This window comes from Haliotis rubra, unplaced genomic scaffold (assembly GCF_003918875.1).
Source record: "Haliotis rubra isolate DU_JTF1 unplaced genomic scaffold, ASM391887v1 Scf1248, whole genome shotgun sequence".
Lineage (NCBI taxonomy): Eukaryota > Metazoa > Mollusca > Gastropoda > Lepetellida > Haliotidae > Haliotis > Haliotis rubra.
In genome coordinates, this window is record NW_025765168.1 from 3,230 (window position 1) to 75,318 (window position 72,089).

The 72,089-nt window shown below is 45.5% G+C and overlaps 1 protein-coding gene across 1 annotated transcript; it reads right to left on the reverse strand.

Moving 5' to 3' along the window:
- Positions 1-15,825: 15,825 nt before the first annotated feature.
- LOC124266320 (ribulose-phosphate 3-epimerase-like) lies at positions 15,826-50,470 on the reverse strand. Its single transcript, XM_046701130.1, is given in 7 exon segments — positions 15,826-16,074; positions 16,076-16,096; positions 39,481-39,567; positions 39,977-40,111; positions 47,719-47,820; positions 49,017-49,022; positions 50,222-50,470. Coding segments are annotated over 7 exon segments (741 nt in total). The 5' UTR covers positions 50,465-50,470; the 3' UTR covers positions 15,826-15,927.
- Positions 50,471-72,089: the final 21,619 nt, after the last annotated feature.

The following is a 72,089-nucleotide window of genomic DNA, read 5'->3' on the forward strand; positions in this document are numbered from 1 at the left end:
AGGACTTTTTTCTTCCAAAATTGTTTGATCAATCAAAAAACATTTTCAGCCTGGGTAAAGACTTGTAGAGTACTGTAGTGTTCGACGTCTTTGATTAGCATTCTAGAAGTTGGATAGATGAAGAATGAGGACTTTTTTATGGATATACAACTTCTTTATTGGGTATAGGCGACGTTTCGACAGCTGAATACTAATGAAGATTCCAATATGTGTAATGCCAACCCATATGAATTTCTGTTTTATTGTGTACCAGTTCTGTTACATCATGTACTTTGTATATTTGTATCTACTGATTTTGAATGAATACAAAAACAAAAAAAACAAACAACTTCTTTATTGTGTAACATATGTTATATTTGGGATTACACTTTCTTAGTTAAGTACAAATTCTAGTAATTTTTTGAGTTGAGCACATATACATCCGGGATTCGAACCCACACCCTCAGAGTCAGGCACCTAATCGCCAGCAGACAAAGTCAGCCACCTAACCCGCTCAGCTACCGCGACTTTGACAAAAAATGGAAGTCGGACAACTGGTAGTCTAGACTGCGGGATTTGTGTACCCCTCTGATAGGTTTCATTCGAATCCCGGATGGGGCTCAACTCAAAAAAGTACTAGAATTTGTACTTTACTAAAATGTGTAATCCCCATTATAAAACATATGTTACATTTGACCACTTTCTAAATGGCATTGTGTAATCATTCTTTATTGTGTATAGGCGACGTTTCGACATAGATTCTAATGACGCTGTCAGGCAAGTGGTACGTGAGAAGTAATTTTGGGTGATATATATACAAGAGATTTTTCAGACAACAGATGAGGGATGAGGCAAAATGAGTTGTTAATACAACAGAAGAGGTTGATTACACTGATGGTATACAGGGATAAGTAGGTTGATTGGCAGCCAGTAAGGGAGATGTACATGGTTGTATACATAGGAGATTAAGGATGTTGATTGGAAGCCAGTAAGGGAGATGTACATGGTTGTATACATAAGAGATTAAGGATGTTGATGGGCAGCCAGTAAGGTATGGTGTACATGGTTGTATACATAGGAGATTAAGGATGTTGATTGTAAGCCAGTAAGGTAGATGTACATGGTTGTATACATAAGAGATTAAGGATGTTGATGGGCAGCCAGTAAGGTATGGTGTACATGGTTGTATACATCAGAGATTAAGGATGTTGATTGGAAGCCAGTAAGGGAGATGTACATGGTTGTATACATAAGAGATTAAGGATGTTGATGGGCAGCCAGTAAGGTATATGGTGTACATGGTTGTATACATAGGAGATTAAGGATGTTGATTGTAAGCCAGTAAGGTAGATGTACATGGTTGTATACATAAGAGATTAAGGATGTTGATGGGCAGCCAGTAAGGTATGGTGTACATGGTTGTATACATCAGAGATTAAGGATGTTGATTGGAAGCCAGTAAGGGAGATGTACATGGTTGTATACATAAGAGATTAAGGATGTTGATGGGCAGCCAGTAAGGTATGGTGTACATGGTTGTATACATCAGAGATTAAGGATGTTGATTGTAAGCCAGTAAGGTAGATGTACATGGTTGTATACATAAGAGATTAAGGATGTTGATGGGCAGCCAGTAAAGGTATGGTGTACATGGTTGTATACATCAGAGATTAAGGATGTTGATTGGAAGCCAGTAAGGGAGATGTACATGGTTGTATACATAAGAGATTAAGGATGTTGATGGGCAGCCAGTAAGGTATGGTGTACATGGTTGTATACATAGGAGATTAAGGATGTTGATTGTAAGCCAGTAAGGTAGATGTACATGGTTGTATACATAAGAGATTAAGGATGTTGATGGGCAGCCAGTAAGGTATGGTGTACATGGTTGTATACATCAGAGATTAAGGATGTTGATTGGAAGCCAGTAAGGGAGATGTACATGGTTGTATACATAAGAGATTAAGGATGTTGATGGGCAGCCAGTAAGGTATGGTGTACATGGTTGTATACATAGGAGATTAAGGATGTTGATTGTAAGCCAGTAAGGTAGATGTACATGGTTGTATACATAAGAGATTAAGGATGTTGATTGGCAGCCAGTAAGGGAGATATACATGGTTGTATACATAGGAGATTAAGGATGTTGATTGGAAGCCAGTAAGGTAGATGTACATGGTTGTATACATCAGAGATTAAGGATGTTGATTGGAAGCCAGTAAGGGAGATGTACATGGTTGTATACATAAGAGATTAAGGATGTTGATGGGCAGCCAGTAAGGTATGGTGTACATGGTTGTATACATCAGAGATTAAGGATGTTGATTTGTAAGCCAGTAAAGAGGAGATGTACATGGTTGTATACATAGAGATTAAGGATGTTGATTGGAAGCCAGTAAGGTAGATGTACATGGTTGTATACATCAGAGATTAAGGATGTTGATTGGAAGCCAGTAAGGTAGATGTACATGGTTGTATACATCAGAGATTAAGGATGTTGATTGGAAGCCAGTAAGGAGATGTACATGGTTGTATACATAAGAGATTAAGGATGTTGATTGGCAGCCAGTAAAGGTATAGTGTACATGGTTGTATACATCAGAGATTAAGGATGTTGATTGGAAGCCAGTAAGGAGATGTACATGGTTGTATACATAAGAATTAAGGATGTTGATGGGCAGCCAGTAAGGTATGGTGTACATGGTTGTATACATAAGAGATTTAGGATGTTGATTGCAAGCCAGTAAAGGTAGATGTACATGGTTGTATACATAAGAGATTAAGGATGTTGATGAGGCAGCCAGTAAAGGTATGGTGTACATGGTTGTATACATCAGAGATTAAGGATGTTGATTGGAAGCCAGTAAAGGGAGATGTACATGGTTGTATACATAAGAGATTAAGGATGTTGATGGGCAGCCAGTAAGGTATGGTGTACATGGTTGTATACATCAGAGATTAAGGATGTTGATTGGAAGCCAGTAAGGAGATGTACATGGTTGTATACATAAAGAGATTAAGGATGTTGATGGGCAGCCAGTAAGGTATGGTGTACATGGTTGTATACATAGGAGATTAAGGATGTTGATTGTAAGCCAGTAAGGTAGATGTACATGGTTGTATACATAAGAGATTAAGGATGTTGATGGGCAGCCAGTAAGGTATGGTGTACATGGTTGTATACATCAGAGATTAAGGATGTTGATTGGAAGCCAGTAAGGAGATGTACATGGTTGTATACATAAGAGATTAAGGATGTTGATGGGCAGCCAGTAAGGTATGGTGTACATGGTTGTATACATAGGAGATTAAGGATGTTGATTGTAAGCCAGTAAGGTAGATGTACATGGTTGTATACATAAGAGATTAAGGATGTTGATTGGCAGCCAGTAAGGGAGATATACATGGTTGTATACATAGGAGATTAAGGATGTTGATTGGAAGCCAGTAAGGTAGATGTACATGGTTGTATACATCAGAGATTAAGGATGTTGATTGGAAGCCAGTAAGGGAGATGTACATGGTTGTATACATAAGAGATTAAGGATGTTGATGGGCAGCCAGTAAGGTATGGTGTACATGGTTGTATACATCAGAGATTAAGGATGTTGATTGTAAGCCAGTAAGGGAGATGTACATGGTTGTATACATAAGAGATTAAGGATGTTGATTGGAAGCCAGTAAGGTAGATGTACATGGTTGTATACATCAGAGATTAAGGATGTTGATTGGAAGCCAGTAAGGTAGATGTACATGGTTGTATACATCAGAGATTAAGGATGTTGATTGGAAGCCAGTAAGGGAGATGTACATGGTTGTATACATAAGAGATTAAGGATGTTGATGGGCAGCCAGTAAGGTATGGTGTACATGGTTGTATACATCAGAGATTAAGGATGTTGATTGTAAGCCAGTAAGGGAGATGTACATGGTTGTATACATAAGAGATTAAGGATGTTGATTGGAAGCCAGTAAGGGAGATGTACATGGTTGTATACATAAGAGATTAAGGATGTTGATGGGCAGCCAGTAAGGTACGGTGTACATAGGTTGTTTACATAGGGGATAAAGAGTGTGTTGGGAAGCCAAACTTAATTCAGCAAGTGATGATATGCCTTGGGGATGAAATATCCTGCTTTTCAACGACTTGTTTGCTTAACTCTTCGCAGGCCCTCGTTGTATATTTGTATATTACTAAGTGTCATGAAACTTAATGGATCACTCTACATCTCGACTGGTACTACTGCCCGATATATTTCTTATTTCTCTTTGCAGTACGAGATGCCAACAAGGATCGGTGGTATCTTCCCAAACACTACATCTCTGCCACACCCTTCGTCAACAACTCCGTCAACTTGACCATGCCAGGCAGTTGACATCGTCATCACTGGAACTCCTTCCCTCCGCCTCAGTCAGGCAAAGAGAGTGATCTCATGTGTGGCTGAAGACATTATTACTGGGGAATTGACACATGTGTATCTGACGTGATCAAAGAGGACGGTACAAGACACAGAAATGGGATCCAGTTAGATCAGGCATCATACCATCCACGCATCAGAAATCCGAAAGTGCTGGCACTGCTTGGATACTTTATAAACATCAGACGAGAACCATCAGGGATACACCCAAATAAATGTTCTTGTTTGTTCAGACTGCAGACATTAATAAACATGCGCCCTTTGTTATACGTAAGTGTAGTCCAAATATAATATGTGTTACACTTGACCACTTTCAAAAAGGCATGGTCTATTAATAGCTTTCGGCCACGGGAGCCGTGCCAATTTTCACTTGTGATAGGGGTACACAAAGGGGAAAGTGACAGCGTGTATCCAGATGTTGCCAAAGTGGGTACATGCAGTAACATGGGGAAGGTGACAGCGTGTCCCCAGATGTTGCCAGAGTGGGTACATGCAGTAACATGGGGAAAGTGACAGCGTGTCCCCAGATGTTGCCAGAGTGGGTACATGCAGTAACATGGGGAAAGTGACAGCGTGTATACAGATATTGCAAGTGTGGAGTACATGTACATGCAGCAACATGGGGAAAGTGACAGCGTGTCCCCAGATGTTGCCAGAGTGGGTACATGCAGTAACATGGGGAAAGTGACAGCGTGTATACAGATATTGCAGTACATGCAGGAAAGTGACACGCGTCCCAGATATTGCCAGAGCATACATGCAGCAACATGGGGAAAGTGACAGCGTGTCCCCAGATGTTGCATGCAGCAACATGGGGAAAGTGACAGCGTGAGTGGGTACATGCAGTAACATGGGGAAGGTGACAGCGTGTATACAGATATTGCCAGAGCGGAGTACATGCAGCAACATGGGGAAGGTGACAGCGTGTCCCCAGATATTGCCAGTGTGGAGTACATGCAGCAACATGGGGAAGGTGACAGCGTGTCCCCAGATATTGCCAGAGTGGGTACATGCAGCAACATGGGGAAGGTGACAGCGTGTCCCCAGATGTTGCCAGAGTGGGTACATGCAGCAACATGGGGAAAGTGACAGCGTGTCCCCAGATATTGCCAGAGTGGGTACATGCAGCAACATGGGGAAAGTGACAGCGTGTCCCCAGATATTGCCAGAGTGGAGTACATGCAGAGTGGGTACAGTGTACATGCAGTAACATGGGGAAGGTGACAGCGTGTCCCCAGATGTTGCCAGAGTGGGTACATGCAGCAACATGGGGAAAGTGACAGCGTGTCCCCAGATATTGCCAGAGTGGGTACATGCAGTAACATGGGGAAGGTGACAGCGTGTCCCCAGATGTTGCCAGAGTGGGTACATGCAGCAACATGGGGAAAGTGACAGCGTGTATACAGATATTGCAAGTGTGGAGTACATGTACATGCAGCAACATGGGGAAAGTGACAGCGTGTCCCCAGATGTTGCCAGAGTGGGTACATGCAGTAACATGGGGAAAGTGACAGCGTGTCCCCAGATATTGCCAGAGTGGGTACATGCAGTAACATGGGGAAGGTGACAGCGTGTCCCCAGATGTTGCCAGAGTGGGTACATGCAGTAACATGGGGAAAGTGACAGCGTGTCCCCAGATATTGCCAGAGTGGGTACATGCAGCAACATGGGGAAAGTGACAGCGTGTCCCCAGATATTGCCAGAGCGGAGTACATGCAGCAACATGGGGAAAGTGACAGCGTGTCCACAGTGACTCTTCACAGGCGTGATCTTTATCTTACAGCAAAGTCAAACATGTAAGGCAATTACAAAAAGAATTCGGTGGGCCTTGTGGACATACTGATCATGGTGTTCATTGCCCTTGGCTGCCTCAACCCCAGTTTAGATATGTTCCGTGTAATACACACTCCCCGTCCTGCCTCAACCCCAGTTTAGATATGTTCCGTGTAATACACACTCCCCGTCCTGCCTCAACCCCCGTTCAGATATGTTCTGTGTAATACACACTCCCCGTCCTGCCTCAACCCCAGTTTAGATATGTTCCGTGTAATACACACTCCCCGTCCTGCCTCAACCCCCGTTCAGATATGTTCTGTGTAATACACACTCCCCTGTCCTGCCTCAACCCCAGTTTAGATATGTTCCGTGTAATACACACTCCCCGTCCTGCCTCAACCCCAGTTCAGATATGTTCTGTGTAATACACACTCCCCGTCCTGCCTCAACCTCAGTTTAGATATGTTCCGTGTAATACACACTCCCCGTCCTGCCTCAACCCCAGTTTAGATATGTTCCGTGTAATACATACTCCCCGTCCTGCCTCAACCCCAGTTTAGATATGTTCCGTGTAATACATACTCCCCGTCCTGCCTCAACCCCAGTTCAGATATGTTCCGTGTAATACATACTCCCCGTCCTGCCTCAACCCCAGTTCAGATATGTTCCGTGTAATACATACTCCCCGTCCTGCCTCAACCCCAGTTTAGATATGTTCCGTGTAATACATACTCCCCGTCCTGCCTCAACCCCAGTTCAGATATGTTCCGTGTAATACATACTCCCCGTCCTGCCTCAACCCCAGTTCAGATATATGTTCCGTGTAATACACACTCCCCGTCCTGCCTCAACCCCAGTTCAGATATGTTCCGTGTAATACACACTCCCCGTCCTGCCTCAACCCCAGTTCAGATATGTTCCGTGTAATACATACTCCCCGTCCTGCCTCAACCCCAGTTTAGATATGTTCCTGTGTAATACATACTCCCCGTCCTGCCTCAACCCCAGTTTAGATATGTTCCGTGTAATACATACTCCCCGTCCTGCCTCAACCCCAGTTTAGATATGTTCCGTGTAATACATACTCCCCCCGTCCTGCCTCAACCCCAGTTTAGATATGTTCCGTGTAATACATACTCCCCGTCCTGCCTCAACCCCAGTTCAGATATGTTCTGTGTAATACACACTCCCCGTCCTGCCTCAACCCCAGTTCAGATATGTTCTGTGTAATACACACTCCCCGTCCTGCCTCAACCCCAGTTCAGATATGTTCTGTGTAATACACACTCCCCCGTCCTGCCTCAACCCCAGTTCAGATATGTTCTGTGTAATACACACTCCCCGTCCTGCCTCAACCCCAGTTCAGATATGTTCTGTGTAATACATACTCCCCGTCCTGCCTCAACCCCAGTTCAGATATGTTCTGTGTAATACATACTCCCCGTCCTGCCTCAACCCCAGTTCAGATATGTTCTGTGTAATACATACTCCCCGTCCTGCCTCACCCCCCCGTTCAGATATGTTCTGTGTAATACATACTCCCCGCCCTGCCTCAACCCCCGTTCAGATATGTTCTGTGTAATACATACTCCCCGCCCTGCCTCAACCCCCGTTCAGATATGTTCTGTGTAATACATACTCCCCGTCCTGCCTCAACCCCCGTTCAGATATGTTCTGTGTAATACATACTCCCCGCCCTTCCTCAACCCCACTTCAGATATGTTCTGTGTAATACATCCTCAACCCCCGTTCAGATATGTTCTGTGTAATACATACTCTGCCCGCCCTGCCTCAACCCCGTTCAGATATGTTCTGTGTAATACATACTCCCCGCCCTGCCTCAACCCCCGTTCAGATATGTTCTGTGTAATACATACTCCCCGCCCTGCCTCAACCCCCGTTCAGATATGTTCTGTGTAATACATACTCCCCGTCCTGCCTCAACCCCACTTCAGATATGTTCTGTGTAATACATACTCCCCGTCCTGTCTCAACCCCACTTCAGATATGTTCTGTGTAATACATACTCCCCGCCCTGCCTCAACCCCGGTTCAGATATGTTCTGTGTAATACATACTCCCCGTCCTGCATCAACCCCGGTTCAGATATGTTCTGTGTAATACATACTCCCCGTCCTGACTGATGCATGCAGTCATGAGAGTCATGGACTGACTGACTGAGTTTGGTTTTACGCCCCTTTTAGCAATATTCCAGCAACATCACGGCGGGGGACACCAGAAATGGGCTTCACACATTGTGCCCATGTGGGGATTCGAACCCGGGTCTTCGGCGTGACGAGCCAACGCTTTAACCATTAGGCTACCCCACCGCCCCTGAGAGTCATGGAGGATTTGGGAAGAGTCTATTGATCACATAATGACCATATCCCTCCCGGTATGTACACTGAACAGCCATGAAACGAGCACGCTGGTTCGTTTGTTCATTTTCTAAATATAATTCAGTAGATAGCAAAACAGTGACCGTTGAGTCCCAATAGCTGAACAGTATTGCATGCAGTGAGCTCTCGTGACTTTACTAGTGTGTGACAGTACACTGGTCCGTCAACACTGTGAAACCTGGTAAAGCCTGGTTCCTGTGGGTGAGAGTGACATGTATCAGGTTAATCTAGAAGGCAGCGAGGCAGTATTCAGGTTTCCCTACAGGGTTAGGCAGTCTGTGAAGTTTCTGTCAGTCAAATCGCGTGTCAGGAGTTTGTGATAAGTGTTTGCCTTGTAAAGCTCTGCTGCCTTATGCGAGATCGCTGACCCGTTGTTAAAAATCTTCCCTCTGAAGTTAATGAACTGTCACATAAGTGTATTCCTGGCTCCAACGTGTGATGAAACCTCGAGACACTTGAAACAGAATGTCTGCATTGCACGGGTACAAGCAGATGAGCCAGCAGCAGCATACACATGCTGTAGTTACATCAATGATCGTCATCCCCAAACGCCCTCTGTGTGTGTGTGTGTGTTTGGGGGGGGAGAAAGAAACCGGCCGCTTCATTGTTGGAATACACCTTGGGCATGTGATGATGAAATAATGCATTTGTTTGTATGAGTGAGCAATAAAAATGGAGAATGGTGAGTAAAAACACCTCTCTAGTGTTCAATTAAAGTGGAGAGTTAGAACACCTCTCTAGTGTTCAATTAAAGTGGAGAGTGGAGAGTTAGAACACATCTCCAGCGTTCAATTAAAGTGGAGTGTGGAGAGTTAGAACACGTCTCCAGTGTTCAATTGAAGTGGAGAGTTAGAACACATCTCCAGCGTTCAATTAAAGTGGAGAGTTAGAACACGTCTCCAGTGTTCAATTAAAGTGGAGAGTGGAGAGTTATAATACGTCTCCAGTGTTCAATTAAAGTGGAGAGAGGAGAGTTAGAACACCTCTCTAGTGTTCAATTAAAGTGGGGGGCGGTGGGGTAGCCCAGTGGTTAAAGCGTTGGCTCGTCACGCCGAAGACCCGGGTTCGATTCCCCACATGGGCACAATGTGTTAAGCCCATTTCTGGTGTCCCCCGCCGTGATATTGCTGGAATATTGCTAAAAGCGGCGAAAACTAAACTCAGTCAGTCAATTAAAGTGGAGAGTTAGAACACCTCTCTAGTGTTCAATTAAAGTGGAAAGTGGTGAGTTAGAACCCCTCTAATGATCAATTAAAGTCGAGATGCAAGTGTCATCTTGCACAAACCGGAACTCAGTGACGAATGAGAGCGTTTAGTTACCCAAGCGGCATAAAACAGAATTCACTATTGTTGACACATTAATACCGACAATTTGATGAGACCATGTAGACCAGCGGACCCGCCAAGTACACCTTACACGTACAGCTGGTGTAGCGGCATGTGCAGACAGGGCTAACCTTACGCCTCTATTTGTCTTTTTAACGTTATTCCACATGCCGTTTTTTTCAACACTGAAAAGACAATCTTCTACCTACAAGGTGATATCACGTGCTTGACAACGGTGTTAGCATCTACACTGAAACGTCGCACATATAATAATAAATAAATTGTACATCCATAGATCTTACCTCCTTGTTAACACCAACTTCTAGTTTCCAAACAAGAAGTTAACAGTCTACCTACCTCTACACAAAGAAGTCGGTAATTAATATTTAATGGTTGTATCGACAGCTGGAATCTATGTGTTCCCAGCAATCATGCCTGTGTTGCCGCCCAACGTGACAATGAGCTACCTGAAATATATTTGTCAAAGTAACCTGTCGGCCTCAGTTCACGTGGTATCGGAAACATCGACAAGAGTCTATGCAGTGGTTGCAATATTGTGTTTATGGTGAAAAATTGTCACTGTTGTGTCTTCATACAATAAACCATTTTGTAGTTCCACATAATGTACTCCGTGTTATTCCTTGTGTCTACCACACGTAAGGCCTGCCTACATGCCTGCAGTGCTCCGCCTTCAGACAGATGTTGCTATTCTCATGTACTGTGTTTACCCATAGAGAAATCTGTTCACTCAGGACAAGTACTGTTAGAAGCGACACATACTGACTCCAGTACCACAGAGGTGGACTGACACGATTACTGACTCCAGTACCACAGAGGTGGACTGACACTTACTGACTCCAGTACCACAGAGGTGGACTGACACACTGATACTGACTCCAGTACCACAGAGGTGGACTGACACTTACTGACTCCAGTACCACAGAGGTGGACTGACACGTACTGACTCCAGTACCACAGAGGTGGACTGACACGTACTGACTCCAGTACCACAGAGGTGGACTGACACACGTACTGACTCCAGTACCACAGAGGTGGACTGACACGTACTGACTCCAGTACCACAGAGAGGTGGACTGACACGTACTGACTCCAGTACCACAGAGGTGGACTGACACGTACTGACTCCAGTACCACAGAGGTGGACTGACAGTACCACAGAGGTTACTGACTCCAGTACCACAGAGGTGGACTGACACGTACTGACTCCAGTACCACAGAGGTGGACTGACACGTACTGACTCCAGTACCACAGAGGTGGACTGACACGTACTGACTCCAGTACCACAGAGGTGGACTGACACTTACACTCCGCACTGACTCCAGTACTGACCAGTACCAGAGGTGGACAGACACACGTACTGACTCCAGTACCACAGAGGTGGACTGACACTTCTACTGACTCCAGTACCACAGAGGTGGACTGACACTTACTGACTCCAGTACCACAGAGGTGGACTGACACGTACTGACTCCAGTACCACAGAGGTGGACTGACACGTACTGACTCCAGTACCACAGAGGTGGACTGACACGTACTGACTCCAGTACCACAGAGGTGGACTGACACGTACTGACTCCAGTACCACAGAGGTGGACTGACACGTACTGACTCCAGTACCACAGAGGTGGACTGACACGTACTGACTCCAGTACCACAGAGGTGGACTGACACGTACTGACTCCAGTACCACAGAGGTGGACTGACACAGTACCACAGAGTGGACAGACACTTACTGACTCCAGTACCACAGAGGTGGACTGACACGTACTGACTCCAGTACCACAGAGGTGGACTGACACGTACTGACTCCAGTACCACAGAGGTGGACAGACACTTACTGACTCCAGTACCACAGAGGTGGACTGACACGTACTGACTCCAGTACCACAGAGGTGGACTGACACGTACTGACTCCAGTACCACAGAGGTGGACTGACACTTACTGACTCCAGTACCACAGAGGTGGACTGACACGCGTACTGACTCCAGTACCACAGAGGTGGACTGACACTTACTGACTCCAGTACCACCAGAGGTGGACTGACACTGACTCCACTCCAGTACCATAGAGGTGGAGGTGGACTGACACGCACTGACTCCAGTACCACAGAGGTGGACTGACCATCCGCATTATGCACACAACCAACATACCACAGAGGGTGCCCAGGACACATTTGTTCAGTTCCTCCGAATATACCATACACACTGTATCCATATGAAACAATACAGTAAGAATCAGCATCATCAGCAGTGCTACAATGGGGGCAATAACATAACTTTTAACTACAACAAAATTGCATCAGACAGGTGTTGCCCAATAAGACAAACACAGTGTATTACAGCTAACCCTCTTTACAGCACACAGGAACATGTGACATAAACACACAAACTAAAAGTCATTGATGAAAGTCAGGCTGGTAAAATGTATGACCACATAAAATTTCACTTCCCAACAGCATTAAACTTTCTTCAGAACAAGAGGGACAGCAACGAATTTATTGAACATCACATTGACATCAAAGTTGTTGGGTTACAATTAAGTCAAAGTTTAGTCACAGTTGACTCCAAACTTCCAAGTAGAGTGATCTCCCATGGCGGAAGTGTAATGGCTACCATGCTAGGTGAGGTGAGGTGAAATTGGGTTTAACATCGTGCTTGAGAATATTTCGCTCATATGACGAAGTGCATGCGTGTTTACGTGTATGTGCAACTGCTTGTACTAGCCCAGACTGAAGCTGGTTTTATAGTGCTAGCCCACTGAGATACCATGCCGCAGTGAAGCATGAATACCCCACTCAGACACATTATACTGACTCCGAGCAGACCTGTCCTTGTTGTACCCATTAATGCCGAGAGCCAGGCAGAGACCAACAAGTACCATATTTTAACGTCTTTTGGTATGACGCGGTCGGGGATCGAACCCGCGACCTTCCGCTCTCCGGGCGGACACTCTAACCACTACACCACGGAGGCGGTCCGCTACCATGCTAACTAAATGGTTTCTAAATAAAGGACCTTTTTAACAGAAGTCCTAAGACTATTACAGTATATTTAAGGGACACAATTGTAAGCAATAAGTGCCCCCTTCAGTCTCAAGGTCCTTCTTTACCATATAAACTAAGGTCCACTCTAAGGCTATGGCTGCCTACTGCAACCCACTGTAAAAAGGTCCTCCTTTACCATATAAACCAAGGTCCACTCTAAGGCTATGGCTGCCTACTGCAACCCACTTTAGAAAGGTCCTCCTTTACCATATAAACTAAGGTCCACTCTAAGGCTATGGCTGCCTACTGCAACCCACTGTAAAAAGGTCCTCCTTTACCATATAAACTAAGGTCCACTCTAAGGCTATGGCTGCCTACTGCAACCCACTTTAGAAAGGTCCTCCTTTACCATATAAACCAAGGTCCACTCTAAGGCTATGGCTGCCTACTGCCACCCACTGTGTCTGAGTAGTAGCAAATTAAAACAGCTTCGCAGTTCACCCAACATGATCAACAAATATCAAGTAACAAGGTCATTGTACCCTGCAGCACTAAAGTTACACACAGACTACAGTGTTACACTACATATTGTTATAATTGGTTACAAATGAGATTGTCAGGAAAGCAAAAGAAAGTCTGTTGGAAGCATTGTTCCTGAGACAGACATTTGAGGTAGGAATTGATGCATTGGACTGGGCTTCAAATCAGCAACAAGTTTTCCTCACTTAAACTCACCAGCAGGATCCACATATGTAGTGAAATACACAATGCCATTTTAGAAAGTGGTCAAATGTAACATATGTTATATTTGGGATTACACTTTCTTAGTAAAGTACAGATTCTAGTACTTTTGTTGGGTTGATTCCCATCCGGGATTCGAACCCACACCACACCAATTTTGTGGAAGCCGTGGTGGCTGAGCAGTCTAGGCGTCTGACTTTGTGTGCTGGCAATTAGGTGCCTGACTCTTAGGGTGTGGGTTCGAATCCCGGATGGGACTCAACCCAACAAAAATACTAGAATCTGTAATTTACTAAGAAAGTGTAATCCCAAATATAACAAAAAAGAATATACAGATAAAGATATAACCGCAAAAGAAACCCAACTTGAATTGCAAATGCCAATAAATGTTAATTTATGGAACACATAATTTGAACGTTATGAATAAACAACAGACAAGTAAACGTTGAAGAAATGGGTAGTGGTCTCTAGCGAAAACAACACTAATGTTTATTGAAAAAGCACTTGTCACCACTCCACCCCCAAACACAAAAAATGTCATGAAACAGTGTCTCCATCAGTAGCGGGTGTGACCCCCATTGGCTGCAATACACGCAGTACAGTGTCGTCTCATTGAGTCAACAAGTGTCTGGAAGAAGGCTTGGGGCATTTGATTCCATTCTCTGACCAATCTGGCTTCCAAATCCCTAAGGTTTAGAGGTGGACCAGCTGCCTGTATCCGTCTTCCAATTTCATCCAACACATGCTCGATCGGTGCCATATCCGGGGACAGAAAGGTCCAAGGCAGTACAGTAATGTTGTTCCCTCTCAGGAAGTCCATAGAGACCCGTGCTGTGTCAGGAAGAGCATTGTCCTGCTGGAAAACCTGGAGCTGAGGCTGGGCCTGGAACAGCGGTAAACGTGGTTTTGAAGAATTTCGTTTCTGTAGACTACGGCAGTCACCCACACCATGACGCTACCTCATCCCCAGCGGATGCAGCTGTTGGCATAACGCTCATAACGTCGTCTCCATACACGGAATCAGCCTCGGCGTGTGACATGTGGAATCTCGACTCATCAGAAAACAACACTTGTTGCCATTGTTGACGTTGCCAACGCTGGTCTTGTCAAGCCCACTGTAAACGACGGTGGCGGTGACGTTGTGTAAATATCTGATCCCTGCTGCCCTCAGTCGACGACAAGCGGTGTCTGCAGAAATTTTATGGTGTGGCCCTTGAATGGTTGCAGCCGTCTGCAATGCTCGTTGTTGTCGGTTACGCAGATGAGTAATCCGGATGTGACGATCTTGACCTGGCGTTGTTACTCTTGGACGTCCTGAGCGTGGCTGGTCTTGAACATTTCTGGTTTGTCAATGCCTTGCGTAGAGTCTGGTGATTTATGTCACGTGACATCCGAAGTGCTTGGCCACCGCAGTTGCTGTTGATCCGGTCAGCAACATTCCAATTGTGATCCCTCGCTGCTTTTGCGTTAGACGTAGCATGTTTTTTCAGCGTTCTTCAAGTCAATTTTGTGGTGTATGGTGTTTTTTTCATGACGTGCCTTATAAAGGATTCAACTGGATGAAAATGCACACATTTTTGTGTGAAATGTGAAAAAATCGTGCAGAAAACACAAAAATCATGAAAAGAATCGCATTTGGGCAATATGGTCAAGAATAACCGGAAACAATGGCAAAACCATCTTGGAATGAGTGGTTTCATCATGGGATAGTTTTTCCCCCTATAATAAATTTATTTGAAGCGCTTGTTTTTCACAAAGTAAGTTGCATTTCTTTTGCGGTTCAGTATATGTTACATTTGACCACTTTCTAAATGGTATTATGTATTTCATACCAGTTGTCCGACTTCCATTTTTGTGGAAGCCGCGGTGGCTGAGCGGTCTAGGCATCTGACTTTGTGTGCTGGTGATTAGGTGCCTGACTCTGAGGGCGTGGGTTTGAATCCCGGATGGGAATCAACCCAACAAAAGTACTAGAATCTGTACTTTACTAAGAAAGTGTAATCCCAAATATAACATATGTCATATGTAGCGTTTGATAATTTCTTTGCTGTTAACTGAATCATAAAAATATTTTCAAACAAAAAACAACTACTCCTGTATAAGACGATAACATGAGTGATGACATCTGCAGTGTCAAATGTGGAAAGAAAATAAAGCAGAAATCAAGGACAAAAGAAATAGTGCAGTTTAACGCTTAACGTCAGCATAAAATATGGGCTTGATACCATGTGACATTAAAAAAATTCCTCCGACAAACAAGCCAACATCATGTAAAGATGTGGCTTACACCTTCCTATGACATGGATTAACAACAAGCACATGCAAGAGATCATCGCTCCAGTGATGCTTTCTGAGCACTTCATCCACTATGTGGCGCATGTAGCTGATTGTCTCCCTTGGATTGTCACTTTTGATGATGCCACTTCCTGATAATGATGACATTTGCCCCTGCCTGAAACACAACATAGTAAACTTGCCTTTATATTCAACACAATATAGCCAACTTGCCTTTACATTCAACACAATACAGCAAACTTGCCTTTACATTCAACACAATATAGCCAACTTGCCTTTATATTCAACCTCAATATAGCCAACTTGCCTTTACATTCAACACAATGCAGTTAACTTAAATTGACATTCAACACAATGTAGTAAACTTGAATTGACATTCAACACAACATAGTAAACTTGCCTTTACATTCAACACAATGTAGTAAACTTGCCTTTATATTCAACACAATATAGCCAACTTGCCTTTATATTCAACCTCAATATAGCCAAATTGCCTTTACATTCAACCTCAATATAGCCAACTTGCCTTTACATTCAACACATAGTAGTAAACTTGCCTTTATATTCAACACAATATAGCCAACTTGCCTTTACATTCAACACAACATAGTAAACTTGCCTTTATATTCAACACAATATAGCCAACTTGCCTTTACATTCAACCTCAATATAGCCAACTTGCCTTTACATTCAACACAATGCAGTAAACTTGAATTGACATTCAACACAATGTAGTAAACTTGCCTTTATATTCAACACAATATAGCCAACTTGCCTTTACATTCAACACAATGCAGTAAACTTAAATTGACATTCAACACAATGCAGTAAACTTGCCTTTACATTCAACACAATGTAGTAAACTTGCCTTTACATTCAACACAATATAGCAAACTTGCCTTTATATTCAACACAATATAGCCAACTTGCCTTTACATTCAACACAATGCAGTAAACTTAAATTGACATTCAACACAATGCAGTAAACTTGTCTTTACATTCAACACAACATAGCCAACTTGCCTTTACATTCAACACAATATAGCCAACTTGCCTTTACATTCAACACAATATAGCAACTTGCCTTTACATTTAACACAATGCAGTAAACTTGAATTGACATTCAACACAATGCAATAAACTTGTCTTTACATTCAACACAACATAGCAAACTTGCCTTTACATTCAACACAATATAGCAAAAAATTTCAAATGTTTAAACTTAACCTATCTGACGGATGATACTTATCCCACGGTTGGACGGTGGGCCACAGATTACCCTGTGTCTGAGTGGATAACAACCATGGTGATGAGATGATGTTGCACAAGGAGGCCTGTTATGAGCACAGTCTCCTGATTGAGTGCATAACTCCTATACTTGTGATGGGTTGCTTCTTCCAAACCCTTTGGCTTACACAGCACAAAATCTCCCAAGGAGTGGGCGTTCCCGAGTAAATGTGACTAGAATCTGGCCAGCCCCTGCTTCAAAACCATCTCCCACGATCACACATTTAATGTGAAAGGCGAAAACCTCCCCGTACGCTCAACAGTTTAACATGACTTCTAATTACCCTTGCTCCATTGCACAAGCTTAGTCAAGGATGTGCCCGGCAATTTGGAGTGGAACACATCGAAATCCACTGGAATTTGGTATCCACAATTCAATGACGGTCACCTCTGCATCGGAGTACAATACAAGACTCAGTCTATGACGAAGTCACTCAGGTGACTGTACTGCAACGACCCAGCGTAGAACCAGTTGAGGTAGATCTAATGCCCAAGGGAAAGTAGAATGAAAATGGAGTTCAATACATCTTCATTCACTTCATACAAGGTAACACGGCCACTGTGAACTGAGGATGTTACTATCTGCATTGCTGGGCCAAGGAAAATTGCTGCGCCAGTGCCAGGGGACCAAACTGGTGGGTCTTCAACGCCAGTGACTGATGGGTCGCGTAGGTTGTGGGAAGCAAAGACTGTCTCTGATCTCCAGATACATCCCTCCATGATGGAAGTCAGCAAACAGCTGCTGTGAAGAGCCATGGTAGGCGCCAAGGTCTGAGTCTCAAGAGGATTTGACACTGCTGGAGGGGGAAGACCGGCTAATGTGTAGGCTTGCTGGATGGTAGATTTAGTGTCCCCAGGCTCGGGTTCCAACACAAATATAACTTATACACAAGAACTCATCACAAACACAACTGAACACTAGGGTAACAGGTACAAGACAACTTTATTGCCGGAACTGTTGTATGACATGCGTGGCCAAGTGAGATAACTCATAACGATATACGCGTTAGTTTCGTATTCACATACATAACAGTAGACACATCCAGAAGGATGTCATCAGGCCCGATGATAGTGGGCAACCGGATATGTTGGCAGCTGGTTCTTCACTATGAAGTCCCATCGGAGATGCAGAAAACCTCTGCTGTGCCTCTTCCTCTCGAAATGCACTCAGTTGACGTCCAGAGTGTGGAGTTCCAAAATACGTGCAGCAGTAGCTAAAGCTACCAGGAAGAAGGTCTTAACAGTGATGCACTCAAAGTTCTAGAGGTTCATAGTCATCGGAGATGAGGTGTCGACAGAGAGGTCCCAGGCAGGAGGCTGGAACTTCTTTGATTGTATAAGTGCAGAATGGACTGGAGTTCAGGCACAGTGGAAATCTTAGAGCCAGTTGCATTAGCTATCACCCTGTTCATGGCTGCTAAATAGGTGGCAATGGTAGACACCTTCAATTTCCTCGACATATGCAGATGTTGTATGTACTCAGCAACAACATAAGCAGATGCTGTAGTGGGAGATGGTATGCCCTTCAATCTGCAGTACTCTTCAAATTTCTTCCACTTGTCACTGTACAGAGACTGTGTAGAAGTATCATGTGCCGAAGTAATTGCAGCAGCAACTCTTCTGGAGTACCCTTTCGCAATTAAAACTTTTGGAAGATCCACCAGAAGATGCAACGTCTGTAGGATCCAGTGTAGTTGATCTGAGTGAGGACGGGCCAATACATTGTCTCGGTTGGGTAGAGCCTCTGGGTCTGGAGCGGTGAGACTTATCAGATCGATGAACCAACTTTGAGCTGGCCAGTAGTACTCGTGGAAGATGTTGTAGGAGGATGTGTTGATCTCTTGGAACTTGTATACAATCGTCGATGTAAGCCTCAAACACCATGCCTCAACGGTGCAGGACTGAGTGATGTGTTTCGCGATGTGGGTTAATAACCATGGGCCGTACTAAACGGGAGGACCTTCCATAGTAGTGGTTTGTAGAGCGGGTATCTGCACCGAGGGGTAGAAATACTAACGGGAGGACCTTCCATAGTAGTGGTTTGTAGAGCGGGTATCAGCACCGAGGGGTAGAAATACTAACGGGAGGACCTTCCATAGTAGTGGTTTGTAGAGCGGGTATCAGCACCGAGGGGTAGAAATACTAACGGGAGGACCTTCCATAGTAGTGGTTTGTAGAGCGGGTATCTGCACCGAGGGGTAGGTTCGCCAAATCAGATTGCTCATCAGCAGTGCAGATTCAATAATTGGTAGTTTGCAGCCCGAGCTGAGTGTAGATACGATAATGGGGTCTCCCCATGGGAGAAGGACAGGAGGTTCGTTGAACGTTGCCGGGTGAGATCGGCGAACTCGGGGTAGGGCTTGACGACTCTGATACGGAAACATATCTAGTTGCTGTACTTGCTTCAAAGTTGTCGCCATGACTCACACCATCAAGGCAAAGTCCATGTTAGGGTGAGGTTGACGAATAGGTTGAGATGAGCGGCATCGCCGAGGCAGACAGGCTTGCCGAACCTAACATCAAGTTAAAAGGCTTAGACGCAGTAGCCGAGACAAAGGGATTTCTTGAATGTGGATTGGTGAACGGTTGTAACCGCTGATCGGTGGTGCAGCCGAGGACTGGGTCGTAATCGTCAAGGATGGCTGAACAGAGAGCGAGGAATTCACTGATGTTGATAGGATCACCAAATGTCTGGAGATATCCGGAGAGATTGCCGATTCATGAGAGATTGTTGCAGAACCTCAGGCTGATGGAGGCGTCCGATATATGGAGGAGCCGTTTGGGATTTCAACGAATGTGAGTCAGATCGGCGAACCTTAGTGATCGTAAAAAGTTGTAGGATCAAGTTCCACAATGAAACTGGCGGTTTAGGGATCGGCGTTCCGTTGGTATGCATCCGAAGGATGTAAAAGTCGTCTCAAGTTCTCCGATGTCCAAATTCAAGGGGATCGTTGAATTGTGAGGAACCACTGCATCTTGCCATTTCGCTGAATGTTGTTTCGACGCATCAAGTGATACTAATGAATGTTTGATCGCCGCATCGTACCAGTTCGGGTTGGATCGGCGACACCTTCAATACATCTGAATTCTCACTCAATAATAATGTGACAGCATATCTAGAAGTTGTTTGATCTGATATATGTGTGGTCATTCTATGTGCCTTCTTCACGGACCTCTTGGTTTATCTTAGTTGAAGAAGGGACGCATTCTTGTGACTTGTGTCTGGAGTCCCGGTCAACAAGGCACCAGGACCCCAACTTCCCGTAGTTGGTAGGCTGGTTCGCTGATTCCCGAGGTATCACTGAAGTACACGAGATCTGCAAACGTCTTGAGAAATCGAACGCGGGTCTGGAATATGGGAGATGGTGCAGTCGCAGTCCCAACCGTAACAACCAAAGGTGTCTGGTTCTCTGCACTGGGGTTTCGCCGCAGTAGATGGGATGCTACTGCTCGGTAACATGACACAACAGTGGGTCATACCTCCATTTTCGAGCTTTGTATGAATAACATGCGAGGTGATTCGATTGTCAGTGGGTATTGTTCGAAAGCTCTGAACATCAACAATATCTGTATACCCTTGCCAAGAGTATTTTCAAGAGCCATTTTATTTGATAAATATTCATTTCTAATGACACTTTATTGCCACAGTCTGCTAGAAGAATCATGATTGGTCAAAATTATGCATGTGACCTAAGGCAGCCAATCATATTACAGCAATGGATACCTTCCTCATAAACATAACCTCTAGATTTAGACAAAGGTTTCTGGTAAAATAATGATATTCTAAACGTATTAAGCAAGAAATCGTCACCTATATGTAAATTATGGAACTTATTGGACATATCATGCAAGGTTCCGACCTGTGACAAAAATGCTCATGCACACGGGTTCTAATCTCTGTTTGGACGATAATTCTTTAAAATAAAATTCCAGACTTTTGCAATCTTATATTGTTTTTATATATTATGATTAACATATATTCCAAATTTGAACAAATCGGTGTCAAAATGATTTTTTTAGAAAATTCTACCGCTACACTCGTTACATAAAATACACAAGGGGTGAAGACACTTGCAATGCTAAAGCCTGATCGAAAACCAAACAGCCCGACTATTTTAATGTGTGGTTCAATCAAAACCTTACGGTTTTCACAAAGCATTGTATTGAGCTTGTAGGTCATTCTTTTGCCTTTCTGCTCATCATTTTCAATTTGCATACCTGCTTTTCATTTCTAATCACAGACCCTCACAGCAGCACTACCCTTATTCTTTGAACAAATGTCTGGCCTCTCGTTGGTAAACATTGACAGTTTTTTGAGGATTTTTTTGTGACTTGGAAACAGAAAATGGCTCAGCCTAGTTCCCGGGGTCTGCTGAGCTAACGCTTCGACACATGGATCTGAACGACCACACTAATTAATTATAGCTCGCATCTACATTTTAGCAATTTTGGTTTAAACAATATTCAGTTCCTCAGATGACATACATATGTATAGATTTACATAAACAAGGATTTTGGGGGGATTGGCAAACAAACAAAATTGCCTATGTTGATACTTCTTCCCACATCACAGTACATAGCAAATTTGATAACGAAAATATTGCCGTTTATGTCCCGTATCTTCCATTGATTACTGTGGCAGCAAGACACTGACTAACAGAACTAGTAGTCTTCTCCTCATCTAAGCTGACACATCCAACATTGATTACTGTCGCAGCAAGACACTGACTAGCAGAACTAGTAGTCTTCTCCTCATCTAAGGTGACACATCCAACATTGCTTACTGTTGCAGCAAGACACTGACTAACAGAACTAGTAGTCTTCTCCTCATCTAAGCTGACACATCCAACATTGATTACTGTCGCAGCAAGACACTGACTAACAGAACTAGTAGTCTTCTCCTCATCTAAGCTGACACATCCAACATTGATTACTGTCGCAGCAAGACACTGACTAGCAGAACTAGTAGTCTTCTCCTCATCTAAGGTGACACATCCAACATTGCTTACTGTTGCAGCAAGACACTGACTAACAGAACTAGTAGTCTTCTCCTCATCTAAGCTGACACATCCAACATTGATTACTGTCGCAGCAAGACACTGACTAGCAGAACTAGTAGTCTTCTCCTCATCTAAGTTGACACATCCAACATTGATTACTGTCGCAGCAAGACACTGACTAGCAGAACCAGTAGTCTTCTCCTCATCTAAGCTGACACATCCAACACTGATTACTGTGGCAGCAAGACACTGACTAACAGAACTAGTAGTCTTCTCCTCATCTAAGCTGACACATCCAACATTGATTACTGTCGCAGCAAGACACTGACTAACAGAACTAGTAGTCTTCTCCTCATCTAAGCTGACACATCCAACATTGATTACTGTCGCAGCAAGACACTGACTAACAGAACCAGTAGTCTTCTCCTCATCTAAGCTGACACATCCAACATTGATTACTGTGGCAGCAAGACACTGACTAACAGAACTAGTAGTCTTCTCCTCATCTAAGCTGACACATCCAACATTGATTACTGTCGCAGCAGCAAGACACTGACTAACAGAACCAGTAGTCTTCTCCTCATCTAAGCTGACACATCCAACATTGATTACTGTGGCAGCAAGACACTGACTAACAGAACCAGTAGTCTTCTCCTCATCTAAGCTGACAGATCCAACATTGATTACTGTGGCAGCAAGACACTGACTAGCAGAACTAGTAGTCTTCTCCTCATCTAAGCTGACACATCCAACATTGATTACTGTCGCAGCAAGACACTGACTAACAGAACCAGTAGTCTTCTCCTCATCTAAGCTGACACATCCAACATTGATTACTGTGGCAGCAAGACACTGACTAACAGAACCAGTAGTCTTCTCCTCATCTAAGCTGACACATCCAACATTGATTACTGTGGCAGCAAGACACTGACTAGCAGAACTATTAGTCTTCTCCTCATCTAAGCTGACACATCCAACATTGATTACTGTGGCAGCAAGACACTGACTAACAGAACTAGTAGTCTTCTCCTCATCTAAGCTGACAGATCCAACATTGATTACTGTGGCAGCAAGACACTGACTAACAGAACCAGTAGTCTTCTCCTCATCTAAGCTGACACATCCAACATTGATTACTGTCGGAGCAAGACACTGACTAACAGAACTAGTAGTCTTCTCCTCATCTAAGCTGACACATCCAACATTGATTACTGTCGCAGCAAGACACTTTGACTAACAGAACCAGTAGTCTTCTCCTCATCTAAGGTGACACATCCAACATTGCTTACTGTGGCAGCAAGACACTGACTAACAGAACTAGTAGTCTTCTCCTCATCTAAGCTGACACATCCAACATTGATTACTGTGGCAGCAAGACACTGACTAACAGAACTAGTAGTCTTCTCCTCATCTAAGCTGACACATCCATCATTGATTACTGTGGCAGCAAGACACTGACTAACAGAACTAGTAGTCTCCTCCTCATCTAAGCTGACACATCCAACATTGATTACTGTCGCAGCAAGACACTGACTAACAGAACTAGTAGTCTTCTCCTCATCTAAGCTGACACATCCAACATTGATTACTGTGGCAGCAAGACACTGACTAACAGAACCAGTAGTCTTCTCCTCATCTAAGCTGACAGATCCAACATTGATTACTGTGGCAGCAAGACACTGACTAACAGAACTAGTAGTCTTCTCCTCATCTAAGCTGACACATCCAACATTGATTACTGTGGCAGCAAGACACTGACTAACAGAACCAGTAGTCTTCTCCTCATCTAAGCTGACACATCCAACATTGATTACTGTGGCAGCAAGACACTGACTAACAGAACTAGTAGTCTTCTCCTCATCTAAGCTGACACATCCAACACTGATTACTGTGGCAGCAAGACACTGACTAACAGAACTAGTAGTCTTCTCCTCATCTAAGCTGACACATCCAACACTGATTACTGTGGCAGCAAGACACTGACTAACAGAACCAGTAGTCTTCTCCTCATCTAAGCTGACACATCCAACACTGATTACTGTGGCAGCAAGACACTGACTAACAGAACTAGTAGTCTTCTCCTCATCTAAGCTGACACATCCAACATTGATTACTCTGGCAGCAAGACACTGACTAACAGAACCAGTAGTCTTCTCCTCATCTAAGCTGACACATCCAACATTGATTACTGTGGCAGCAAGACACTGACTAACAGAACTAGTAGTCTTCTCCTCATCTAAGCTGACACATCCAACATTGATTACTGTGGCAGCAAGACACTGACTAGCAGAACTAGTAGTCTTCTCCTCATCTAAGCTGACACATCCAACATTGATTACTGTGGCAGCAAGACACTGACTAACAGAACCAGTAGTCTTCTCCTCATCTAAGCTAACACATCCAACATTGATTACTGTGGCAGCAAGACACTGACTAACAGAACTAGTAGTCTTCTCCTCATCTAAGCTGACACATCCAACACTGATTACTGTGGCAGCAAGACACTGACTAACAGAACTAGTAGTCTTCTCCTCATCTAAGCTGACACATCCAACATTGATTACTGTCGCAGCAAGACACTGACTAACAGAACTAGTAGTCTTCTCCTCATCTAAGCTGACACATCCAACATTGATTACTGTCGCAGCAAGACACTGACTAACAGAACCAGTAGTCTTCTCCTCATCTAAGCTAACACATCCAACATTGATTACTGAGGCAGCAAGACACTGACTAACAGAACTAGTAGTCTTCTCCTCATCTAAGCTGACACATCCAACATTGATTACTGTGGCAGCAAGACACTGACTAACAGAACTAGTAGTCTTCTCCTCATCTAAGCTGACACATCCAACATTGCTTACTGTGGCAGCAAGACACTGACTAACAGAACTAGTAGTCTTCTCCTCATCTAAGCTAACACATCCATCATTGATTACTGTGGCAGCAAGACACTGACTAACAGAACTAGTAGTCTTCTCCTCATCTAAGCTGACACATCCAACATTGATTACTGTCGCAGCAAGACACTGACTAACAGAACCAGTAGTCTTCTCTCATCTAAGCTGACACATCCAACATTGATTACTGTGGCAGCAAGACACTGACTAACAGAACTAGTAGTCTTCTCCTCATCTAAGCTAACACATCCATCATTGATTACTGTGGCAGCAAGACACTGATTAACAGAACTAGTAGTCTTCTCCTCATCTAAGCTGACACATCCAACATTGATTACTGTCGCAGCAAGACACTGACTAACAGAACCAGTAGTCTTCTCTCATCTAAGCTGACACATCCAACATTGATTACTGTGGCAGCAAGACACTGACTAACAGAACTAGTAGTCTTCTCCTCATCTAAGCTGACACATCCAACATTGATTACTGTGGCAGCAAGACACTGACTAACAGAACTAGTAGTCTTCTCCTCATCTAAGCTGACACATCCAACACTGATTACTGTGGCAGCAAGACACTGACTAACAGAACCAGTAGTCTTCTCCTCATCTAAGCTGACACATCCAACATTGATTACTGTGGCAGCAAGACACTGACTAACAGAACTAGTAGTCTTCTCCTCATCTAAGCTGACACATCCAACACTGATTACTCTGGCAGCAAGACACTGACTAACAGAACTAGTAGTCTTCTCCTCATCTAAGCTGACACATCCAACATTGATTACTGTGGCAGCAAGACACTGACTAACAGAACTAGTAGTCTTCTCCTCATCTAAGCTGACACATCCAACATTGATTACTGTGGCAGCAAGACACTGACTAACAGAACTAGTAGTCTTCTCCTCATCTAAGCTGACACATCCAACATTGATTACTGTGGCAGCAAGACACTGACTAACAGAACTAGTAGTCTTCTCCTCATCTAAGCTGACACATCCAACACTGATTACTCTGGCAGCAAGACACTGACTAACAGAACTAGTAGTCTTCTCCTCATCTAAGCTGACACATCCAACACTGATTACTCTGGCAGCAAGACACTGACTAACAGAACCAGTAGTCTTCTCCTCATCTAAGCTGACACATCCAACACTGATTACTGTGGCAGCAAGACACTGACTAACAGAACTAGTAGTCTTCTCCTCATCTAAGCTGACACATCCAACACTGATTACTGTGGCAGCAAGACACTGACTAACAGAACTAGTAGTCTTCTCCTCATCTAAGCTGACACATCCAACATTGATTACTGTCGCAGCAAGACACTGACTAACAGAACCAGTAGTCTTCTCCTCATCTAAGCTGATACATCCAACACTGATTACTCTGGTAGCAAGACACTGACTAACAGAACCAGTAGTCTTCTCCTCATCTAAGCTAACACATCCATCATTGATTACTGTGGCAGCAAGACACTGACTAACAGAACTAGTAGTCTTCTCCTCATCTAAGCTGACACATCCAACATTGATTACTGTCGCAGCAAGACACTGACTAACAGAACCAGTAGTCTTCTCCTCATCTAAGCTGACACATCCAACATTGATTACTGTGGCAGCAAGACACTGACTAACAGAACTAGTAGTCTTCTCCTCATCTAAGCTAACACATCCATCATTGATTACTGTGGCAGCAAGACACTGACTAACAGAACTAGTAGTCTTCTCCTCATCTAAGCTGACACATCCAACATTGATTACTGTCGCAGCAAGACACTGACTAACAGAACCAGTAGTCTTCTCCTCATCTAAGCTGACACATCCAACATTGATTACTGTGGCAGCAAGACACTGACTAACAGAACTAGTAGTCTTCTCCTCATCTAAGCTGACACATCCAACATTGATTACTGTGGCAGCAAGACACTGACTAACAGAACTAGTAGTCTTCTCCTCATCTAAGCTGACACATCCAACACTGATTACTGTGGCAGCAAGACACTGACTAACAGAACCAGTAGTCTTCTCCTCATCTAAGCTGACACATCCAACATTGATTACTGTCGCAGCAAGACACTGACTAACAGAACTAGTAGTCTTCTCCTCATCTAAGCTGACACATCCAACACTGATTACTCTGGCAGCAAGACACTGACTAACAGAACTAGTAGTCTTCTCCTCGTCTAAGCTGACACATCCAACATTGATTACTGTGGCAGCAAGACACTGACTAACAGAACTAGTAGTCTTCTCCTCATCTAAGCTGACACATCCAACATTGATTACTGTGGCAGCAAGACACTGACTAACAGAACTAGTAGTCTTCTCCTCATCTAAGCTGACACATCCAACATTGATTACTGTGGCAGCAAGACACTGACTAACAGAACTAGTAGTCTTCTCCTCATCTAAGCTGACACATCCAACACTGATTACTCTGGCAGCAAGACACTGACTAACAGAACTAGTAGTCTTCTCCTCATCTAAGCTGACACATCCAACACTGATTACTCTGGCAGCAAGACACTGACTAACAGAACTAGTAGTCTTCTCCTCATCTAAGCTGACACATCCAACATTGATTACTGTGGCAGCAAGACACTGACTAACAGAACTAGTAGTCTTCTCCTCATCTAAGCTGACACATCCAACATTGATTACTGTGGCAGCAAGACACTGACTAACAGAACTAGTAGTCTTCTCCTCATCTAAGCTGACACATCCAACATTGATTACTGTGGCAGCAAGACACTGACTAGCAGAACCAGTAGTCTTCTCCTCATCTAAGCTGACACATCCAACATTGATTACTGTGGCAGCAAGACACTGACTAACAGAACTAGTAGTCTTCTCCTCATCTAAGCTGACACATCCAACATTGATTACTGTGGCAGCAAGACACTGACTAACAGAACTAGTAGTCTTCTCCTCATCTAAGCTGACACATCCAACATTGATTACTGTGGCAGCAAGACACTGACTAACAGAACTAGTAGTCTTCTCCTCATCTAAGCTGACACATCCAACATTGATTACTGTGGCAGCAAGACACTGACTAACAGAACTAGTAGTCTTCTCCTCATCTAAGCTGACACATCCAACATTGATTACTGTCGCAGCAAGACACTGACTAGCAGAACCAGTAGTCTTCTCCTCATCTAAGCTGACACATCCAACATTGATTACTGTGGCAGCAAGACACTGACTAACAGAACCAGTAGTCTTCTCGTGATCTAAGCTGACACATCCAACACTGATTACTGTGGCAGCAAGACACTGACTAACAGAACTAGTAGTCTTCTTCCTCATCTAAGCTGACAGATCCAACATTGATTACTGTGGCAGCAAGACACTGACTAGCAGAACTATTAGTCTTCTCCTCATCTAAGCTGACACATCCAACATTGATTACTGTGGCAGCAAGACACTGACTAACAGAACTAGTAGTCTTCTCCTCATCTAAGCTGACACATCCAACATTGATTACTGTCGCGAGCAAGACACTGACTAGCAGAACTAGTAGTCTTCTCCTCATCTAAGCTGACACATCCAACATTGATTACTGTCGCAGCAAGACACTGACTAACAGAAGCAGTAGTCTTCTCCTCATCTAAGGTGACACATCCAACATTGCTTACTGTGGCAGCAAGACACTGACTAGCAGAACTAGTAGTCTTCTCCTCATCTAAGCTGACACATCCAACATTGATTACTGTGGCAGCAAGACACTGACTAACAGAACTAGTAGTCTTCTCCTCATCTAAGCTGACACATCCAACATTGATTACTGTGGCAGCAAGACACTGACTAACAGAACCAGTAGTCTTCTCCTCATCTAAGCTAACACATCCATCATTGATTACTGTGGCAGCAAGACACTGACTAACAGAACTAGTAGTCTTTCCTCATCTAAGCTGACACATCCAACATTGATTACTGTCGCAGCAAGACACTGACTAACAGAACCAGTAGTCTTTCTCCTCATCTAAGCTGACACATCCAACACTGATTACTCTGGCAGCAAGACACTGACTAACAGAACTAGTAGTCTTCTCCTCATCTAAGCTAACACATCCATCATTGATTACTGTGGCAGCAAGACACTGACTAACAGAACTAGTAGTCTTCTCCTCATCTAAGCTGACACATCCAACATTGATTACTGTCGCAGCAAGACACTGACTAACAGAACCAGTAGTCTTCTCTCATCTAAGCTGACACATCCAACATTGATTACTGTGGCAGCAAGACACTGACTAACAGAACTAGTAGTCTTCTCCTCATCTAAGCTGACACATCCAACATTGATTACTGTGGCAGCAAGACACTGACTAACAGAACTAGTAGTCTTCTTCCTCATCTAAGCTGACACATCCAACACTGATTACTGTGGCAGCAAGACACTGACTAACAGAACCAGTAGTCTTCTCCTCATCTAAGCTGACACATCCAACATTGATTACTGTCGCAGCAAGACACTGACTAACAGAACTAGTAGTCTTCTCCTCATCTAAGCTGACACATCCAACACTGATTACTCTGGCAGCAAGACACTGACTAACAGAACTAGTAGTCTTCTCCTCGTCTAAGCTGACACATCCAACATTGATTACTGTGGCAGCAAGACACTGACTAACAGAACTAGTAGTCTTCTCCTCATCTAAGCTGACACATCCAACATTGATTACTGTGGCAGCAAGACACTGACTAACAGAACTAGTAGTCTTCTCCTCATCTAAGCTGACACATCCAACACTGATTACTGTGGCAGCAAGACACTGACTAACAGAACCAGTAGTCTTCTCCTCATCTAAGCTGACACATCCAACATTGATTACTGTCGCAGCAAGACACTGACTAACAGAACTAGTAGTCTTTCCTCATCTAAGCTGACACATCCAACACTGATTACTCTGGCAGCAAGACACTGACTAACAGAACTAGTAGTCTTCTCCTCGCCTAAGCTGACACATCCAACATTGATTACTGTGGCAGCAAGACACTGACTAACAGAACTAGTAGTCTCTCTCTCATCTAAGCTGACACATCCAACATTGATTACTGTGGCAGCAAGACACTGACTAACAGAACTAGTAGTCTTCTCCTCATCTAAGCTGACACATCCAACATTGATTACTGTGGCAGCAAGACACTGACTAACAGAACTAGTAGTCTTCTCCTCATCTAAGCTGACACATCCAACACTGATTACTCTGGCAGCAAGACACTGACTAACAGAACTAGTAGTCTTTCCTCATCTAAGCTGACACATCCAACACTGATTACTCTGGCAGCAAGACACTGACTAACAGAACTAGTAGTCTTCTCCTCATCTAAGCTGACACATCCAACATTGATTACTGTGGCAGCAAGACACTGACTAACAGAACTAGTAGTCTTCTCCTCATCTAAGCTGACACATCCAACATTGATTACTGTGGCAGCAAGACACTGACTAACAGAACTAGTAGTCTCTCCTCATCTAAGCTGACACATCCAACATTGATTACTGTCGCGAGCAAGACACTGACTAACAGAACCAGTAGTCTTCTCCTCATCTAAGCTGACACATCCAACATTGATTACTGTGGCAGCAAGACACTGACTAACAGAACTAGTAGTCTTTCCTCATCTAAGCTGACACATCCAACATTGATTACTGTGGCAGCAAGACACTGACTAACAGAACTAGTAGTCTTCTCCTCATCTAAGCTGACACATCCAACACTGATTACTCTGGCAGCAAGACACTGACTAACAGAACTAGTAGTCTTCTCCTCATCTAAGCTGACACATCCAACACTGATTACTCTGGCAGCAAGACACTGACTAACAGAACTAGTAGTCTTCTCCTCATCTAAGCTGACACATCCAACATTGATTACTGTGGCAGCAAGACACTGACTAACAGAACTAGTAGTCTTCTCCTCATCTAAGCTGACACATCCAACATTGATTACTGTGGCAGCAAGACACTGACTAACAGAACTAGTAGTCTTCTCCTCATCTAAGCTGACACATCCAACATTGATTACTGTGGCAGCAAGACACTGACTAGCAGAACCAGTAGTCTTCTCCTCATCTAAGCTGACACATCCAACATTGATTACTGTGGCAGCAAGACACTGACTAACAGAACTAGTAGTCTTCTCCTCATCTAAGCTGACACATCCAACATTGATTACTGTGGCAGCAAGACACTGACTAACAGAACTAGTAGTCTTCTCCTCATCTAAGCTGACACATCCAACATTGATTACTGTGGCAGCAAGACACTGACTAACAGAACTAGTAGTCTCTCCTCATCTAAGCTGACACATCCAACATTGATTACTGTGGCAGCAAGACACTGACTAACAGAACTAGTAGTCTTCTCCTCATCTAAGCTGACACATCCAACATTGATTACTGTCGCAGCAAGACACTGACTAGCAGAACCAGTAGTCTTCTCCTCATCTAAGCTGACACATCCAACATTGATTACTGTGGCAGCAAGACACTGACTAACAGAACCAGTAGTCTTCTCCGCAGATCTAAGCTGACACATCCAACACTGATTACTGTGGCAGCAAGACACTGACTAACAGAACTAGTAGTCTTCTCCTCATCTAAGCTGACAGATCCAACATTGATTACTGTGGCAGCAAGACACTGACTAGCAGAACTATTAGTCTTCTCCTCATCTAAGCTGACACATCCAACATTGATTACTGTGGCAGCAAGACACTGACTAACAGAACTAGTAGTCTTCTCCTCATCTAAGCTGACACATCCAACATTGATTACTGTCGCAGCAAGACACTGACTAGCAGAACTAGTAGTCTTCTCCTCATCTAAGCTGACACATCCAACATTGATTACTGTCGCAGCAAGACACTGACTAACAGAAGCAGTAGTCTCTCCTCATCTAAGGTGACACATCCAACATTGCTTACTGTGGCAGCAAGACACTGACTAGCAGAACTAGTAGTCTTCTCCTCATCTAAGCTGACACATCCAACATTGATTACTGTGGCAGCAAGACACTGACTAACAGAACTAGTAGTCTTCTCCTCATCTAAGCTGACACATCCAACATTGATTACTGTGGCAGCAAGACACTGACTAACAGAACCAGTAGTCTTCTCCTCATCTAAGCTAACACATCCATCATTGATTACTGTGGCAGCAAGACACTGACTAACAGAACTAGTAGTCTTCTCCTCATCTAAGCTGACACATCCAACATTGATTACTGTCGCAGCAAGACACTGACTAACAGAACCAGTAGTCTTCTCCTCATCTAAGCTGACACATCCAACACTGATTACTCTGGCAGCAAGACACTGACTAACAGAACTAGTAGTCTTCTCCTCATCTAAGCTAACACATCCATCATTGATTACTGTGGCAGCAAGACACTGACTAACAGAACTAGTAGTCTTCTCCTCATCTAAGCTGACACATCCAACATTGATTACTGTGGCAGCAAGACACTGACTAACAGAACTAGTAGTCTTCTCCTCATCTAAGCTGACACATCCAACATTGATTACTGTGGCAGCAAGACACTGACTAACAGAACTAGTAGTCTTCTCCTCATCTAAGCTGACACATCCAACATTGATTACTGTGGCAGCAAGACACTGACTAACAGAACTAGTAGTCTTCTCCTCATCTAAGCTGACACATCCAACACTGATTACTGTGGCAGCAAGACACTGACTAACAGAACCAGTAGTCTTCTCCTCATCTAAGCTGACACATCCAACATTGATTACTGTCGCAGCAAGACACTGACTAACAGAACTAGTAGTCTTCTCCTCATCTAAGCTGACACATCCAACACTGATTACTCTGGCAGCAAGACACTGACTAACAGAACTAGTAGTCTTTCCTCATCTAAGCTGACACATCCAACACTGATTACTGTGGCAGCAAGACACTGACTAACAGAACTAGTAGTCTTCTCCTCATCTAAGCTGACACATCCAACATTGATTACTGTGGCAGCAAGACACTGACTAACAGAACTAGTAGTCTTCTCCTCATCTAAGCTGACACATCCAACACTGATTACTGTGGCAGCAAGACACTGACTAACAGAACTAGTAGTCTTCTCCTCATCTAAGCTGACACATCCAACATTGATTACTGTCGCAGCAAGACACTGACTAACAGAACTAGTAGTCTTCTCCTCATCTAAGCTGACACATCCAACATTGATTACTCTGGCAGCAAGACACTGACTAACAGAACTAGTAGTCTTCTCCTCATCTAAGCTGACACATCCAACATTGATTACTGTGGCAGCAAGACACTGACTAACAGAACTAGTAGTCTTCTCCTCATCTAAGCTGACACATCCAACATTGATTACTGTGGCAGCAAGACACTGACTAACAGAACTAGTAGTCTTCTCCTCATCTAAGCTGACACATCCAACATTGATTACTGTGGCAGCAAGACACTGACTAACAGAACTAGTAGTCTTCTCCTCATCTAAGCTGACACATCCAACATTGATTACTCTGGCAGCAAGACACTGACTAACAGAACTAGTAGTCTTCTCCTCATCTAAGCTGACACATCCAACACTGATTACTGTGGCAGCAAGACACTGACTAACAGAACTAGTAGTCTTCTCCTCATCTAAGCTGACACATCCAACATTGATTACTGTGGCAGCAAGACACTGACTAACAGAACTAGTAGTCTTCTCCTCATCTAAGCTGACACATCCAACATTGATTACTGTGGCAGCAAGACACTGACTAACAGAACTAGTAGTCTTCTCCTCATCTAAGCTGACACATCCAACATTGATTACTGTGGCAGCAAGACACTGACTAGCAGAACCAGTAGTCTTCTCCTCATCTAAGCTGACACATCCAACATTGATTACTGTGGCAGCAAGACACTGACTAACAGAACTAGTAGTCTTCTCCTCATCTAAGCTGACACATCCAACATTGATTACTGTGGCAGCAAGACACTGACTAACAGAACTAGTAGTCTTCTCCTCATCTAAGCTGACACATCCAACATTGATTACTGTGGCAGCAAGACACTGACTAACAGAACTAGTAGTCTTCTCCTCATCTAAGCTGACACATCCAACATTGATTACTGTCGCAGCAAGACACTGACTAGCAGAACCAGTAGTCTTCTCCTCATCTAAGCTGACACATCCAACATTGATTACTGTGGCAGCAAGACACTGACTAACAGAACCAGTAGTCTTCTCCGCATCTAAGCTGACACATCCAACACTGATTACTGTGGCAGCAAGACACTGACTAACAGAACTAGTAGTCTTCTCCTCATCTAAGCTGACAGATCCAACATTGATTACTGTGGCAGCAAGACACTGACTAGCAGAACTATTAGTCTTCTCCTCATCTAAGCTGACACATCCAACATTGATTACTGTGGCAGCAAGACACTGACTAACAGAACTAGTAGTCTTCTCCTCATCTAAGCTGACACATCCAACATTGATTACTGTCGCAGCAAGACACTGACTAGCAGAACTAGTAGTCTTCTCCTCATCTAAGCTGACACATCCAACATTGATTACTGTCGCAGCAAGACACTGACTAACAGAAGCAGTAGTCTTCTCCTCATCTAAGGTGACACATCCAACATTGCTTACTGTGGCAGCAAGACACTGACTAGCAGAACTAGTAGTCTTCTCCTCATCTAAGCTGACACATCCAACATTGATTACTGTGGCAGCAAGACACTGACTAACAGAACTAGTAGTCTTCTCCTCATCTAAGCTGACACATCCAACATTGATTACTGTGGCAGCAAGACACTGACTAACAGAACTAGTAGTCTTCTCCTCATCTAAGCTGACACATCCAACATTGATTACTGTGGCAGCAAGACACTGACTAACAGAACTAGTAGTCTTCTCCTCATCTAAGCTGACACATCCAACATTGATTACTGTGGCAGCAAGACACTGACTAACAGAACTAGTAGTCTTCTCCTCATCTAAGCTGACACATCCAACATTGATTACTGTGGCAGCAAGACACTGACTAACAGAACTAGTAGTCTTCTCCTCATCTAAGCTGACACATCCAACATTGATTACTGTCGCAGCAAGACACTGACTAGCAGAACCAGTAGTCTTCTCCTCATCTAAGCTGACACATCCAACATTGATTACTGTGGCAGCAAGACACTGACTAACAGAACCAGTAGTCTTCTCGCATCTAAGCTGACACATCCAACACTGATTACTGTGGCAGCAAGACACTGACTAACAGAACTAGTAGTCTTCTCCTCATCTAAGCTGACAGATCCAACATTGATTACTGTGGCAGCAAGACACTGACTAGCAGAACTATTAGTCTTCTCCTCATCTAAGCTGACACATCCAACATTGATTACTGTGGCAGCAAGACACTGACTAACAGAACTAGTAGTCTTCTCCTCATCTAAGCTGACACATCCAACATTGATTACTGTCGCAGCAAGACACTGACTAGCAGAACTAGTAGTCTTCTCCTCATCTAAGCTGACACATCCAACATTGATTACTGTCGCAGCAAGACACTGACTAACAGAAGCAGTAGTCTTCTCCTCATCTAAGGTGACACATCCAACATTGCTTACTGTCGCAGTAAAGACACTGACTAGCAGAACTAGTAGTCTTCTCCTCATCTAAGCTGACACATCCAACATTGATTACTGTGGCAGCAAGACACTGACTAACAGAACTAGTAGTCTTCTCCTCATCTAAGCTGACACATCCAACATTGATTACTGTGGCAGCAAGACACTGACTAACAGAACCAGTAGTCTTCTCCTCATCTAAGCTAACACATCCATCATTGATTACTGTGGCAGCAAGACACTGACTAACAGAACTAGTAGTCTTCTCCTCATCTAAGCTGACACATCCAACATTGATTACTGTCGCAGCAAGACACTGACTAACAGAACCAGTAGTCTTCTCCTCATCTAAGCTGACACATCCAACACTGATTACTCTGGCAGCAAGACACTGACTAACAGAACTAGTAGTCTTCTCCTCATCTAAGCTGACACATCCAACATTGATTACTGTGGCAGCAAGACACTGACTAACAGAACTAGTAGTCTTCTCCTCATCTAAGCTGACACATCCAACACTGATTACTCTGGCAGCAAGACACTGACTAACAGAACTAGTAGTCTTCTCCTCATCTAAGCTGACACATCCAACACTGATTACTCTGGCAGCAAGACACTGACTAACAGAACCAGTAGTCTTCTCCTCATCTAAGCTGACACATCCAACATTGATTACTGTGGCAGCAAGACACTGACTAACAGAACTAGTAGTCTTCTCCTCATCTAAGCTGACACATCCAACATTGATTACTGTGGCAGCAAGACACTGACTAACAGAACTAGTAGTCTTCTCCTCATCTAAGCTGACACATCCAACATTGATTACTGTCGCAGCAAGACACTGACTAGCAGAACCAGTAGTCTTCTCCTCATCTAAGCTGACACATCCAACATTGATTACTGTGGCAGCAAGACACTGACTAACAGAACCAGTAGTCTTCTCCTCATCTAAGCTGACACATCCAACACTGATTACTGTGGCAGCAAGACACTGACTAACAGAACTAGTAGTCTTCTCCTCATCTAAGCTGACACATCCAACATTGATTACTGTGGCAGCAAGACACTGACTAACAGAACTAGTAGTCTTCTCCTCATCTAAGCTGACACATCCAACATTGATTACTGTGGCAGCAAGACACTGACTAACAGAACTAGTAGTCTTCTCCTCATCTAAGCTGACACATCCAACATTGATTACTGTCGCGAGCAAGACACTGACTAGCAGAACCAGTAGTCTTCTCCTCATCTAAGCTGACACATCCAACATTGATTACTGTGGCAGCAAGACACTGACTAACAGAACTAGTAGTCTTCTCCTCATCTAAGCTGACACATCCAACACTGATTACTGTGGCAGCAAGACACTGACTAACAGAACTAGTAGTCTTCTCCTCATCTAAGCTGACAGATCCAACATTGATTACTGTCGCAGCAAGACACTGACTAGCAGAACTATTAGTCTTCTCATCTAAGCTGACACATCCAACATTGATTACTGTGGCAGCAAGACACTGACTAACAGAACTAGTAGTCTTCTCCTCATCTAAGCTGACACATCCAACATTGATTACTGTCGCAGCAAGACACTGACTAGCAGAACTAGTAGTCTTCTCCTCATCTAAGCTGACACATCCAACATTGCTTACTGTGGCAGCAAGACACTGACTAGCAGAACTAGTAGTCTTCTCCTCATCTAAGCTGACACATCCAACATTGATTACTGTCGCAGCAAGACACTGACTAGCAGAACTAGTAGTCTTCTCCTCATCTAAGCTGACACATCCAACATTGATTACTGTGGCAGCAAGACACTGACTAACAGAACCAGTAGTCTTCTCCTCATCTAAGCTGACACATCCAACATTGATTACTGTGGCAGCAAGACACTGACTAACAGAACTAGTAGTCTTCTCTCTCATCTAAGCTGACACATCCAACATTGATTACTGTGGCAGCAAGACACTGACTAACAGAACCAGTAGTCTTCTCCTCATCTAAGCTGACACATCCAACATTGATTACTGTGGCAGCAAGACACTGACTAACAGAACTAGTAGTCTTCTCCTCATCTAAGCTGACACATCCAACATTGATTACTCTGGCAGCAAGACACTGACTAACAGAACCAGTAGTCTTCTCCTCATCTAAGCTGACACATCCAACATTGATTACTGTGGCAGCAAGACACTGACTAACAGAACTAGTAGTCTTCTCCTCATCTAAGCTGACAGATCCAACACTGATTACTGTGGCAGCAAGACACTGACCAACAGAACTAGTAGTCTTCTCCTCATCTAAGCTGACACATCCAACATTGATTACTGTCGCAGCAAGACACTGACTAGCAGAACTAGTAGTCTTCTCCTCATCTAAGCTGACACATCCAACATTGATTACTGTCGCAGCAAGACACTGGCTAGCAGAACTAGTAGTCTTCTCCTCATCTAAGCTGACACATCCAACACTGATTACTGTGGCAGCAAGTCACTGACTAACAGAACCAGTAGTCTTCTCCTCATCTAAGCTGACAGATCCAACATTGATTACTGCGGCAGCAAGACACTGACTAACAGAACTAGTCGTCTTCTCCTCATCTAAGCTGACACATCCAACATTGATTACTGTGGCAGCAAGACACTGACTAACAGAACTAGTAGTCTTCTCCTCATCTAAGCTGACACATCCAACATTGATTACTGTGGCAGCAAGACACTGACTAACAGAACTAGTAGTCTTCTCCTCATCTAAGCTGACACATCCGACATTGATTACTGTGGCAGCAAGACACTGACTAACGGAACTAAAGTACTGTCGGAAATAGAAAAAAACTGTTTTTAGGCTGTTACTCTGTATCCCTAAAATTGACACAATTGCAAATAGCATATGTCGAAATAACCCATATTGGCCTAACTGGGCGTTCAGGGGGATGCGTAATTGGATATCCAGAAAAGCATGTTTTCTCGTAAAATCTGGCAAAACTTAGAAAAAATACGAATAGCTGCTGAAAACAATAGATCAGACTATAGATGGCAAATAGGTCGCTCAGACAGGTATGACGACGGACCGTCGACTCACTTGACATGAAATGCAGGTGCTGCCCTCAGACACAAGGATCTCAGATATATTTTATGCTTCTTCATGTGTATTGAATCTGTCTCTATTGATTATCTAATCGTAGCTAATGACTCTATCCCCAAGCCCGACCCCAACTACTGTCAGCAACACCCGTCTCGGTGTTGCTTTTGAGACGACCCCTCCTACCTGTTTCTTTTTATATTGATAGTGAGACTCAATGGTATCTATCTCCTTAATAGTTTCAGTATTAAAGTTGTTATTTTTTACGTCTGCTATAGTTTATAATAAAACTAAGTCTAATTTCATAATGGATATTCAAAAAGTGTCATTTGTTATACAATATCATCGCACACTAATTTGCATAAAGCCATGGTCTGCTCCAAATAAGTCGCTTCAGACTTTGAAAAAACCTGCACTGCTCATTTCTGCACTAATGTTTCCTCAGTAAAATCCTTCTTTAACATTTCCTATCTCCCTCCCACTGAGACTGTAGTTAGGCCGAACTTAGTTTAACACATATTTCACACTTTCACATATTAACTACCTAAATTGTCGATATAAATGTGAAAAAAACAGTTTCTTTCTATTTCCGACAGTACTATAGTAGTCTTCTCCTCATCTAAGCTGACACATCCAACATTGATTACACTGGCAGCAAGACACTGACCTCGGCACACTGCTGGATGGTGCTGGGACCCACGCCACCGTCAACCTCGATGTCCAGGCTCCGGGACTTTTCACGCAGGAACTGCACCTGTCACAACAAATATCTGACTAAGTTGTGACTGACTATCATGCCACAACAAATGTTCACAGTCAATCCCTGTCACTTCAGTACACCCAGAATATAACGTACAAGCTGGGACTGAATTAGTCGTGTTTTATGCCACTCAGTCATTTTCCAGTATTATAACGGCAGGACACACGGAAGTTTGATTCACATGTTACACCTGTACCAACATCTAACCCAGGTTTTCCAAGACCTACCCAAACTGACCAAGGGGAAGGTCACATGAACACTTGATCCATGTTCAAGGGTGAGACATATATATCATTTGCTATGTTATTCAATAAGTGACATTGTAATCTTCAGGGAGCATTGAACTATGCAGTTCTGTACCCATCAGTTCTCGACCATACTTCAGTAGATACAAGCAGCTGACCTTTGACAAACATTCCCCCATAAACTTCTGTCCCCCAAAGCCGGGGTTGACGGTCATGACGAGCACAAGATCCACCATGTCCATATAAGGCAGCACACCATCTACACCGGTCGGGGGGTTAATGGCCAGACCCACCTAAACAATACATAGAGGGTTAAGAAATCTGTGACCTCTTCAATATCTACCAATAGTCACCTTCGACCCCTATCATTAACAAATGCAGTAATCTTAGTCCGTTGCCTATAGCCATGCAAAAAAAAACAATCACTTGTTTAATTTTCAAAAATATACTCATGGAAACGATTAAGGGAACACATGAAAGTACAAGTGTTCCTTTATTTATTTCCAGAATTACACCCACAGTGCAATACATACCGTGTGAAGAAACCTGGAAAAGAATAAAGGAACTTTTGTACTTTCATGTGTTCCCTTATTCGTTTCCATGAGTGTATATTGATAGATCATATTTTTAAGCCTTAAGTCCAAGTCTTTGTACATTTGAAGTTTGAGGAAAACAGAAATAGGGCTGCAACTCCAGTATGAGAAAAATACGATACATGTCATGAATATTGGGTAACGATTACAGGGTGATGATTACCTATACAAGTCAGCAGTACATGTATTTATCTTTAATCTATATTAAAACAGTACTTGATTCAGCTTGATTTAGCCATGTTGACAGCGTCAATACCCAGTGATCACATATAGACAAAGAAGATATACAAAGTGTGTATTCCTTTCTGCATATCTTGCTTTGAAAAATACCACACACATACAAGTAAAACACTCCCTTTTATAAAAGTCATGAATATAGTTCTTGTGAAAGTGAATTACACAAAAATGAGTAAGTGAGTGAGTTAAGATTTTAAGTCACATCGACAATATTTCTGCCATATCATGACTAAAACTAGTTCTAAATTCATGATAATGTAATTTTCTGATTAAATTGATATTTTATGCTTATCCTGACTCATGCTTAATTGCTTGTCTCCTTCTTCTTTGCGAACTATAGTGGACGTAAAATCACTCACCCCACGAGTAGCCTCCCTTTGATATTTGGCCCCAAAACCGTCACATGATCAGACATGCTCTTCACACTCTCCGAATATGTGCCCGAAACCCGGATCTACAGGAAAATCCAGAGTGCCATGAGGGGAGGTTGGGAGGGCTGACCTCATGAGTCAGGGTAAGTATAAAATATCAATTTTAATCAGAAAATTACATATTTTTCCTTATCCTGACTCATGCTTAATCGCTTGTAGAATCCGACGGAAACGGTGGTGGGTCAAGCCACTCTGGATTCTCTGCTGATTTACGTCCTGCATACCCCCCTAGGGAACTTCTAATGGCACTGTGTCCTTTCTTCCAGCTTCCTCTGATGAGTCTGGGGGGACCACAACTTGTCAGATTTCTCTGGAATCGTCTTCTCCTGACATTATGTGTGGATTTATGCAACTCCATATCTTGATGCTCGCATCAAGTGGAGAAGCGACCCTTCTTCATGTAGAAGTAAGTACTTACAAGTACAGGGTCTGTCACTCATGCTAGCCTGTCCTAGACTTGCGCATGGACTCTAAAGCTCTAACTCTTCCGAGTGTTGGCTTTTACAAGTCACGTGATAAATAGGGTGAGATTCATCTCAGCGTCTTTGAGGAACCGTCAATTGTTGTGCTACAAACTGGTGAATGCCGGAGACGTCCTCGGTAGCCATGTCTCTGAGGTAGTGGTTGGCAAACACCGTCTCCTACTTCCAAAAGCAGCCCTCCATTATTGTCGAGATGGAGCATTTCCCATGCAGAGCAAGTGTCGACGCCAGTGCTCTGACTTCATGAGGATTGGAGGCTCATGGAGGCTCAAGTCCTGCTGCTTTGTAGGCTCTTAACATGACGGCTCTCATCCATATTGATATTGTTGTACGTGAGACGTCTGTAGGCGTCTCCGTAGATAGAGGGATGAAAAGGCGCTTGAATTTTCGTCTCCTCGTTTTTGACCTTTGTAGGTAGACTTTCTCTGACTGGGCATAGGGATAAATCTTGAGTATCCTGTGGCCCTAGAATTGACGAGAGTGCTGGGATATAGAACTGTCTGTCTGGTTGACCGGGCAGTTGGTTCCTTGCTATGAAGTCCCATCTCAATCCCAGATGTACAGTGTCACGATGTGCGTCAAATCGTGTTCGTTCAAAGTCCAGAGCATGTATTTCTGACATCCGTGCTGCTGTTGCCAAGGCGATCAGGAACAGAGTTTTATGAGTTAAACACTCATAGGATGTCCTTTCTAGTGGTTTGTAAGCGTCACTGGAGAGATGCTGCAAGAGCACGCTGAGATCCCGTCCGGTTCATCTATGTAGAGCTAATGTGACTGCTTTTGCTGCTCTGGCGGAATAATCTTTTCTTCAAGCAAGTAGTGATACGGTCCATGCGTGTAGCTGAAATTCTGTTGGATTTCCGTGTGCTTGCTTCGTGTGCGGATGAACTAGTAGGTTTGGCCATTCTGGGAGTTGCAGGGTTGGATTTCCGAGTTCTTGTATGAGAATGGGAAACCACACTCTCGCTGGCCAGTAGGGCGCGACCAAAATCAGTTGCAGCTTCTTCGTCTGCTTGATTTTCTGAAACACCTTCGGTATTAGAGCTGGAGGAGGGAACGCGTAAGCGTTTAGTCCTTCCCAAGATATGCTTAAAGCATCTGTTGCCCATGCTTGTGGATCTGTAATCGGAGAGACGAATGTTGGTAGTTGTTTGTTGAACTTTGTCGCAAACAGGTCTATCAGTGGAGATCCTATCGTCTGATTGATGCATCTGAACGCCTCTGGATGTAACATCCACTCCGTCGGGGATGGTTGCGTTGGACAAGATAGGGTGTTTGCTATCACATTTTTGGCTCCGGGAATGTGGCATGCTTTTATGTCGATGTTCAGGTTGTCTATTATGCTAAATAGCTGAAAGCTGAGGTCTAGCAGATTCCTTGATCTTGTTGATCCTTGTCTGTCGATGTAGAACGCCACTGTGGAGTTGTCCATATGCATCATCAGCTGTGCGTTCCTTAGTATGCTGGACCAGTGTAGTAAGGCGTTTATTTCTGCTTTCATTTCGAGCATGTTGATGTGCAGACTTTGTTTCTGACTCGACCATTTTCCCGCTGCCACTTTGTTGTTGAGGTGAGCTCTCCATCCCTGAAGAGATGCATCTATGTAGAGATGAGTGTTGGACTCCGGCTCTGATAAGTAGGTTCCTCCGCAAACATTCGACTTCCGAGTCCACCATAGTAGGTATGGTTCCAGTTCGTCCAGTAGTTCGAAGGAATCCAGCCTGTCTAGATGAGCGTTCACAAACACTTGTAGTGGGCGCAGTTGTAGTCTTCCTCTGCATGTCATGTCTTGTGCTGACGTGAGGAGACCGAGTAGGCTCTGCCAACTTCGTAGTGGTAACGGAGAGAGTAGTGCTTGAGATATCATCTGTTGTATCTTGACCCAACGTTCCTCTGGAACGACTATGCGATTCGCTGATGTGATGAGTCGTATTCCTAGAAATTGAAGATTCTGTGTAGGTTCTAGTTCCGATTTGAGGAGATTTACTAGCCATCCTAGATGAGTGAGTAGCCTGATGGTTAAGTCTAGTTGCAGTCTGAGTTGACTGGGATCTTGATGAGCCTGAATCCCGTCGTCCAGGTAAAATGCACTGCGTAGACCTCGATGATGTTGGTATGTGATGATGGGCTTTGTCAATCAAGTAAACAACCAGGGGGCTGACTATATTCCAAAACGTAGCACCTTCCATTGGTAATGACGTCCGTTGAAGAGGAATCGAAGGTATCTCCTTGAGTCCAGGTGTATTGGGATGTGAAGATACGCATCCTGTAGGTCTATGCTGGCGAGGTAGTCTAACGGACGGACGACTTGTCATAGTTGAGAAAGGTGTATCATCCTGAACTTTGCAGGTCTGTGTAGATAATCCTGGTTGAATTTCCTCATGCTGTAGATTAGTCAGAACTTTTCTATGGAATTTTTCTTTGGTACCAGGAAGATTGGGGAGTAAAAACCGGGCGTGATGAGTTCCTGTTTTATTTCTTCGACTGCTCCTTCTCGAGTGGAGTTGTGATGGCGTCGAGTAGTTTCTCCCTCTGGTCAATAGCATAGTTGTGCATCCGAGGAGTGCTTGTCAATGGTGGAACTGCTTGTAGTTGTATCTTGTATCCTCTGCGCAGTATCTGGAATACGTAGTTGTCCTGAAGAATTCCCCAATTCTCCCAGTAGTGTTGTAGACATCCACCCACTGTCGAAGGTTGTATGGGAACGGCTGGGGGTGGAAGACTCCAGTCGTTCCGAACCCGTCCATTAACGTCTAGCATTCCTGGCACTTCAATTTCCCCTGCGAAGATAGCTGATGCTGACCATGGAGCTCTGTACAAAGTCTTCTCACTCTCACTCCAATTACGGGAAGATAGTAGCCCTTGTCTTCTCAGTAGCGTCAACCCTGCTGATGTAGATGCCAGACGCTCCAATATAAACTGCTGGTCTTTCTTCTGGGTCAGCAATGCCGAGTAGATCATACAATCTTCTTCCGAGGTGGAATTCCTAAACTTCGCATGAGGGTATCATTGATGGCTCTTGATCTGGCTAGACCAAAGAAGGTACGCCTGGTAGTTGTGTCTAGTTGTGCTAGCTTCTTATCGTCCACTTTATAAGTCCTAGTACAGGCGTCGTTGATGATTTTGTAGTTCTCGTCTATCTCTGGGGCCTTCATGAAGGGTTCCATATGGTGTAGAGAGAACTTCTTGGCGTTGAATGGTGGTATACTTTGACTCTGGAACTTCGTTGCCTTCCTGATGGCTGTACTGAGGCTCTCTGGTACATTCAACACAGGATCTATGGGTGGAAGGGTGAGCGTTGTTTGACATCATCTACGTGAATGCTTCATTATCCTCTTTAGAAGGTGATGCAAGCTCCAATCCATTAGCCATCCAAGACTTGATCTCTGTATCGGAGAATATGATTCCACCATCATCTTCAGATTCAAACGCATCTTGTTCTGAAGACCGCTCTACGTGGTGATCCACGTGGAGACATTCGCGAAAGCCTTCATGGAGATGCGTGTGGAGACCTGCGTGGCGACCTATATGTGCGTGAAGATCTGCGTGGAGATGAACGTGAAGATCTTCCTGAAGACCTGTGCGAAGGTGATCGATCCGTATAAAGATCCTCCCTGGAGTCTTGAGACGTATTCCTGCGCGTTTGAGAAGGTGAAGATTCTCTTCCGTGGGATGTGAAGTACGTTCGCGCAGGTCCGTGATGATTGTCCGAGTCTGAAGTCGAGGATGATCTGCGATGCTCCGGTGAACATCTGGTTCTCCTTCGTGAATGCTCCTTTTTCACTGCAGGCTCATCGTTGTCCAGGTTGACAGGTTCTCGGGAAGTTGTCGTGGATGACAGTTGAGTACGTGATCCTTCACGAACGTTCCCTTCTTCAAGCAGGCTGCCATCTTCACTCGGATGCGATCTGCAGGCTGCCTGTCCTTCGTGCAGGTTCGTCGTAGATGGTGTCTTCACTGCAGCCTTCTGTGCGAACCTCCGTTCCATCAGGTCCATCATCTGCTAAGTAACCTTTCTGCATGAAGATACCCGGGTTGAAGGTCTGCGCTGACAACTGCTGCTCCAGATGACGACGCATCTGAACGTGCTGAGGCTCCTTCCAAGGACTGCCTGTCGTCTCTGGTCTCAGAAGTCTGCGTTGATAAGACGTCCGACTGCGTTGATATGGCTGCTGACGTCAATGTAGAAGAAGACCTCGTCTTCTTCCTAACTGTTACTTCAGGAATCAAGATGGGTGGTTCATCGTATACGTCTGCTTCGTCCGGTGGGGTGATATCTGCGGCGAAGGACCTCGTCTTCTTTGCTGCCCCAAGGAAGACTTCGATGAAGTCTTATCTGTAGACGATTTCTTCTTCAGCGCAGATGATGTCCTGGTCTTCTTAGACTGCGACGAGGGTAGTTGAGACGATAACAATCTCTTCCTGGACCCAGAGCTGCCATCTGCCACAGTCAACAGCTCCAAAGTAGCCACCGGCAAATCACTGGAATGGTGCATCTCAGCAGACAATAATACACGGTTATCAACACATTCACTCTGTTTAGACATGACTTGTAAACATCATCTTGACCTGTCCTTGGCACGTCTAAGAATGGAATATAAATAATTAGTAAATTCAATTTCAGATAAAAGCTGACAAAGTTTACAGCGGAGGCTGGAAGAACATGTAGAAGTGCAGTTAGGACATAATGAATGCGGAACAGCAGCCGACAAACGAAACCTGCAACGAATGCAAGTTTCCATCAAATGTAAACGCGATGAAACATCATGTCAACAATGTGAATAAACGGAAAATTTGGTACAAACCATATTGTTGGTATATCCTTGCCAAAGACCGTATAGAGCTAATTTAGTAGTCAAAGCCTAAAACAAAAGGATATAATGCCGTATAGGGGACCCAGGCGCTCTCACAACCGTCTTCTAGGGCGAAGAAGGAGAGAGTGAAGAGCATGTCTGATCATGTGAGGGTTTTGGCGCCAAATATCAAAGGGAGGCTACTCGTGGGGTGAGTGATTTTACGTCCGCTTTTTTGAAGGGAACTTCAAAAGGGGATTCAAGTGTTCCACTATAGTTCGCAAGAGGAAGGAAACAAGCAATTAAGCATGAGTCAGGATAAGGAAAAATAATACATATAAATCATAAGACCCTGTCAACGAAGGGCAGTAAAATTACTAGATTATCACAGATTTGTTAAAACTAGATCAAAGAAAATTAAAATCATATACTAACAATTAACAATATGAGATAAAAAGTGGCAAGAGATCGCTAGGAACGGATAGGTCACCATACTAGGGACCGTGGGGACTTACAATACTTCTAGATGGATTTATACCATCCCTTCAGCTGCTTGTGACTGCAGATAATGTTAGCCATTTATCTAATAACTACAAATATTCAACGATTAAAATTGATGGTAGCCATGAATTTTCTGTGATTGAAGTGGACTTACATACCCTCTCAAGGGGAAACAAATTAATGAATGGATACCGTTCATATCACAGAATGCACAGCTGAATTGTAACAGATTTAAACTAAACGTTTCGTGGTGAAAAGCATACATTTAGCATTTCAACATAATGTCAAATCCAGGATAGAATAGTTCCCTAACAAATACTTGTCATAAGAGGCACCACAGTGGGTTTGACCGTCAGATGATCTGATTGTATGTCATCATATGGATGGATGCTCATGATATTGATCACTGGATTGTGAAGACTCATTTACCTATAGGCTCCTGGCATACAGCAGGGAAATTGTGCTATCCTAAACCCAAAGTGACGCTTTACAATACCCTAATGGTATTGCTACACTACTTAAGTGCAAGTGTACTGTCTTTGTATTGTGGTTTGAGCCAAAACATTCTACTATTTCAAATATAAAATGGTGTTGGCAGCTCAAAACTTTCAGTCTCTCAGTCACTTATAACTGACCTATCCCACAAGGCCAGACTGAGGAGACCCAACATGTCATACGATCATCTACCATGTGTTTTGTGCTGACCGAAGATCACCTTATTCAAAATCACTCTTATCCTGTAGACAATGTGAATATTTACAAGAAAACTATGAAGGAATGCATCTGCAAACATTGTAATAAGTAAATCAAGTTAGTTTTTGCCAACTTATTCACCAAAATAATAAGACATAGCATATGATGACCTTCATTCCGGCCTCCTTAATCATCCTGATACATCTTCCTGGATCCTCAGCTGCCTCCAGGTGGAAGGAGTACATGTCTGCTCCAGCATCAGCCATAGACGACTTCCCCAACATCGACTCACCCACTGCACTGCAACACACAACATCACACTGTGGAAGAAGAACGTCTTCCCCAACATCACAGACACTCACAGACACCACCCACTGCAACACACAACATCACACTGTGGAAGAAGAACGATTCCCCCAACATCGACTCACAGACACCTCCCACTGCAACACACAACATCACACTGTGGAAGAAGAACGTCTTCCCCAACATCGACTCACAGACACCACCCACTGCAACACACAACATCACACTGTGGAAGAAGAACGTCTTCCCCAACATCGACTCACAGACACCACCCACTGCAACACACAACATCACACTGTGGAAGAAGAACACCTTCTGCAACACACAACATCACACTCACAGACACCTCCCACTGCAGACACCACCCACTTCCATCGACTCACAGGACACCTCCCCACTGCAACACACACAACATCACACTGTGGAAGAAGAACGTCTTCCCCAACATCGACTCACAGACACCTCCCACTGCAACACACAACATCACACTGTGGAAGAAGAACGTCTTCCCCAACATCGACTCACAGACACCTCCCACTGCAACACACAACATCACACTGTGGAAGAAGAACGTCTCCCACACATCGACTCACAGACACCACCCACTGCAACACACATCACACTGTGGAAGAAGAACGACACCTCTCCACCTGTGGAAGAAGAACATCGACTCACAGACACCTCCCACTGCAACACACAGCATCACACTGTGGAAGAAGAACGTCTTCCCACATCGACTCACAGACACACACAACATCACACTGTGGAAGAAGAATTCCCCGACGCATCGACTCACGACACCTCCCCACTGCAACACACAACATCACACTGTGGAAGAAGAGCGTCCCCAGCATCGACTCACAGACACCTGTGGAAGAAGAGCGTCCCCCACTGCACACACACATCACACTGTGGAAGAAGAGCGTCTTCTCCCAGCATCGACTCACAGACACCACCCACTGCAACACACATCACACTGTGGAAGAAGAAAGCGTCTCCCCAAACATCGACACCTCACAGACACCTCCCACTGCAGCACACAACAACATCACACTGTGGAAGAAGAACGTCTCCCCCGACATCGACTCACAAACACCTCCCACTGCAACACACATCACACTGTGGAAGAAGAACGTCTTCCCCAACATCGACTTACAGACACCACCCACTGCAACACACATCACACATGTGGAAGAAGAACCGTCTCACCCAGCATCGACTCACAGACACCACCCAGTGCAACACACATCACACTGTGGAAGTACACACATCTCCACACACAAGATTGCAGTGATATCTTCACCTTCCTGAATCAGTCGACACACACTTGACATGCTTCCTGCTCAACAAACCCTGACAGCGCGAGAGATTGCCTGTCTCATCCAGAGTTACATACAACCCAGCAAGACATGTTGCTTTCAGCTATACTGACCGAGCCCTTAATTCTACAATATTTATCTCTTTCTTCCACTTAATTGTTTACCTGATCATCCTGCTGTAGGGAGGCAACAGTTATATGAATGTGTGAATGACATGAAAATGTAACTTGGATCACAACAGAGCTTTCATCATTAGTCATCATCATAATGCCAAATGTCATTGGATCAACCAGAGCTTAGCTATCATTGTTCATCATCATAATGCGATCATTCATGTGATCAGCCACGTGTTTAGCTATGTGTTAAGCCATAACATGCTCCGCCATGTGTTAAGCTATGTGTTAAGCCACAATGTGTTTAGGTACAACGTGGTAGAACCTAAGTTAGATCTTTCCATTGGACCATGCTTATTACATTTGTTCTTTTCTGGCTTTACAGCAAATTACAACAAAGGCAAGATATAATAAACTCGAGCAGTCAGTTGTTTGAAAAAGTCCTCTGGTGTGACAATTTAGGCTTGTGAGAAGTTAGTTCATGTCAGTTTGCCGTGTAGTAACATGGATGCGCGGACTGTGTCTGCTGGGCACTGGTGAGTCACAGTGTCGACTACTGTTGATGATACATGGCAGTCTACCAGTATACTGTCCACACCATAGGCTGCCGCACTGACTTTGGACACGATAGTCTGATTTACATCCATAGATTGACATCTAATCAACCTCCTGTCTGTTAGTAAGTTGTACTTATTGAATACAAGCTTTAAAACTATGCGTAAACACAAGCGGTGACTGGCAAAAGTGCGAGGGGCTTCCATGGTCTAAGGGAGGTAAATCTTACAATAGGCGACGTAAAATTACTAGATCTACTGTTCAAGCCGAAGAAAAGTTGTGTCATGCCATATATCAAAAGGTGAACTTTTTATCTACATATTTCGATTACAACTCTTATTTCTCTACGTCAAATAGACTGTGAAATAATGGAAGTAAACCTTTTCAGGATCGGAGACCATCATGTGCATCTCAAAGAAAACTCCAGGCAGTTTCGGCCTCAAACATTCCACCACGGGATGACCGAATGTCAGATTGGGCACAAAATGACCGTCCATCACATCAAGATGCATATAGTCAGATCCACAATTCATGAACCGTTGACATTCAGAGGCCAGGTCCGAGAGATCGGCATTCAATATAGAAGGTCCGATCCTACATGCACATCCATTCGACAGCGCCATCTTGGTTCAACTGAGGTCAAGGTTGAATATTAAATCAAAATAGAAGTTAGATTGCATTGCATTTGATTGGCTGACAAAACAATTTGTTGAGTTTTCTGTTCCACACTGTGGCGCAGTGATGAATCAGCATAAAACATCATTTCCACAGGCCATTGCATATCACGCGCGCGAACGTTACTTTTTTTCTAAACAAACGCGCTCATTCAAAATGTTTAATGCAAGCTTTTTCATTTCGATTTTCATATCATTTTGCATAGGTTTTGTAGATATTCTACAACGGCAGATATACTATTATGCTGACTGCATGGAACTCAGGTTGGGAAACTGGATGTAACGGATACACTGAAGGAGGTGGGAAGTATAGTGATGTACAGATAGACTGAAGGAGGTGGGAAGTTTGATGTACAGATAGACTGAAGGAGGTGGGAAGTCTGATGTACAGATGAACTGACTGGGAAGGATTACAGATGACTGAAGGAGGTGGGAAGTCGGATGTACAGATAGACTGAAGGAGGTGGGAAGTCTGATGTACAGATTGACTGAAAGGAGGTGGGAAGTCTGATGTACAGATAGACTGAGGTGGGAAGTCGGATGTACAGATAGACTGAACTGAACTGAAGGAGGTGGGAAGTCTGATGTACAGATAGACTGAAGGAGGTGGGAAGTCGGATGTACAGATAGACTGAAGGAGGTGGGAAGTCTGATGTACAGATAGACTGAAGGAGGTGGGAAGTCGGATGTACAGATAGACTGAAGGAGGTGGGAAGTCGGATGTACAGATAGACTGAAGGAGGTGGGAAGTCGGATGTACAGATAGAGACTGGAAGGAGGTGGGAAGTAGACTGGATGTACAGACAGATAGACTGAAGGAGGTGGGAAGTCTGATGTACACAGATAGACTGAAGGAGGTGGGAAGTCGGATGTACAGATAGACTGAAGGAGGTGGGAAGTCGGATGTACAGATAGACTGAAGGAGGTGGGAAGTCTGATGTACAGATAGACTGAAGGAGGTGGGAAGTCTGATGTACAGATAGACTGAAGGAGGTGGGAAGTCTGATGTACAGATAGACTGAAGGAGGTGGGAAGTCGGATGTACAGATAGACTGAAGGAGGTGGGAAGTCGGATGTACAGATAGACTGAAGGAGGTGGGAAGTCTGATGTACATATAGACTGAAGGAGGTGGGAAGTCGGATGTACAGATAGACTGGAGGTGGGAAGTCTGATGTACAGAGATAGACTGGAGGAGGTGGGAAGTCTGATGTACAGATAGACTGAAGGAGGTGGGAAGTCTGATGTACAGATAGACTGAAGGAGGTGGGAAGTCTGATGTACAGATAGACTGAAGGAGGTGGGAAGTCGGATGTACAGATAGACTGAAGGAGGTGGGAAGTATGATGTACAGATAGACTGAAGGAGGTGGGAAGTCTGATGTACAGATAGACTGAAGGAGGTGGGAAGTCGGATGTACAGATAGACTGGAGGAGGTTGGAAGTATGATGTACAGATAGACTGAAGGAGGTGGGAAGTCGGATGTACAGATAGACTGAAGGAGGTGGGAAGTGTACAGATAGACTGATGTACAGATAGACTGAAGGAGGTGGGAAGTCGGATGTACAGATAGACTGGAAGGAGGTGGGAAGTCGGATGTACAGATAGACTGAAGGAGGGGGAAGTCGGATGTACTGGTAGGAGGTGGGAAGTCGGATGTACAGATAGACTGAAGGAGGTGGGAAGTCGGATGTACAGATAGACTGAAGGAGGTGGGAAGTCTGATGTACAGATAGACTGAAGGAGGTGGGAAGTCGGATGTACAGATAGACTGAAGGAGGTGGGAAGTCGGATGTACAGATAGACTGAAGGAGGTGGGAAGTCGGATGTACAGATAGACTGAAGGAGGTGGGAAGTCGGATGTACAGATAGACTGAAGGAGGTGGGAAGTCGGATGTACAGATAGACTGAAGGAGGTGGGAAGTCGGATGTACAGATAGACTGAAGGAGGTGGGAAGTCGGATGTACAGATAGACTGAAGGAGGTGGGAAGTCGGATGTACAGATAGACTGAAGGAGGTGGGAAGTCGGATGTACAGATAGACTGGAGGAGGTTGGAAGTATGATGTACAGATAGACTGAAGGAGGTGGGAAGTCGGATGTACAGATAGACTGAAGGAGGTGGGAAGTCGGATGTACAGATAGACTGAAGGAGGTGGGAAGTCGGATGTACAGATAGACTGAAGGAGGTGGGAAGTCGGATGTACAGATAGACTGAAGGAAGTGGGAAGTCGGATGTACAGATAGACTGAAGGAGGTGGGAAGTCGGATGTACAGATAGACTGAAGGAGGTGGGAAGTCGGATGTACAGATAGACTGGAGGAGGTTGGAAGTATGATGTACAGATAGACTGAAGGAGGTGGGAAGTCGGATGTACAGATAGACTGAAGGAGGTGGGAAGTCGGATGTACAGATAGACTGAAGGAGGTGGGAAGTCGGATGTACAGATAGGTGGGACTGTACAGAAGGAGGTGGGAAGTCGGATGTACAGATAGACTGAAGGAGGTGGGAAGTCGGATGTACAGATAGACTGAAGGAGGTGGGAAGTCGGATGTACAGAGCTGAAGGAGGTGGGACTGAAGGAGGTGGGAAGTCGGATCGGATGTACAGATAGACTGGAGGAGGTTGGAAGTATGATGTACAGATAGACTGAAGGAGGTGGGAAGTCGGATGTACAGATAGACTGGAGGAGGTTGGAAGTATGATGTACAGATAGACTGAAGGAGGTGGGAAGTCGGATGTACAGATAGACTGAAGGAGGTGGGAAGTCGGATGTACAGATAGACTGAAGAGGAGGTGGGAAGTCTGATGTACAGATAGACTGAAGGAGGTGGGAAGTCGGATGTACAGATAGACTGAAGGAGGTGGGAAGTATGATGTACAGATAGACTGAAGGAGGTGGGAAGTCGGATGTACAGATATACTGAAGGAGGTGGGAAGTCGGATGTACAGATAGACTGGAAGGAGGTGGGAAGTCGGATGTACAGATAGACTGAAGGAGGTGGGAAGTCGGATGTACAGATAGACTGAAGGAGGTGGGAAGTCGGATGTACAGATAGACTGAAGGAGGTGGGAAGTCGGATGTACAGATAGACTGAAGGAGGTGGGAAGTCGGATGTACAGGAGGAGGGAAGTCTGATACAGATAGCTGGAGGAGGAGGTGGGAAGTCGGATGATGTACAGATAGACTGAAGGAGGTGGGAAGTCGGATGTACAGATAGACTGAAGGAGGTGGGAAGTCGGATGTACAGATAGACTGAAGGAGGTGGGAAGTCGGATGTACAGATAGACTGAAGGAGGTGGGAAGTCGGATGTACAGATAGACTGAAGGAGGTGGGAAGTCGGATGTACAGATAGACTGAAGGAGGTGGGAAGTCTGATGTACAGATAGACTGAAGGAGGTGGGGTCGGATGGACAGTCTGAAGGAGATGGGTACAGATGTACAGCTGAAGGAGGTGGGAAGTCGGATGTACAGATAGACTGAAGGAGGTGGGAAGTCGGATGTACAGATAGACTGAAGGAGGTGGGAAGTCGGATGTACAGATAGACTGAAGGAGGTGGGAAGTCGGATGTACAGATAGACTGAAGGAGGTGGGAAGTCGGATGTACAGATAGACTGGAGGAGGTTGGAAGTATGATGTACAGATAGACTGAAGGAGGTGGGAAGTCGGATGTACAGATAGACTGAAGGAGGTGGGAAGTCGGATGTACAGATAGACTGGAAGGAGGGGAAGGATGTGGGAAGTCGGATGATGTACAGATAGACTGAAGGAGGTGGGAAGTCGGATGTACAGATAGACTGAAGGAGGTGGGAAGTCGGATGTACAGATAGACTGGAGGAGGTGGGAAGTCGGATGTACAGATAGACTGAAGGAGGTGGGAAGTATGATGTACAGATAGACTGAAGGAGGTGGGAAGTCGGATGTACAGATAGACTGAAGGAGGTGGGAAGTCGGATGTACAGATAGACTGAAGGAGGTGGGAAGTCGGATGTACAGATAGACTGAAGGAGGTGGGAAGTCGGATGTACAGATAGACTGAAGGAGGTGGGAAGTCGGATGTACAGATAGACTGAAGGAGGTGGGAAGTCGGATGTACAGATAGACTGAGGACTGAAAGGAGTACAGATAGGTGAAGGAAGTGGGATGTACATGATAGACTGAAGGAGGTGGGAAGTCGGATGTACAGATAGACTGAGGAGGTGGGAAGTCGGATGTACAGATAGGCTGAAGGAGGAGGTGGGAAGTCGGATGTACAGATAGACTGAAGGAGGTGGGAAGTCGGATGTACAGATAGACTGGAGGAGGTGGGAAGTCGGATGTACAGATAGACTGAAGGAGGTGGGAAGTCGGATGTACAGATAGACTGAAGGAGGTGGGAAGTCGGATGTACAGATAGACTGGAAGGAGGTGGGAAGTCGGATGTACAGATAGACTGAAGGAGGTGGGAAGTCGGATGTACAGATAGACTGAAGGAGGTGGGAAGTCGGATGTACAGATAGACTGAAGGAGGTGGGAAGTCGGATGTACAGATAGACTGAAGGAGGTGGGAAGTCGGATGTACAGATAGACTGAAGGAGGTGGGAAGTCGGATGTACAGATGAGGTGGGAAGTCGGAGATAGACTGAAGGAGGTGGGAAGTCGGATGTACAGATAGACTGGAGGAGGTTGGAAGTATGATGTACAGATAGACTGAAGGAGGTGGGAAGTCGGATGTACAGATAGACTGAAGGAGGTGGGAAGTCGGATGTACAGATAGACTGAAGGAGGTGGGAAGTCGGATGTACAGATAGACTGAAGGAGGTGGGAAGTCGGATGTACAGATAGACTGAAGGAGGTGGGAAGTCGGATGTACAGATAGACTGAAGGAGGTGGGAAGTATGATGTACAGATAGACTGAAGGAGGTGGGAAGTCGGATGTACAGATAGACTGAACTGGAAGGAGGTGGGAAGTCGGATGTACAAGAGGAGGTGGGAAGTCGGATGTACAGATAGACTGAAGGAGGTGGGAAGTCGGATGTACAGATAGACTGCAGGAGGTTGGAAGTATGATGTACAGATAGACTGAAGGAGGTGGGAAGTCGGATGTACAGATAGACTGAAGGAGGTGGGAAGTCGGATGTACAGATAGACTGAAGGAGGTGGGAAGTCGGATGTACAGATAGACTGGAGGAGGTTGGAAGTATGATGTACAGATGGACTGAAGAAGGAGGTGGGAAGTATGATGTACAGATAGACTGAAGGAGGTGGGAAGTCGGATGTACAGATAGACTGAAGGAGGTGGGAAGTCGGATGTACAGATAGACTGAAGGAGGTGGGAAGTCGGATGTACAGATAGACTGAAGGAGGTGGGAAGTCGGATGTACAGATAGACTGAAGGAAGGAGGTGGGAAGTCGGATGTACAGATGGGACTGAAGGAGGTGGGAAGTCGGATGTACAGATAGACTGAAGGAGGTGGGAAGTCGGATGTACAGATAGACTGAAGGAGGAGTTGGAAGTCGGATGTACAGATAGACTGAAGGAGGTGGGAAGTCGGATGTACAGATAGACTGAAGGAGGTGGGAAGTCGGATGTACAGATAGACTGAAGGAGGTGGGAAGTCGGATGTACAGATAGACTGAAGGAGGTGGGAAGTCGGATGTACAGATAGACTGAAGGAGGTTGGGAAGTCGGATGTACAGATGACTGAAGGAGGAAGGAGGTGGGAAGTCTGAAGGAGGATGTACAGATGGACTGAAGGAGGTGGGAAGTCGGATGTACAGATAGACTGAAGGAGGTGGGAAGTCGGATGTACAGATAGACTGAAGGAGGTGGGAAGTCGGATGTACAGATAGACTGAAGGAGGGGGAAGTCGGATGTACAGATAGACTGAAGGAGGGATGATGTACAGATAGACTGAAGGAGGTGGGAAGTCGGATGTACAGATAGACTGAAGGAGGTGGGAAGTCGGATGTACAGATAGACTGAAGGAGGTGGGAAGTCGGATGTACAGATAGACTGAAGGAGGTGGGAAGTATGATGTACAGATAGACTGAAGGAGGTGGGAAGTCGGATGTACAGATAGACTGAAGGAGGTGGGAAGTCGGATGTACAGATAGACTGGAGGAGGTTGGAAGTATGATGTACAGATAGACTGAAGGAGGTGGGAAGTCGGATGTACAGATAGACTGAAGGAGGTGGGAAGTCGGATGTACAGATAGACTGAAGGAGGTGGGAAGTCGGATGTACAGATAGACTGAAGGAGGTGGGAAGTCGGATGTACAGATAGACTGAAGGAGGTGGGAAGTCGATGATGTACAGATAGACTGACTGAAGGAGGTGGGAAGTCGGATGTACAGATAGACTGAAGGAGGTGGGAAGTCGGATGTACAGATGGACTGGAGGAGGTGGGAAGTCGATGATGTACACTGAAGGAGGTGGGAAGATGTACAGATGACTGAAGGAGGTGGGGAAGTCGGATGTACAGATAGACTGGAGGAGGTGGGAAGTCAGATGATGTACAGAGATAGACTGAAGGAGGTGGGAAGTCGGATGTACAGATAGACTGAAGGAGGTGGGAAGTCGGATGTACAGATAGACTGAAGGAGGTGGGAAGTCGGATGTACAGATAGACTGAAGGAGGTGGGAAGTATGATGTACAGATGAAGGAGGACTGAAGGAGGTGGGAAGTCGGATGTACAGATAGACTGAAGGAGGTGGGAGGATGAAGTCGGATGTACAGATAGACTGAAGGACTGAAGGTGGGAAGTCGGATGTACAGATAGACTGAAGGAGGTGGGAAGTCGGATGTACAGATAGACTGAAGGAGGTGGGAAGTCGGATGTACAGATAGACTGAAGGAGGTGGGAAGTCGGATGTACAGATAGACTGAAGGAGGTGGGAAGTCGGATGTACAGATAGACTGAAGGAGGGAAGTCGGATGTACAGATGAGAGACTGGAAGGAGGTGGGAAGTATGATGTACAGATAGACTGAAGGAGGTGGGAAGTCGGATGTACAGATAGACTGAAGGAGGTGGGAAGTCGGATGTACAGATAGACTGAAGGAGGTGGGAAGTCGGATGTACAGATAGACTGAAGGAGGTGGGAAGTCGGATGTACAGATAGACTGAAGGAGGTGGGAAGTCGGATGTACAGATAGACTGAAGGAGGTGGGAAGTCGGATGTACAGATAGACTGGAGGAGGTGGGAAGTCGGATGTACAGATAGACTGAAGGAGGTGGGAAGTCGGATGTACAGATAGACTGAAGGAGGTGGGAAGTCGGATGTACAGATAGACTGAAGGAGGTGGGAAGTCGGATGTACAGATATACTGAAGGAGGTGGGAAGTCTGATGTACAGATAGACTGGAGGAGGTGGGAAGTCGGATGTACAGATAGACTGAAGGAGGTGGGAAGTCGGATGTACAGATAGACTGAAGGAGGTGGGAAGTCGGATGTACAGATAGACTGGAGGAGGTGAAGGTGGGAAGTCTGATGTACAGATAGACTGAAGGAGGTGGGAAGTCGGATGTACAGATAGACTGAAGGAGGTGGGAAGTCGGATGTACAGATAGACTGAAGGAGGTGGGAAGTCGGATGTACAGATAGACTGAAGGAGGTGGGAAGTCGGATGTACAGATAGACTGGAAGAAGGTGGGAAGTCGGATGTACAGATAGACTGAAGGAGGTGGGAAGTCGGATGTACAGATAGACTGAAGGAGGTGGGAAGTCGGATGTACAGATAGACTGAAGGAGGTGGGAAGTATGATGTACAGATAGACTGAAGGAGGTGGGAAGTCGGATGTACAGATAGACTGAAGGAGGTGGGAAGTATGATGTACAGATAGACTGAAGGAGGTGGGAAGTCGGATGTACAGATAGACTGAAGGAGGTGGGAAGTCGGATGTACAGATAGACTGGAGGAGGTGGGAAGTCTGATGTACAGATAGACTGAAGGAGGTGGGAAGTCGGATGTACAGATAGACTGAAGGAGGTGGGAAGTCTGATGTACAGATAGACTGAAGGAGGTGGGAAGTCGGATGTACAGATAGACTGAAGGAGGTGGGAAGTCTGATGTACAGATAGACTGAAGGAGGTTGGAAGTATGATGGGGAGTGGAGGGATGTACAGATAGACTGAAGGAGGTTGGAAGTCTGATGTACAGATAGACTGAAGGAGGTGGGAAGTCGGATGTACAGATAGACTGAAGGAGGTGGGAAGTCGGATGTACAGATAGACTGAAGGAGGTGGGAAGTCGGATGTACAGATAGACTGAAGGAGGTGGGAAATGATGTACAGATAGACTGAAGGAGGTGGGAAGTCGGATGTACAGATAGACTGAAGGAGGTGGGAAGTCGGATGTACAGATAGACTGAAGGAGGTGGGAAGTCGGATGTACAGATAGACTGAAGGAGGTGGGAAGTCGGATGTACAGATAGACTGAAGGAGGTGGGAAGTCTGATGTACAGATAGACTGAAAGGAGGTGGGAAGTCGGATGTGTACAGAATGACTGAAGGAGGTGGGAAGTCTGATGTACAGATAGACTGAAGGAGGTGGGAAGTCGGATGTACAGATAGACAGATGAAGAGTGGGAAGTCGGATGTACAGAGACTGAAGGAGGTGGGAAGTCGGATGTACAGATAGACTGAAGGAGGTGGGAAGTCGGATGTACAGATAGGCTGAAGGAGGTGGGAAGTCGGATGTACAGATAGACTGAAGGAGGTGGGAAGTCTGATGTACAGATAGACTGAAGGAGGTGGGAAGTCTGATGTACAGATAGACTGAAGGAGGTGGGAAGTCGGATGTACAGATAGACTGAAGGAGGTGGGAAGTCGGATGTACAGATAGACTGAAGGAGGTGGGAAGTCGGATGTACAGATAGACTGGAGGAGGTGGGAAGTCTGATGTACAGATAGACTGAAGGAGGTGGGAAGTCGGATGTACAGATAGACTGAAGGAGGTGGGAAGTCGGATGTACAGATAGACTGAAGGAGGTGGGAAGTCGGATGTACAGATAGACTGAAGGAGGTGGGAAGTCGGATGTACAGATAGACTGAAGGAGGTGGGAAGTCTGATGTACAGATAGACTGAAGGAGGGGGGAAGTCGGATGTACAGATAGACTGAAGGAGGTGGAAAGTCGGATGTACAGATAGACTGAAGGAGGTGGGAAGTCGGATGTACAGATAGACTGAAGGAGGTGGGAAGTACAGATGATGTACAGATGGACTGAAGGAGGTGGGAAGTCGATGATGTACAGATGGACTGAAAGGTACAGATGACTGAAGGAGGTGGAAGTCGGATGTACAGATAGACTGAAGGAGGTGGGAAGTCGGATGTACAGATAGACTGAAGGAGGTGGGAAGTCTGATGTACAGATAGACTGAAGGAGGTGGGAAGTCGGATGTACAGATAGACTGAAGGAGGTGGGAAGTCTGATGTACAGATAGACTGAAGGAGGTGGGAAGTCGGATGTACAGATAGACTGAAGGAGGAGGGGAAGTCTGATGTACAGATAGACTGAAGGAGGTGGGAAGTCGGATGTACAGATAGACTGAAGGAGGTGGGAAGTCTGATGTACAGATAGACTGAAGGAGGTGGGAAGTCGGATGTACAGATAGACTGAAGGAGGTGGGAAGTCGGATGTACAGATAGACTGAAGGAGGTGGGAAGTCGGATGTACAGATAGACTGTGGGAAGTCGGATGTACAGATAGACTGAAGGAGGTGGGAAGTCGGATGTACAGATAGACTGAAGGAGGTGGGAAGTCGGATGTACAGATAGACTGAAGGAGGTGGGAAGTCTGATGTACAGATAGACTGAGAGGAGGTGGGAAGTCGGATGTACAGATAGACTGAAGGAGGTGGGAAGTCGGATGTACAGATAGACTGAAGGAGGTGGGAAGTCTGATGTACAGATAGACTGAAGGGAAGTCGGATGTACAGATAGACTGAAGGAGGTGGGAAGTCAGATGATGTAGAGATAGACTGAAGGAGGTGGGAAGTCTGATGTACAGATAGACTGAAGGAGGTGGGGAAGTCGGATGTACAGATAGACTGAAAGGAGGTGGGAAGTCTGATGTACAGATAGACTGAAGGAAGTGGATGAAGTCGGGAGGTGAGGGAAGTCTGATGTACAGATAGACTGAAGGAGGTGGGAAGTCGGATGTACAGATAGACTGAAGGAGGTGGGAAGTCGGATGTACAGATAGACTGAAGGAGGTGGGAAGTCGGATGTACAGATAGACTGAAGGAGGTGGGAAGTCTGATGTACAGATAGACTGAAGGAGGTGGGAAGTCGGATGTACAGATAGACTGAAGGAAGGAGGGAAGTCGGATGTACAGATAGACTGAAGGAGGTGGGAAGTCGGATGTACAGATAGACTGAAGGAGGTGGGAAGTCGGATGTACAGATAGACTGAAGGAGGGAGGTGGGAAGTCGATGATGTATGTGTAGATAGACTGGAAGAGGTGGGAAGTCGGATGTACAGATAGACTGAAGGAGGTGGGAAGTCTGATGTACAGATAGACTGAAGGAGGTGGGAAGTCGGATGTACAGATAGACTGAAGGAGGTGGGAAGTCGGATGTACAGATAGACTGAAGGTGGGAGAGGTGGGAAGGTGGGAAGTCTGATGTACAGATAGACTGAAGGAGGTGGGAAGTCGGATGTACAGATAGACTGAAGGAGGTGGGAAGTCGGATGTACAGATAGACTGAAGGAGGTGGGAAGTCGGATGTACAGATAGACTGAAGGAGGTGGGAAGTCTGATGTACAGATAGACTGAAGGAGGTGGGAAGTCGGATGTACAGATAGACTGAAGGAGGTGGGAAGTCTGATGTACAGATAGACTGAAGGATGGACTGAAGGAGGTGGGAAGTCTGATGTACAGATAGACTGAAGGAGGTGGGAAGTCGGATGTACAGATGGACTGGAGGAGGTGAGTGTGTATCGGATGTACAGATGAGACTGAAGGAGGTGGGAAGTCGGATGTACAGATAGACTGAAGGAGGTGGGAAGTCTGATGTACAGATAGACTGAAGGAGGTGGGAAGTCGGATGTACAGATAGACTGAAGGAGGTGGGAAGTCGGATGTACAGATAGACTGAAGGAGGTGGGAAGTCTGATGTACAGATAGACTGAAGGAGGTGGGAAGTCGGATGTACAGATAGACTGAAGGAGGTGGGAAGTCTGATGTACAGATAGACTGAAGGAGGTGGGAAGTCGGATGTACAGATAGACTGAAGGAGGTGGGAAGTCTGATGTACAGATAGACTGAAGGAGGTGGGAAGTCGGATGTACAGATAGACTGGAGGAGGTGGGAAGTCGGATGTACAGATAGACTGAAGGAGGTGGGAAGTCGGATGTACAGATAGACTGAAGGAGGTGGGAAGTCGGATGTACAGATAGACTGAAGGAGGTGGGAAGTCGGATGTACAGATAGACTGAAGGAGGTGGGAAGTCGGATGTACAGATAGACTGAAGGTGGGTCGGGGGGAAGTCGGATGTACAGATAGACTGGAAGAGGAGGTGGGAAGTCTGATGTACAGATAGACTGAAGGAGGTGGGAAGTCGGATGTACAGACAGATAGACTGAAGGAGGTGGGAAGTATGATGTACAGATAGACTGAGGAGGAGGTGGGAAGTCGGATGTACAGATAGACTGAAGGAGGTGGGAAGTCTGATGTACAGATAGACTGAAGGAGGTGGGAAGTCTGATGTACAGATAGACTGAAAGGAGGTGGGAAGTCGGATGTACAGATAGACTGGAGTGAGGGGAAGTCGGATGTACAGATAGACTGAACTGGAGGTGGGAAGTCGGATGTACAGATAGACTGAAGGAGGTGGGAAGTCGGATGTACAGATAGACTGAAGGAGGTGGGAAGTCTGATGTACAGATAGACTGAAGGAGGTGGGAAGTCGGATGTACAGATAGACTGAAGGAGGTGGGAAGTCTGATGTACAGATAGACTGAAGGAGGTGGGAAGTCGGATGTACAGATAGACTGAAGGAGGTTGGAAGTCTGATGTACAGATAGATGTACAGATAGACTGAAGGAGGTGGGAAAGTCGGATGTACAGATAGAACTATGATGAGGAGGTGGGAAGTCTGATGTACAGATAGACTGAAGGAGGTGGGAAGTCGGATGTACAGATAGACTGGAGGAGGTTGGAAGTATGATGTACAGATAGACTGAAGGAGGTGGGAAGTCGGATGTACAGATAGACTGAAGGAGGTGGGAAGTCTGATGTACAGATAGACTGAAGGAGGTGGGAAGTCGGATGTACAGATAGACTGAAGGAGGTGGGAAGTATGATGTACAGATAGACTGAAGGAGGTGGGAAGTCGGATGTACAGATAGACTGAAGGAGGTGGGAAGATGATGTACAGATAGACTGAAGGAGGTGGGAAGTCGGATGTACAGATAGACTGGAGGAGGTTGGAAGTATGATGTACAGATAGACTGAAGGAGGTGGGAAGTCGGATGTACAGATAGACTGAAGGAGGTGGGAAGTATGATGTACAGATAGACTGAAGGAGGTGGGAAGTCGGATGTACAGATAGACTGAAGGAGGTTGGAAGTATGATGTACAGATAGACTGAAGGAGGTGTACAGGAAGTCGGATGTACAGATAGACTGAAGGAGGTGGGGAAGTCGGATGTACAGATAGACTGAAGGAGGTGGGAAGTCTGATGTACAGATAGACTGAAGGAGGTGGGAAGTCTGATGTACAGATAGACTGAAGGACTGAACTGAAGGAGGTGGGAAGTCTGATGTACAGATAGACTGAAGGAGGTGGGAAGTCGGATGTACAGATAGACTGAAGGAGGTGGGAAGTCGGATGTACAGATAGACTGAAGGAGGTGGGAAGTCGGATGTACAGATAGACTGAAGGAGGTGGGAAGTCGGATGTACAGATAGACTGGAGGAGGTTGGAAGTATGATGTACAGATAGACTGAAGGAGGTGGGAAGTCGGATGTACAGATAGACTGAAGGAGGTGGGAAGTCGGATGTACAGATAGACTGAAGGAGGTTGGAAGTATGATGTACAGATAGACTGAAGGAGGTGGGAAGTCGGATGTACAGATAGACTGAAGGAGGTGGGAAGTCGGATGTACAGATAGACAGTCGGATCTGAAGGAGGTGGGAAGTCTGATGTACAGATAGACTGAAGGAGGTTGGAAGTATGATGTACTGGTAGACTGTGGGAAGTCGGATGTACAGATAGACTGAAGGAGGTGGGAAGTCGGATGTACAGATAGACTGAAGGTGGTGGGAAGTCGGATGTACAGATAGACTGAAGGAGGTGTTGGAAGTCTGATGTACAGATAGACTGAAGGAGGTGGGAAGTCGGATGTACAGATAGACTGAAAGGAGAGTGGGAAGTCGGATGTACAGATAGACTGAAGGAGGTGGGAAGTCGGATGTACAGATAGGGCGCTGAGGAGGGGAAGTATGATGTACAGATAGACTGAAGGAGGTGGGAAGTCGGATGTACAGATAGACTGAAGGAGGTGGGAAGTCGGATGTACAGATACTGACTAGAAGGAGGTGGGAAGTCGGATGTACAGATAGACTGAAGGAGTGGGGTGGGAAGTCTGATGTACAGATAGACTGAAGGAGGTGGGAAGTCGGATGTACAGATAGACTGAAGGAGGTGGGAAGTCGGTGATGTACAGATAGACTCGCGAGCGTAGAAGGAGGTGGGGAAGTCGAGCGGCGGATGTACAGATAGACCTTGTCATGGAGTAGAGCCAGTAAATGTTGGCTTTCACGTTTACTCACTTTCTTTGGCGGTTCACTTGGCTGGTAGGTGGATGCTGGACGTTTCTGGCCCTTGTTAGAGCAGTTCATACTCTTATGGTCCTCTTGACCACAGTGACGACAGGGATGTGGACAGACGTAACTGAGATGACCTTCGTTTTTTCCACAGTTGTAGCAGGTGTTGTTATCATGCTTGTTGTTGTCCTTGGTCTTCTTGGGACATACGTAATAGCGATGACCTTGAGCACCACACTCGGTACAAGTCACCTTGGGACAGTGTAGATAACTGTGGTCATCTGTTTCGCACAGGCGGCAACGGAAGGAGGCGGAGGCGGAGGCGGGAGACGTCTGCATGCTTCCAGTTTCAGTGAGCAACTGATGAGGAGTGCTGGAAAACCTTGAATTTATATAGCTGGGGTTGATGACGTCACTTTGACGCATCTGGTTCGCACCGGTTGCATCCGGTTCGCACCACTCTCATCCTGACTCAACAGGCTAGTGTGACGTCATGGGGTATGACATCATTCCTATAAATAACACATGAGCTCATGGTGCGCACTGGCACGACCTATTGTGACGTCATAGGGTGACGTGACCTATATAAACCAGGCTCAGCGTGGGTCTTACCAGTTCTCACCATGCCGTCACCACGAATGAACGAAGATGAACTTGAAGAGGAGCCTGTGCCCTACGAGTTGGAGCGGACGACCCAAAGAACAACCAAGAAATTCCGGACTGGTACCCAGCGCTACCACCTGAAGTTCAATCCAGCTTGGCTGCAGCGTCAACAGCCTGAAGACCTTCCCGTCGTTCTCAGAGAACAGTTTGATGCCGTGTTAGCAGATTTGAGAGACGATGTGGGCGGACAGAATGGTGATCGCGTGGGATTGGCCCTGGAACACCCAGCCCTGGATTCAGACATCCGAATTCCATTTCAGCGCATGGAGGACCTCCAGGGGGAACACATCATGGCCCAAGTGGAAAAAGTACAACAAAGCAACCACGACTTACATATCGATGACACCATGGACATTTTCTTACTGCATGTAGAGGATCCTGATCGTATAGGTGAGGGACACGGCCGGCCAAGGCACCTCGTTGGCTTAAACGCTTTCCTGGAAAAGAAACAATGCATCGTCCAAATCAAGAATGAGGATCAGCTCTGCTTTGCCCGTGCCCTGGTCGTGGCCAGTCACCACGAACACAAACCCGATCCTGTGACCAAAGAATGGACGAAGGAATGGAAACGGCTTTGTGATAGTCGCAGCCCCGTTCAACTGAAGGCCGCCAAGGGCTTATTTCGTCAACTCAAGATCCCCGAAGGTCCTTGTACAGGGCGTGCCACGTGGGAGTTGTTCAGTCAACGTTTGGCCCCTTACTATCAGCTCAAAGTCTACTCCCAAGAGGTGATGAATCGCCTCCTGTACAAGAGTGAAGTGCCTCAACCCACCAAGATCCTTCACCTCTATCATCACCATCACCATTACGATGTCATTACCTCCATGACTGCCTTCACAGGTTATCCCTACTATTGTGAAACGTGTGACCAAGGATACAGTACCCCTGAAAATCATCGCTGCACCCGAGAATTTCAATGCCACTGGTGCCAATGTCTTGGATATTGTGGCGACGTGAACAATGAAGGGCTCTCCTGTCTCCAATGTGGCGGGTGGTTCCGAAACTCGTACTGCTTTCAAAGCCATCGGACGGCCTCCGCCAAGCATCCCAGCACCTGCTCCACCATCCACACGTGTCATCGATGTCTGGCCAAAGTCAACGTGAGAAAAATCCAGGGCATGGTCAACCACCAGTGTGGCACGAATTGGTGGGACTGCAAGATCTGCAAAGAACCCTTGAAACCCAACCACCAGTGTTACATGTCCGTCATCGAACCACCGAAACAAAATGAAGACGGTGAAAAAATGGATGAAGACAAAGAACGGCAACAGCGTCAGTTCATCTTCTACGACTTTGAATGTACCCAAGATCAAGGGACTCATGTTCCCAACTTGTGTGTGGTGCATCTAGGATGTGGAAAATGTATTTCCGAGGCCTCGGATCAGTTGTGTGACAAGTGTCCCTGGCGTAAGGAAGGAGAAGGGCCTAGCCGTATCAAAGTGTTTCGGGGATCGACGACCTTGAAGGACATGGGCGACTGGCTGATGCGTCTGGCGGAAAAGAAAGAGAAGCAGAAGAAGAAACGTAAGGCATCCCAGCAGCAGCCGTCAGGCCGTGCCTCGAAACAACCCAAACTGTCATCACCAGAACCCGATGATGATGATGATGTAGAACAAGACAACAACGACAAAGAACAAGACGACGAAGACGCCATTTCTCCTACCATTGATGATGACGACGTGTTGGTCATTGCTCACAACTACCGAGGGTATGATGGTCACTTGCTCCAACAGTACTTCCATCAACATCTCGTGAAAGCACCCCAGGTCACACTTCGAGGGAATCACATCTTGCAGATGACCGTGGGACGCCTTGTTTTCAAGGATTCCCTCAACTTCCTCACGATGGCTCTGAAGCAGTTTCCAAAAACGTTTGCATTGACGGAACTCAAGAAAGGCTACTTCCCTCACTTCTTCAACACCGAAGCTCACCAAGGCTATGTGGGTCCTTATCCTCCCGTGTCTACCTACGATCCTGACAGTATGTTTTCTGCTGAACGCAAAGCTTTCTTGGCCTGGTACGATGCACGGGTGGCTGAAGGGACTGTCTTTGATCTGGATGAAGAATTATTGACTTACTGTCAGAGTGATGTGGACATTTTGCGTCGAGGCTGTGCTGCATTCCGCAACATATTCATCCAACAGAACAACGTGGACCCTTTCTATGAAGCAGTGACTCTACCCATGGCTTGCATGCTCACCTTCGAAAACAGTTTTGGAACCCGCACCATCGCCATCCTACCTACTCAAGGTTATCGTCCCCAGCGTCGCTACTCGCTTTCAGTGTCTCCACTGGCTCAACTGGGTCATGCATCAACACCCTGGGGTTCACATCCAACATGCTCGGAATGGTGGAGAAGTAGGCTTTGACTGTGCTGACGGAAGTCGTTACATGGCAGATGGCTACGACGCCAAGACACGCACCGTGTACGAATACTTGGGCTGTTTCTGGCATGGCTGTACTCGTTGTTACAAGACGGACCGATGAACGCCATACTAGCTTGGGTACCACCCTTGGGAACGATACCATCATACCATGTACCGACTGGGTGTGTTACGCCAACATCCCGACATCGGCCAAGTGGTTACCCTCTGTGAATGTGATTTTCTGAAACAACAGAAAGACAACGGTGATCTGAGAGCCTTCCTGACTACCCTGCAAAGGACCCCATGCCTACATGCCTGACCCGTTGAATCCTAGAGATGCTTTCTTTGGAGGTCGTACCAACGCCACCAAACTGTACTACGAAGCCAAAGAAGATGAAGAAATCAAATATGTGGACGTTTGCTCGCTGTACCCTTACATCTGCAAGTATGGTACTTTTCCGTGGGACACCCGAGATCAAAGATCATCCTCCGTGTCTGACTTGTTTGAGCTCCACGGCCTGATCCAGTGCCGAAGTCTTGCCACCCACCGACCTCTATCATCCTGTTCTTCCTTACAAGTGTCAAGGCAAACTGCTCTTTCCACTGTGCCGTGACGTGTGCTGAAGAGCAGTTGGATGCTCCCTGCCCCCACGGGGATGAAGACCGGGCATGGATCGGTACCTACGTCAGCAAAGAGCTTCAGTTTGCTGTTGAAAAGTGCGGCTATCAAGTGCTTCACATCTTTGAGGCTTGGCACTTTGACACGCTTGCCACCTACGACCCTGACACCCAAGAGGGAGGACTGTTTGCCAAGTATGTCAACAATTTCTTCAAGATCAAGCAAGAGGCCAGTGGCTACCCCGAAGGTTGTCCAGACCCAAGCGCCTACATCCACGAGATACAGCAGAAAGAGGGAGTCACCTTGGATCCTGCTCGCATTCACAAAAACCCAGGACTACGTGCCTTAGCCAAGGCCTGCCTGAACAATCACTGGGGCAAGTTTGGTCAACGCGTTGGGTTTGCCAAGAAGGAATATATCAGTTCCCCTGAGAGGTACTTTGCCCTCCTCCGGGATGAGCGCCGTGTGGTGAAAGACATTAACATCATCAATGAAGACCTCATCTGTGTCACTCATGAACCTCAGGCAGACTTTCACGACCCTCATCCAGCCCACAATGTGGCCATTGCAGCCTGGGTGACAGCACAAGCCCGTCTCAAGTTGTATTCTTATTTGCAACCGTTGGATCGACGTGTCCTCTATTTTGATACGGACAGTATCATTTACATTCACCGTCCACGAAGTTACAACCCGCCACTGGGAGATACCTTGGGGGAGCTGACTGATGAACTGGGAGGGGGCAACAGCATTCAAACCTTTGTCTCGGCAGGACCCAAGAATTATGGCTACAAGCTGCGCCATCCTCAATCTGACGGCAGTGTGGGCATCAGCAAGGTCCGAGGATTTACTTTAAATCACAGGGCGAGCCAACATGTCCACTTTGACAGCATGAAGAACCTCGTCTGTCAGAGAGGATCAAGCCAACATCACGGTCCTGTACCCACACCGCATCATTCGCGGAGGACTTCGTCAGGGCAACCTGTTGCTGTCCAAGGACACCACCAAAACCTATCGCTTGGTCTACACCAAACGCCGAGTGCAGTACGACCCCCAAGGCGTCCCCAGGGAAACTCCCTATGGCTATAAAGAGTGAACCCATCCCTCCCATGGACTTTTGATGTAGACATGCTCTGATCGATTGATGTTTAACCCATAAAATGTGATTGCCTTGTTCATTTGTTGTTCTATCATTCAATAAATTGTAATTGTATTGTACTCTTGTGTTATCGTCGTCTCTCTCTTCAGGGCCAGACCTGGTGGAGTCCATGGTCACCCTCAATCCTGTTGTACCCTGTTCTTAGACTCAGACCTGGTGGAGGCCATGGTCACGTTTACCATGGCATAGGGTACTGTCACAAAAGGGGAAGAGAAGGGAGAGCAGAGTGGCGCAGTGGAAACGTGCTGGGCTCATCACCCAGAGGCCCGTGGATCGAAACCACGCTCTGCTAACGGCAATTTTTCTTTCTAGTTTGACGTCACACACCCTATGACGTCATCACGACCCTGTGTGTATATATATAAAGAGACGTTTCTGTCAGAGTCATTACAGATTCTGTTGTCTAAGAAAAGAGAAGGATGGAACCCGTTCATCGCGATAGGCTTAGGGAGAATCGTTGTGGTCTCGTGCTCGCTATCAAGCAGGTCGAAGCCGTGGTCGACCAACTGATGACGTTTAAAGTCCTGACCATCCTCATGAAGGCAGAGATTATCGAAAAACCTCGGACCTCCTTTGACCGTGTCAGAGAATTGTTAGACATGCTTCCCCGACGTGGACCCCAAGCTTACTCCCTCTTCTGCAAAGCTTTGGAAGAATGTGGAGAGACAGAAGCCATGGCATTGCTGGGTCTCAAGACTCCCACGGACAAGGCACAGTCACAAGTGACAGTCCACTGGCTATTCTTCTATGGAATCCAGTCACCGTTCAGCAACTTTCATCCAGCTGTGTTTACCTTGGATGGTGTTACATTAAATTGTGTTGAACAGTGTTACATGTACTCTAAAGCCATGTACTTTGGAGATTTGGACAGTGCGACGCGTATTCTGCAAGAGACTGTTCCAGCAAAGCAAAAACGTCTGGGGCGATGTGTGAAAGGCTTTACTCAAACAGTGTGGGACACGGTCAGTCTTGAGGTGATGACCAAGGCGATCACGGCTAAATTTTCCCAGAACAAGGACTTGAAACAGAGATTGATTCAATCCTACCCAAAGTCGTTAGCTGAAGCTAGCCCCTACGATCAACGATGGGGAATAGGAATGGGTGTATCTCATCCGAATATTGACAAGCCCTGGACATGGTCGGGGAAAAACAAGTTGGGAAAAGCGCTCATGCATCTTCGTGACACGCTGTTGTTGTTGTGAGTGACGTCATCCATGGGCCAACTCCAATGACGTCATCCATGCACGAGCCACGTGACGTCATCCATGCACGCGCCACGTGACGTCATCCTGTGTATCTCTATAAAAAGACTCTGACCCCATCGTGGTTCGTCATCATGCTGTTCACGCTGCTCTTTGTGCTTGCCACGTATCTAGAAGAGAGACACTTTATAGAACAGTTCAGAGAAGCAGTGCAAGAGGCCATCCAGAAACAACACGATCGTGACGTCATTTGAAGTGACGCCATTTGAAGTGACGTCATAGCTCGCGCTGCTGGTGTTGCCTATAAAAACGCAGGATCGATCGAGCGGGTCATCAGTTGCATCAGCTCAGTCGTTGAAGATGGCATCTCCAGGCAACCTCCCTTCTTCTTTCGTCAACTTGGCTTCGCAGGCAAAGGACCTTGCTTCTGACATGGCCCATCTCCACAACACCATGATGACTCAAAGCCAGTTATACAAGACCAACTACATGGATCTCCAGGACCGGTTGCGTGTGATGGAACAAAAGTTGCAGTCGATCATCCGCAAGCTGGCAGATATTCATCCGAAAAGAGAAACACTGTATGGCATGATGGGTCGCTTCTGTGAGTTGACTGAGGAAGACTATTACTGGATGGCGTATCACCAAGACCACTTGCGTATCCTCTCCGACAGCGCCAACAGATCGTGTCCTCGCTTGATCCTCATCGGTATCAATGATGCTTATGCCAAGGAAAATGCAGGGGAGACCTTCCTCAACAAGCTGTTCCACATCGTGTTCAAGTTGAGGAATGGGCGTCTATGACCTATGACCATGGTGTGCTGTACAGCAAGCTGCTGGCCAAACTCCAGGTGAAACTCTTGCCTCACCCACCAAGCTATAGTCTTCGATATGCCACCTGCACTCTACCTTTGTTCTCCAATGATCCAGAGGTCACGGACATGACGCCCAAGCCCGTCCCTCGAAAAAGAATACCTCCCAAGACCACGCCTGCCAAGACTTCTCCAAAGAAGAAGAAGAAGGTCTCCACCCCACCCCTTCCCAAGGCACCCACCAAGATGACGTCACCTCCCCAGGGGACCCTGGCCACGACTTCTCCAAAGAAACAGAAGAAGAAGTCAAACAAGGAGGCCCCCACCAAGACAGTCACCAAGAAGACGTCACCTCCCAAGACACTCACCAAGAAGGCACCCCCCAAGCCTAAGAGTCTCAAAGCACCCCAGACTCCAAAGAAACAGTTGGAGATGACTGACTTGTGGGAGAGCGAGAAGGGTCAAGGGATCAGTCCTGTTAGCCCCCAAGAGATCCCCCCAGGTAGAGTTACCTCCAGATCTTCAAGACTTGTATGATCTACTCCCGATGGCTGTCACCATGGAAGCAGAGCAGACGAACTCCAGAGAGGGCTCCAGAGACGACTTCAGTGACGGCTCCAGAGACGGATCTGGTGATGGCTTCAGTGACGGCTCAAGAGGAGGAGCCAGAGACTTTTGCCGACATTCCCATGTTTAACGATGAAAATCATTTTCATCCCGGTCAAATGGACTTTTTACGGTGTTCTACTTGCAATCCCGAGGATCACCTGAACTGGTGGTGATCTGTGGATGACCTGTTGTTGTTGATCTGTTAATGCATCATTATTGTTGATCTGTTTGCCTTGTTGATGTTGTTCCTCAATAAAATGTGAATTCCATTTTCAAAGGGTTGTGTCTTCTATATCTTCAGGGATCTTAGCTCTTAGAGGTCATTTCCGGTGCAACCCGCAGGGTGGTAAGACGTGTGTCAGTATGTCAGGGACACTATCAGGGACAGTGTT